General features: G+C 40.4%; 2 long non-coding RNA genes across 3 annotated transcripts; one reads left to right on the forward strand and one right to left on the reverse strand.

Annotated features, from left to right (window-relative positions):
- Positions 1–28,572: 28,572 nt before the first annotated feature.
- Positions 28,573–40,054, reverse strand: LOC121044118 (uncharacterized). Its single transcript, XR_005797141.1, has 4 exons — positions 39,997–40,054; positions 39,760–39,863; positions 31,619–31,820; positions 28,573–28,678 (listed from the first exon to the last, which is right to left on the reverse strand). It is a non-coding gene; the product is annotated as an uncharacterized LOC121044118 (long non-coding RNA).
- Positions 40,055–40,325: 271 nt separating this feature from the next.
- LOC121044117 (uncharacterized) lies at positions 40,326–51,923 on the forward strand. 2 transcript variants are annotated; one of them, XR_005797140.1, is made up of 5 exons: positions 40,326–40,434; positions 42,431–42,865; positions 48,619–49,386; positions 49,875–50,003; positions 51,017–51,923. It is a non-coding gene; the product is annotated as an uncharacterized LOC121044117 (long non-coding RNA). The 2 variants fall into 2 exon arrangements; XR_005797139.1 differs by lacking the exons at positions 49,875–50,003; positions 51,017–51,923 and having other exon boundaries at positions 48,619–49,851.
- Positions 51,924–72,089: the final 20,166 nt, after the last annotated feature.

The following is a 72,089-nucleotide window of genomic DNA, read 5'->3' on the forward strand; positions in this document are numbered from 1 at the left end:
AAAAAATAAGAAGTTGTGTTCATAAATAATTAGAAAAACTTTAGAATTTTGATCTATATAAAGCTTGTTATAAAATTAATATAAACATCAATATATACAACAATGTCCAACTCTTAAAACAGGACATCTTCCAATATATATCCAGGGTTTTGTGAAAAAATGTATCAATGTTGACTACATAAAAATGATGATGATGATGATGATGTTTATCTTGATTCTAGATTCCCCTTTTTCCATTTTGCCATCCTGAGGAAATTCTTCAAAGTACCCCATATAATGCTTGCTCTATATTATTATACGCTGAAATTCCAATTCATGTGAGGATTCATTTATACATTCATCAGACAAAAATTCATTCTATGACTCCCATGTCCTAGAGACACAGGCCCTGGCAAAACATCACTGAACACCAGATATATGGTCCCTGTTCTCATGGGGCTCATACTCCAGCAGAAAGGAGAGGTAGTCACCATGTTTTGGACAGCCTTATTCTGTCCACACCGCCTCTGAATTACATTTAGAGTTAAGCAGCAAGAGACAGAAATGAACACGATCAATTATGAGATAATTGTTATATATTGTTATATTATAACATATTACATTATACATTTATATATTACAAATATGTAAACAAACCACTGTTGGTCAATAAAAAGAGGCAAAATTAATTCCAGTTATACAGAAAGGGACATACTTATAGAACTATAAAGAAGTATAACCGGCTTGGAAAGAATAGGTTGAATTTGGACACAGAATTCTAGTCACAGAGGATGTGCTTAACAAATGTGTGTTGAATAAATAAATGAATAATGGGAGAAGCATTCTAAGAGCACAGCACTGTAAACACAAAGAGCTGGGGAAGAAACGCACAGCCTACATTTGAATGAATGCGTAATTTTTAAAAATTTCAAGTGCCCCCCATGGAACCCCATGTCAGTCAAGATGGGAGGATTTTGAGAGGAAAAGTAAGACCAAGGCACTGAAGGAAAATATGTTTAATAATAACAAACAGACCCTATTTTAACCAGAGAGATTAGCGAAAGTGCCCTTCATAATTAAAGTTTACACAAAGGAAATATTCTGCTTCTGCTTCCAAAGAATATACAGAATATACATTACATTGAAAGGAACCTCAGACTTTCCTTTGTCGCCTTGGAAACTAATTCTAAACACATTTAGGTGGGGTAAGTATGAGGGAAGTCTGGGTGTCTCATTCAGTTAAGCATCCGACTTCGGTCATGATCTCACGGTTCATGGGTTCAAGCCCCGCATCAGGCTCTGTGCTGACCGCTCAGAGCCTGGAGCCAGCTTCAGATTCTGTGTCTCCCTCTGTCTCTGGCCCTCCCCCGTTCATGTCGTGTCTCTCTGCATCTCTCAAAAAAGACAATAATAAACATTAAAAAAGAAAGGAGGAGTAAGTATGAGAAAATAATTTATAGTTACTTGCTGACCTCGGCTGCACGAGTTATGTCAGGTGAGAAACAAATATAGAATCCACAAGAAAAGGTCACATGTAAGGAAAGAACTCCTCAGTCTCATTCCCAAGTATCCCTTCCCTTTTCCTCTACCCTCCAAATCCTGGGCACCCAGCCCTCAGAAGGAAGATCCAGCTGGGAAAGTGAAGAATGTCACTCTCAGGTACGAACTCCACTGTGGGGACCCTGAGGAGGTGCTCCCGTGTGAACCACATCGGCCTTCCCCCGTATGAGAGGACGAGGCCTGACTTCTTTTGTAAGAAGAAACTTCCCCCCCTTGGAAGTGTCCCGTGAATTGAAGAGACCATAAAAGCAACATTTGGAGCCTGTCTGTGTAGTGCTATGTGAGCCTACACCTTCCACACTCATCTTCCTCTTGGGTCTGCAGAACACGAGATGTTCTGGAGAAAACTGAGATTTGGATGACTAAGTAACATTCCCAAAGTCACAACGCCTACAAGCAGCAGAGGTCAGACTTAAACGCAGGTCTCCTCGTGGCAAGCCCACACTTCCGCCAACTTTGCAGTCCCCTGTGGTCACCTCACTCGCTAGCTGCGGCCCCCCACCGCCCCCCGAGGACGAGAAAACAGCAGCCCATTTGCTACTGAAGGATTGGAGCGGTATTTGAGGAGACGGATGCTGGGGACTGGTGTGGACTCTTGCTTAGAAGAGTCTGAAGATAAGCCTGCCAGGACTGCCCCGATAGTAGCATGAGCAGAGGCAACTAGAGTGGGAGCCCCGTACTTCCTCTCACAGCTGGACACGTATTTGTGTTTTTACGAGGCCCAAGTGGGCCTGTCGGAGGAAGTCAGGCTATAGTCATATTGAAAAAATTGTATCCCAGTGTATCTCTCCTGGCCAGGAAGAGCTGGCTCTAGCAGGCAGAAGCTAGAGTGGTGCCATCAGATGAAGAAGCTGAGGAGGGAAAAGAGGCAACAGACAGTTGGCTACAGACCACATCACTGATATTCTGGAGAGATCGCCCCTGGAAGAGCTCCAGCATGAGCTCAAAAAAAAAAACCCATAAAAAGTACCCCGGGAGTTGGGATTTGTGTCTCCGTAACACCGAAAGGGCATCGATGCCTAATTAAGAGTGCCCCATTCAAGTAAGACGTTTGGTGACCTTCCTTCTACTCTCCTCTGTTTCAAATCTAGGTAATATGGATATGAGTGCGGAGTAAGGAGGATTACACAGAGGGAAAAATGCAAAAGCTGCCCACAGCTCTCCTCCAATTGAAAGTATGCAAGGTAAGTCAAGTCTGGGTTGCAGGTAGGGATGAGGTAGGAGTGCGAGGGAAGCTTGACACTGGATAAGAAATTGCCTGGCAAACGGGGTAAGCAATAAATCACAGCCGTTAGTATTCTGATAACCCCGCCTGTAGCGTTACAGTGCAAGTCACAGAGACGGGAGTACAAGGTGCACAGCTACTAAGTGCCCGAATCAAAAGCCTACACAAGTTAGCGTGGCTTCACAGCCCATGCTTATCTCAGAGTCCTGTGCTCATTCCTGCTACCAGTCTCCCTGGGGAAAATCGTGGTCTTTGTTCCTGGGATGACAGGGAAGGTAGCTCACTTTTAAATCCTACCACTTGCCCTGGTAGAAGTTTATACATTATCTGTAAAAACAGCAATTTTTTAAGTCTATGTTGGGAGGAACATGAGATATACCTCAGCATTCTCCGTTCCAAATTACACTCAGGAGGAAGGGAATCTAGGAGTAGGAATGTGGAAACATGTCCCTTTCCTGGTCAAAGGATGGCTTTTGGAAACCCCAAAAAGAATGCTCAAAAATATCAGAGCACAGAAGACCACTCAAATTGAGTCTGGCAGACAAGTCTCTGTGGAGAAAGAGATGAAAAGTTCACGTTCAAACTGTCTGCCTGATGTTTAATAGGACTCTCTCTCTGAAGCCAAACGACGACCCCACATAACACTGAAGCTCTTTGCAAATGGAGGGTACCATTTTTCAAGAATTGGAAATGAATCATCATTATAGCTCTTCTATTATTAAATAGCCAGTGTTAGGGATGATTAACTTTCTAGAGCCAGCCACTGAATCAGATAAGATGTGGCCTGCATTGACCAACTAATTCTACTACTGCCTAAAAATCTGAACATGAAAAAAAGCTTCATGTTCAAAGGTGTTCGTCATAGTCTTTTTTTTTTTTTTTAACGTTTATTTATTTTTTTGGGACAGAGAGAGACAGAGCATGAACGGGGGAGGGGCAGAGAGAGAGGGAGACACAGAATCGGAAACAGGCTCCAGGCTCCGAGCCATCAGCCCAGAGCCTGACGCGGGGCTCGAACTCACGGACCGCGAGATCGTGACCTGGCTGAAGTCGGACGCCCAACCGCCTGCGCCACCCAGGCGCCCCCGTCATAGTCTTTTTTTATAATCATGAAACATTTGTTAGCAACTCAAGCCCGACGATATGAAAATGTTTAATCAAATGATGGTAAGGTTACTGTGGGAAACTACTGTGTAGCTCATAAGTCGGCATTCACACCACTATTCAGAACATCATGGGCCAAGTAACCAGTGAGTAGCAAAGACACTGAGGGGCACAGGCTGAAAGAAGGACAAGAGTCTCTTGGTTAAGGCATTTGGGGACTCCTCAAATACTGGGCCTTGAAGGATGAGTTGGAGTTACCAGTGCAACAGTTCAGGGGGATAAAAATCAATAATAAAATGCACAATGATCTTCTAGGATAGACGGTGGAAGGAGAACTTTCTTACACAGTTTCTTCCTTGAAAGCCATTAAATTTTTGCTTAAAGCAGAAAAGGAATTCCCATCTAAAATGAAACTAGGATATAATTGCAATCACTTCTGGATGCATCTTCCAGATATTTAAAAAAAAAAGACTAAAATTTGGTAAACATTGATTCAATAAATTGTACTAAGATCTGAAATGCAATGATAAACAGGAAAGACATGACCTCTAATGTCATTTGGTTTATTTTGAATAACTAAGTTCACATACTAATAAATGAACTGTAACTGAGGTCAGAGTGGTAACAAATGTCCTAGGAAGACACAGTTTTGAGTTACAGGATGATTGCCAGAGGGAACGACTCTGAATAAGCTAACAGGAGAATTCAGACGTGTTACCAAATCCAAGATCAAAGTTCAGAGATAATCCTATACCCCAGCAATAACCTATTTTATGGAAAAAAAGGCATCATTCACAACAGAAACTTAAACTATAAGGAAATAAACCTTTATAACACCCACATTAAAAATACTGTAAAATAATGTTGAAAGAGGTAAAATATTTCTATAAATGATCAAAAGACCACATATAATTTGTTCATGGATAGGAAATCTCACCATCCTAACTTGGTCATTCCCCTCCCCCACCAAAAAAAAAAAAAAAACCCATATCTTCAATATAAATCAAAATCTCAACATGATTTTTCATGGGACTAAATAAACTGATTCTAAAATTATTTGAAAAGGCAATTATCTAATATATTTTAAAATAATTCTTTTTTTCTTTTTTCAAAATAATTCTTAAAAAAAAGAATCAATGTAACTTGCCCTATTAGATATATTAATTTATAAAACTATGGCAGTTAAAACATTAAGGCAGACACTCAAACACAGAAAAATAGATAAAGGGAATCAATAAGAGAGATGAGAAACAGACTCAGGTTTGTGTGGAAATTAGTACCTGACGTGCAAGGCATAGAAATCCTGCACAATGATAAACTGTTCATTAAAAGTTATAGTGACTCAGTTGGCTTTCCTTATAAAAAACCAAATCTAGAGCTCTATTTCACATCTGAGAAAAAACAAATTGCAAATGTACCAAATATCTGATTTATAGGATCAAACTTACAATACATTTAAAAGGAAATGTGGAAAGATGTCTTCAGAACTTCTAAAAATGTTTGGGTGCCTGGGTGGCTCAGTCTAACCGGTTAAGCATCTGACTCAATTTCAGCTCAGATCATGATCTCATGGTTCGTGAGTTTGAGCCCTGAGTCAGGCTCTGGGCTGAGAGTATGGAGCCTGTTAGGGATTCTCTCTCTCTCTCTCTCTCTCTCTCTTTCTGCCCCTCCCCTGCTCACATGTGCACACTCTCTCTCTCTCAATAAATAAAAATTAAAAAATTAAAATTAAAAATTAAAAATGTAAACATTTCTTGGATAAGACAGATTAAAAAACAATGAGCAGGAAAGATTAGTAACTGATTATATCAGAATTTAAAATTACTATAATATAAAGATGGCATATGCAAAGTTTGAAAAGGGCCAGATGGGGAGAAGAGATTTCTATTAAATATAAAAAATTTATTATTTAAAATAAAAATAATCCAATAGGAAAAAAATGAACAAAAGAATTATTTGAATAGGCAATCCCAGAAGATAGCCAATCAATAGGAAAACAGATGCAATCTCATGGAAAATGAGTCAAGCATGAAGTAAAGCCAATATCCTCATATCAGATGACTGACAAAATTCAGTAAGTTTGACATTACAAAGTGTTGGCAATGATGAGGGCAAACCAAAGTTTTCCTATTCTCTGTAGAATGAATCTTAATTTATAAAACTAATATAGAGAGCATTTAGAGATCTAGTGAAATTGAAATGAATAGATCTTACTCTACAGTAACTCCACTTCGTGGTTTACACTATAATAAAATTCCCATACTTATGTACTAAGAGATAAGCCTTAAGTATTCCCACCACACACACACACACACACACACACACACACACACACACACACAAAGATCATTATGTGAGGTGATAGATGTGTTAATTAACTTGATTGTAGTAATCATTTCACAAAGTATATGCATGTCAAGCCATCACTGTGTACATCACTTTAAATATATACAATTTTGTCAAGTATACCCAAGTAAAGCTGAAAACACATTTAAAAAAAATTTTTAACTAAAAAAGAAAGAAACATCTACCAGAAAAACTTGAAACAACATGAATGGCCAAGTGAGATGGTGTATTTGTAAGTAATCTTTGTTTATCTTCACAGTGTTGAATCAAATATGTAATTGTGGAATGGCATTTACAACATGATAGCATTAAGTAAATAAAATACATACACACGCCCCTCCAAAGTGATGTGAAAAGATCCACCCAAATCAAGAGAGTTTACTCTAGGGAGAAAGACTTAGTAATGCAGTTGAGAAACAAAGGAAGTTTTCTCTCAATGTATTGCATGATTAGGGGATTATAAAACATTTGTATTATTTTTTGATGTTGGTTACATGGGTGTCTGGCATTTCCTTCCAAATCTTTTTAACCTTTCAAAATTAAAACACATGCACACACATACACAGTACTCAGTAACCACTAAAGTAAAAGCAAAAAAAAAAAAAAAAAAGGAGAAAGATGAATAAAAAGGATCTTGAAAAGTTTGATTATTAACAGAAAACCAAGAACTGGGATGGTTAATGGGGCAAACCTATGGGAGCTAAGGTTACAGGATTTTTTTTTTCAGGTGGAAAAGGCTAACAAATGCTCCAAATACATTGGGAAAGATTCACCAGAGAAGCTACGATTAATGATGCAGTGGAGAAATGGACTAGCCAAAGACAGAGGCTGTTGAAAAGCAAGAGACAAAGAAATCTATCATAATTGTGGATTCCTTGAAAGACAGAGAGAGGCTTTCTCCCCTGAAAATAGAAAAAAAGATAGTGCAAAAGTTTATACAGCTTTGGTATGTGTGCAGAATACTACAGTAGACTCTTCCCCAATTTGGGGAATCTTTCTCCTGATAGATTTGGAGAAGGCAGCTCGAGTAGTGGCTTCTCATAACCAGTGGAGGCCAGAGACTATCCGATTTTGCTGTCATTATTCCTGAAGACCAATCCTGGAAGGAGAAATGGGTCTGAAAAGATGCTAAGTTGATGTTAATATATCGTGGCTGCTACAGAAGGAAGCTTCACAAAGAGGTAGTGCTGACCTTACCCTACATCTACCCCACAAACGTTATGTTTTACCCCTGCATGCGGGTTTTTTTTCTTTTGTTCTTTTGTTTCGTTTTGTTTTGTTTTTGGCTTCTTGCATTGTAATTACTCCTTCATCCAAATCTGTTCCTCTGCAAGAGATTTCAGACAGACAGGGTGAAACATCAGCATCAAACACTGACACAATGAAAGTTAAACTTCACTTCCCCTTTCCCAAAAACTTATTTCAAAAAGAATGTTGAATGGGGCACATAAGTAGGTTGGAAGTTGTGAAGGGAGGCATGTCTTAGTTTGAAAATTTATGATGCTAGACATATACACCTGAGAGATGAATACCAGCTGTCATATAGTATATATTAAGAGGGGTCCCATGCCAAAAAGATAAAGCAATTCACATCTGATGACTTCAATTTTCAGTTTGAAATATGAAGCTAGGTCATGAGCTGAGAGTGATGAAGAGATTATTTGAGGAGTAAATTAGCTTTGAGATAGTCATCTTAGATCATGATAAAAAGAGGTATTAGAGACACGTGGAAGGATTCCTAGTCCATTCTCCTTTCAACTTAGTGATCTTCTAGGGAAAACAAAAATTGTGTAGTTCACTTGTGTGAGTTTTCTCCTTAGCCAGAGTCAGCTGCTCAGGTGCAGACCCTAAGGATATGGATTGTAATTTCCATCAAAGGTGAGTAAAAAAGAGGAAGATAAATACAAAAATATTGACAGTATTTTCAAGAAACTCATAATAATGAATGAAGAAACTCATGACCAAACAGCGGGAAAGTAAGGGATTCAGTGACAGTGAGAAAGTCATGGGTTCATTGGTTTAAAATCCTTGATGCGGTTTAAAAAATGGTGGGGTGGGGGAGGGAGTGAAGAATGAAATGAAGATTCTTAAAGCAAGAAAAATAGGAAATTGTGAGTAGAAATTAGGATGTTCTATTTTAACTTCAGAGGGTATCATGTTAGGTGATAATAAATTCTAGAGTGTAACCTCTAGTGGGGTTGCAAATAAGTTTACTGGAGTTGAAGAGATAAAGAACCAGAGACTTTTGCATGATTTATTCATGTAGATGTTGAAGTCCCTGACAACATGAATTGAGATAGAAAGAAATACTACAGTCCTAGAGGTAAAAATAAATGAAAAAATACAGAGTTATTCATAGAAGACAGTGGCTAAGTGGGAAGAAAAGGTCTTAGCTAACTGATATGATCTTCAAGACAGCAAGAGATCTGTCCATTCCATTTGGCCCTAAGATGAGAGGGGAAAGACAAAATCCTACAATCAACTTAATTTTGTAAGAACAGAAAGAAAAGTAGTATCTAATGGGCAGCCTCATTTTACTTAAAGTAGCAAAAAGTACATTCAGAAAAAGAGGTTCAGAGTATTAGAACATAAACAGCTGACAGTGAAGAAGTTCCAGAATGCCCAGTGAGAGACTTGGAGAGCAGATACATGAGTGGAAAATTGTATCAGATGAGGGGATGGGTCCAGAGCAGTTAGGGGAGGACAGCACAGGTGCTAGCTCACCTAGGAGACAAGGACTTCAGCACAAAACCAATCAAAATTCTAGTAAATTACTTTGTGGATATTCACAAACTGATTCCAAAGTTTTTAAGAAAAGGCAAAACACCCAGAATAGCCAACACAATATTGAAGGAGAAGAACAATGTTGGAGGACTGAAACTACTCAACTTCAGGCCTTATTACAGAGCTATAGTAATCAAGAGAGTGTGGTACTGGTGAAAGAAAAGACAAATAGATCAGTAGAACAGAATAGAGAGCCCAAAAGTAGACATAGACAAATATAGTTAATTAATCTCTGACAGAGGATCAAAGGTAATTCAATGAAGAAAGGATAGCCTGTTCAACAAATGACGCTGGAACGATTGGACATCCACATGCAAAAAAAAAAAAAAAAAAATGAGTGTAGACACATCTTACATATTTCACAAACATTTAGTCAAAATGGGTCATATATGTGAACATAAAATGCAAATTTATGAAACTCCTAGAGGAGAACATAGGAGAAAATCTAGATGACCTTGAGCTTAGAGCAATGACTTCTTAGATACTACAAAAACATGATAAATGAGAAGGAGAAATTGGTAAGTTGGATTTCATCAAATTAAAAAATTATGCTCTGCAAAAAAACACTGTTAAGAGAATGGACAGGCTACAGACTCAAAGAAAATTGGTCAATCACATGTACCCATGTGACAGGTATCCACAACTAGTTAACCACAAGTAGATAATACATACCTAAACAGAGTACCTTGAAATGTTTCGTTGGTGGAGAGAAAATACCACCACCAATAAAAATGTCATGCAAGTGTAAACATAAGAAGAGCAGCAGTTTCAACATTCATGTTATAAATTATGAAAAAATAAAAATAAAGCTTCCCTTTATAGTTATTAATGGAACCATCAGCAGAGAAATTATGACTTATGTTTGCATAAATTAAGCAACCGAAAGTAATAATTATATGAAGCGACAAATAATATAAAAATAAATAATGAGAAATATAACACAAATGGGAATTTTTTCATTGTTTACAGATTAAGTAGACACAATCATGCACAGATGCAGAGCAAGGACTGGCAGATATTTTGTGTAAAGGGCCAGATGGTAAATACTTTATCCTTCGCAGGTCTATGGTCTCTACTGAAACTTCTCAACTCTGCTGTTGTGTGAAAGCAACCATAGATAATGTGTAAACATATTGGCATAACTGTGAACAACTAAAACTTTATTTATAAAATAATTGCCAGCTGGACTTGGCCATCAGGCTGTACTCTGCCAACCCCTGTTACAGAATATCTGAATAGTATCAATAGAAATGCCTATCTCAAGTATTTGTTTTTATACACACGTGCACGCATATAAAACTCTGTACCCTTCACATGCAGACTGTATCTTCTTTTCAAACACTATAGTTCATAAACTGTATTTTATTTTTACTTATTTTTAATTTTTTTTATGTTTACTTTTGAGAAAGAGAGAGAGAGAGAGACAGAGCACGAGCAAGGGAGGAGCAGAGAGAGAGGGAGACACGGAATCCGAAGCAGGCTCCAGGCTCTGAGCTATCAACACAGAGCCTGACGTGGGGCTCAAACCCACTAACCACAAGATCACGACCTGAGCCGAAGTCGGATGCTTAACCGATTAAGCCACCCAGGCACTCCTGTAAAATGCATTTTAAAGAATGATAATAGTTTAGAAATAGAAGGTATCAGATGTGCTCAGTGCAATTTAGTGACCACATAAATAGCAAAAGTAGAAAAATTTTAAAAAACAACTGATTACTTAAAAAAAATTTCTCTCTTAAATACTATTGGCTCAAGCAAGTTTCTGTATCTAATGCAGAACATCTAGCAACTAATGTCAATAATATTGTGGTTCAGATGGTATAAATCAAATCAACACTTAATATCTAAGCCATAAACTAAAGCTAAGAACGTTCTAAGAGAAAAAAATGGAAAGCCTTAAACAGTTTCATTTTTAATCAAGAAAGAGTGAAAATGAAATAACTTCATTGATTCAATTACCATATACAAATAGCGTGCCTAGGAAGAGCCTTCCTAAGCCTACCTACGCTGCAGAATAGGCAACACAGGAAAGCAGCAGTTTAACAAAATTGTATTATTTCGTATGAAGGAAATGTATTTCTGCTAGCGTGTGTTATGTTTCTCAGGACTGTATGTCTAAGAGGAAGTGTAGGACTTCACTCTACCACTCTCTGCAACAGAGCTCCCATCCTCAGACCCCAGATGCAGGAGTCAAGGTAAGTATGTATGTGCTGAGGGGGATCATGGAAGGTAGCTGTCAATCCATTCAACACACGTTTTTGTTTGTAGAAGGGAGTAGATGAGCAAAAATCACCAAACATATGAGTAAAACAGGCAGCTCTATAGAAGGTTGCCCGAGAAGTCATAGCTAATATTGCCCAGTGAAAAAGAGTTTATTTGAGATCCAGGAAATTAACACAGGAAAAAACTTACACATACACATAGCGTCCATATGTATCTTGCAGGAGGTTTGAGGCGCCGTTGGAGTACTAATAAAATAAGAGCTCGCTTCTTTTGCCAAAGGAGAATTTTTTTTAATATCAAAGAAAGAATTATAAAAAAAACACATGTAAGTAATGAATATCACAGTGGACAGAATTACAAACTGAATTAATGAAAAGATGGCCCAAATTCTCCCAAATCTCAGAGCAAAAACATAGAGAAATATAAATTACGGAAGACACATGTAATATAGCCAGAAAAAAATTTCTAAACGATTCTGGGAGAAAAGAGGATAGTGAGTTAAACCTTTTACTCTAAATTAAATTTGCATTTATTCTTAAGAAAAAAATGTTTAAGACACGCAAGACCTCAGGACAATATATTCACAAATACTTCTGAAAACAGTTATTTCATGTTATTCTTTGCGTAGAAAAGGCAGTAATGTATACAGTTAGAGTCTTGCTTGGCAGTCTTGGAGAGTAAGGAAAAGTGGAAACATTCAACTCCAACAACCTGATAGTTCCATGGGGTTGGGGTCACCCTTATGTTGACTAGTGTAAGGCAATAACTGGAAGGAGGGAAGGGCAGCCCCCCATGGAACTGGAAATAGAATTAAATAGAGTTCTAAAATGGCAACAAATTAAAAAAGATCAAGAGAGACAGTAAAACACAACTTTTATTTACGCCAGTGAGGGAGAAGCACACTTTTATAAAGTAGAAAGAGGAAACCAGACAATCTAAAGATGATAGTTGGATGAATGGATGGGTGGGTGAATGGATAATCCAATAGATATACATATATACACATTAACAAAAAATACGATGGATCTAAAACATAGATAGGATTTATGGGAACTTTGTTTAACTTTTAAATTTCTCTATTGCTGAAAAGTGTTATAATAAGCATCTAATGTCTTTCATTATAAGAAAAAAAAAGTTTTCACATCTTTAAAATAGAAAGTTCCTTTCTTTCTCGAAACCTAGCAGATTAAAACATACACACACACACACACACACACACACACACACACACACACACACATCGAACTACATTAAATGTTTCCCTCCTGGTCAACCTGATCAAGAACATCTATAGAAAACCTATGGCTAACATCATACTTAATGACAAGAAAATAGTACCTTTCCCGCTAAGATGAAGAACAAGGCAAGGATGCCACTTCCTATACCTTTTCAACATTATACCAGAAGTCCAAGTGAATGCAATAAGACAAAAAAAGGAAAAAAAAGTACATAACCTTGGAAGGAAGAAAGAAAACCGACTTTGCTTCCAAATGATATGATTGTCTTTGTAGAAAATCCAAAGGAATCAACAACAACAACAACAACTCTTGGAACTAATGAGCAATTATAAAAGGGTTGCAAGATACAAGGTTAAAATACAAAAGACAGCTGTTTTCCTATACATCAGCAATCAGCGAATGGAATTTGAAACAGAAAAACACAATACCATTTACATTAGCACACCAAAAAAAAATTTTAGGTATAACAAAACATGTACAAGATCTATGAATATGAGGAAAACTGTAAATCTCTGATGAAAGAAGTGAAAGAAGAACTAAATGAGAAAGATATTCCATCCCATTAAGGACTCAATATTCTCAATATATCTGTTCTTCCAAACTCGATCTATAGATTTAACACAAACCCAGTCAAAAACCCAATAATTTATCTTGTGAATGTTCAGAAACTGAATCTAAATTTTATACTGAAAGGCAAAAAAAAAAAAAACCTGAAAAGCCAACAAATTATTCAAAGATAGGAATAAAGTCATAGGACTGTCACTACCCAACTTCAAGCCTTATTATAAAGCTATAGTCATCAAGAGAATGTGTTATGTGTTGGCAAAATAATAGACAAGTAAATCAACGGAATAGAATAGAGAGTCCAGAAATACATATACATAAATATGGTCAACTAATCTTTGACAAAGGAGTGAAGATAATACAATCAATAAATGGTTCTGGAACAAGTTGATATCCACATGCAAAGGAAAAAAATATCCAGACATAGACTTTATACTCTTTATAAAAATCAATTCAAAATATACCACAGACTAAACATAAAATGTAAACTATAAAAGTCCTAGAAGATAACATAGGAGAAAAATGGGGATCACCTTGGATATGGGGAAGACTTTTTAGATATAATGTGAAAGGCATGATCCATGAAAAAAATAATTGATAAGTTGAAATTCATCAAAATTAGAATATTTCGCTATGCAAAAGACACTGTCAAAAGAATGAGAAGACAAGCCACAGAAACCCACCAGGAGAAAATATTTGCAAATGCCACATGTGATGAAGTACTGTCATCTAAAGTCCACAAATAACTCTTTAAACTCAACAATAAGAAACACAAACAACCCAATTTAAAGAGGGGCCAATATTCTCAATAGACACCTCACGAAAGAAGATATACAAACAGCAAATAAGCATATGAAAAGATGCTCCACATCATATGTCATCACGGAAATGCAAATTAAAACGAGATACTCCACACACTAATTAGAAGGGCCAAAGTCTGAAACACTGACAACACCAAATGCTGGCAAAAGTATGAAACACCAGGAAATCTCTCTCATTGTTGGTGGAAACGCAAAATGGTATGACCACTTTGGAAGACAGCTTCCCAAATTCTTACAAAACTAAACGTTCTCTTACCATATGATCCAGCAATCCCACTCCTTGGTTTATACCCAAGTGGATTGAAAACTTAAGTCCGCACAAAACCTACACACTAATGCTTAGAGCAGCTTTGTTCACAATTGCCAAAACTTGGAAGCAACGAAGATGTCTTTCAGTAATTGAATGTGTAAACTGTGGTCCATCCAGACAATGGAGAATTATTTTATTGCGTACTAAAAAAAAAAAAACAACTATCAAGCCATGAAAAGACACGGAGGAAACTTAAGTGCAAATTATTATGTGAAAGGAACCAATCTGATATAGCTACACACTGAATCATTCCAACTGCATGACCTGGGACAGATGAAACAGCAGAGACAATAGGAGCAGTGAATTCACAGGCAGAACACAGAAGAAGTTTAGGGCAGTGAAACTTCCATGTTTGATACTATAATGGTGCATACGTGTTTTTATATGTGTCCATAGCCACAGAAATGTAAAACACCAAGAGTGAACCGTCATGTAAACTATGGAATGTGGATGATTATGGTATGTCCTGTAGACTCACAAGTCCTAGCCAATGTGCCATTCTGTTGGGGGATGCTGAGGATGGGGGAGGCTATAGGTAGTGACTGAAGGAAATGAAAAATCTCTGTGCCTTCCACTCAATTTTGCTGTGTACTTAAAACTGATCAAAAAATTAAAATCCATTTAAAAAATTATCCTCATCCTTCACGCATGACAGGGAAGAGATTTAATCACACAATAATATGGTTAAAAAAAGTAAAATCCTGGTTTCATTATGATTTAATGTAGTCATATGGCCAGACCAGCAAGGATCAAACCCCTAAATCCAAAGCATCTTTATTAGGAAAAATCTCCTCCCTTTCTCCCTCTATCTTGGTTTGGCAAACAAAGTTCTACTGCTTTAAAGATTTACTTGGAAGGTTTGAAGCAATTTACTCCTTGCTAAGCCAAAGAAACAGTTACTCCAAAATTGGTAGAAAATCCATTTTAGCTGAGCGTGAAACTTCTCTATTCACAAGTTCAAATATTTAGTAAAGCAACTCACAACTGAATTAATCAAATGCAAATTGTTAACAACGGGAAGTGAGTGTTCTCCGATTTCTAGTTACCCTCCAAAGTTTTACATAATTTTAAAAGTATAAATAAAATACCACAATTATATACAAAGAGAATAAAAGAAGAATCAGTCTTGATTATAGCGAAAGGGATTTTTTTGGGTAATTTGTATAATAAATATCTTATTCCTTATAAACTGGCACCTGGGGCACCCAACTGAAGGTCAGGTCAATGTCACCAGAAATGTGTTTGGTCTTGTTTTCATTTTCTCTCTTCCCAATGATAGTAACTCACATGCACAATCCTCAAAGTGAACACCTGTCTCCCCCCACAGTCCTCCCTCTGCTGCTCTGTAGGGACAGTGTGCATGTGCAGGTTCTCCTATCACTGCATGAAGTACTCTGTATGCAAGGTAAATGTGTAACTTTTAACATTTGGATGGAAGATAAAAAGTATAAGAGCTCATTGGAAGCAGAAATATAAAAGGAGAGTGTCTAACGCAGCCAATGTTAAGGTCTCCACAAACTGAAGATGCAAATAAAATCATGATGATTTTATTTTCCCTAATCATCATTGGAACCCCAATTCCTTACTAGCAGAAAGCCCAATAATACCCTCTAAATATTAATACTTATATCCTATTCCTTTCATCGTAGAAGAACCCCCAGTGTCATGCTTGACCCAAAGAGCTAAATCTTCTAATGCCAAGCATGGAACAGACTGCAGCTAGTTTTTCGTTGTCATAGATCCCTATGTTTACACTGTATCTTTATTAAAGTTTACCCTACACAATCTGATTGGTGGTGTTTACTCACTGTAACAATGATGTTTCTGCTTGTTAAATCCAAGGTTTATCACAGAAAGATAATCCACTTTGAAAAGAGACCCAAGGTGACAGCTCTTAGCAGTCTTAGCATCCATGTCTCAGAATGAAAACAGCTCAGATAACTCACATCAAAAATCTGAAATGACTATGTCTCTGGCCTGGTTATTTGACTCGCCAGTACATTGGGTCACATTTTTTTTTAATTTTCTAAAAACAAAGAGCCTTATTAAAACTATTCCTGGACAATTAGATGTTCATTCTCTACCCAGCTTCATAAGGGAGCCTACATTCAATAATTTGGTATTCTAAGAAGGCATCCTTGGGAAACTCAGGGCTTTCTCTGCTCTGGCTCATACCAAGAAGTACAGTACTTCTGTTGCTACAGGAAAAAAAAAAAAAGAAAAGAAAAAAAAAAGAAAGAAATGTTGATCACCTCCAGGGCAACCCTTTGGTAAAGCATCTGGTTATGCTAAGAATAGTAACTTTTCCCTGTCTTCTGAAAAGATAGTAATTTATCAAAATATTACTCTCTATTTATTCTTTTTTGCAATCCTCTCCCTCACCACTAATTTTTTTCAATGTGTCCTATCCCTATACAACAAAGGGGAAAACTAATAGTCATTGATACACCTAGCAGTGCCTGCACTTGACTTACATGATCTCACCTGATCCTCCCAAGCAAAACAGTGAGAGGCTCTGTATGTAGGTCAAAGGCAGGATTTGAACCCCGGGGCTATTTGTCTCTAACACCCATATCCTGCCTCTTAAGCCTAACTGTATGATCATGCCCATTTGAGAGGTAGGAAATTGAATCTCAAAGATATTAAATAAGATGCCCACACTAAAGTCTCACAGCTGACAAGAATGAGAGTTCAGAGTCAGATTCTCCAAATACTGGGCCTGTTTTTCTCAGCATTTCTCTCTCTCTCTTTTTTCCCAAAGAACAAGAACAAAATCGCAGTGCATTAGTGGCCACGTCTGGCTCTGAGACGTTTTCTTTTCTTCTGTCAGCATCAGAATGAAGACAGGCAGACGCTGGTGAAGGCCATCAGTCATCTGGAAGAAAACCTGCCCAGAGCCCATTAGCCATAAAAACAGGATGTTTTGGGACACCTTTCAGAAATTCCCTTTCAGGGACCTTTTCAATGCAATTACGACCTTGTCTCTGTTCTCAAAGGACTGTCACCAAGCACTTAAGGAACTCACCTGCCTGCTAAAATGCCCCATAGGCCAATGGAAAATGTTCCTCAATCGGGAGCGAAAGTCAGAGGTTCTTGCTGATTGCCACAAGATGCGGAGACAGCTTTGCCCAGGTCATCCAGGGCCACCTGCCACGCCCTGACTTTTGTAAGAAAGGAGGTGAGCAGCAGGGATGCAGAATTTCAGAATGTAGCCCCTAAGGTCCTTCCCTCCACTGCCTCCGAGAATATTTAACATTTTCACTTTCTGGTACAAACATGAAACAGGAAACAAGCAAACAGAAACCTCTCTTATTTTAAGGGCAGGTCATTCCTTCGAAAAAGACTTAGAGGAAGCTCAAAGCCTTCAGTCAAATAGCAAATGTTGAAAGCTTCCATTACCAGACTTCCGGCTGTGTGCTTTATATAAATGATTGCATTAAGCCTTCTGAAAAAAACCACAAGTGAGGATGCCGGGTTTCAGCATGGGTAAATGGTTCAAAGGCTCCTCCTAACATTGGTGGCTAGTTGGGGGCAACGGTTCCTCCAAGAAAAAAGCTTCCATGGAGTATGAGAGTGAATGAAACACAGGCAAGTGTGTGCAGAAAGTGCCAGAGGGACACAGGTGCAGGACATCCCATGGAGCCCCTGAGGAAGCATGGCCTTGAACTCACACCCCCATCAGACACATCCGTCCTCTGGCCAAAATCATGGTGGACACCTAGGGAATGAGATGTGACAAGAGCAGAGCATGCCTCAGGCATCAGCAAGCTGGGGACTTGGGCAAGCTGCTCACCCTCTCTGGGCCTCAATTGACACATGCATAAAGGGGGACTTTGGATAAGATATCTGCAAGATCCCTCTGGCTCCACTACTCTTCAAGTTCATAGTGGTTTTTTTTTTTTAATTTTTTTAATGTTTATTTATTTTTGAGAGGGAGGCTGGGGGCAGGGGGAAGTATGAGCACGGGAGGGGCAGAGAGAGGGGGACAGAAGATCTGAAGCAGGTTCCACGCTGACAGCCTCAAGGCAAACGCAGGCTCCAACTCACAAACCTTGAGACCATGACCTGAGCCGAAGCGGGGACGCTCAACCGACTGAGCCACCCAGGCGCCCCTTGAGTTCCTGTTCCAACAACACTGTAGGTTGACATAAAATATTCAATTGCCTGATTCAAACAAATGGATGTAAAACAGCATGATGTGTTATTTTTGCAATAATGTTTGACCTGATTCATGGAGGATTACGGAAGTATCAAACTCGATACATGGAGTTTTATACCACAAATTGTTTCCGCTTTTGGAAGGACAAAGGTAAATATTACCTCATGTTCTACGGTTTATAAAATCCGCATATATTATGGTTATTAAATCTCCCTAAGTATTTGAAGCAGACGTTAATGTTCCCAGTTAAGATCACTAAGACCCAGGAAGTATAAAGGAGTCTGCCCAGAGGGACAGAACTAGTAGGTGGCAAAGCCAGGACTGAAACCCTTATCCTGACCCCAAATCTCTTGTTCCCTACATGTGTACACTTTTCCTTAAGATTAACAATAAATAAATGCATTTTTACCCCACAACAAATTAAAATTCAACATGTAGGGGCACCTGGTTGGCTCAGTCTGTTTAGCACCGACTTCAGTCCAGGTCATGGCCTCATTCATGGTTCGTGGGTTCCAGTGTTGGGTTCTGTGCTGACAGCTCAGAGCCTAGAGCCTGCTTCGAATTCTGTGTCTCTCTCTCTCTGTCTCTCAAAAATAAACAAACACTAAAAGAAAAAAATTCACAATTTACCATCAAAGGCATCACTAGATCTATTTAATGGATCTGTTTGGAATATGGCAAAATTTCTGAATAGTTTGAAGTTAATTCTTTATGGCAGACCCTAAATTTGAAGCTTTTCCTTCTATAAGAACAAAGATGAGGAGAAAAACAAAAAGATGGCTATCTCCACATCTTGTCACTCAAAAGCAAATCAGTTTTTAAACTAGTGGCTCAGTAAGTGCCCAAATGCAAGCGTGACTCCATTCTGAACCGTCAAAACATGTTTTCCTGCCCAGAGCTAAGACCATTTCAAACATGGTGGCCAAATTGACAAACTTTCCAAGTTCCTCTGTTGTTTGAATAAAGCAAAATTATTTCCTGAAATCAAAACAAACAAAAAAAATGCATTAAAATGCTAGTAAGCCCATATGTCCCCGAGGGAAAGAGAACGAGTCCCTGGGGAGCTTTAAATGGGTACCATTTCCTACGGTGGAGATAAATCTTAGTTATAGCTTTTCAACCTGTTAAGGTGCCCTCCAGGGGAGGGTAAGAGGTTGCACAGACCCTGTGTGACAGGAATGGGGAGCAGTGGTGCTCTCTCGGGAGCTCCTACAGCTGGCTGGAGATGGTGGCCCCATGCTGTGACAACCCAAGAGAAGGAGCAGACTGAAGTCTGGTGTTCTGAGTGGGGTCAAGCAGAATCAAGACGGACTCAGGCCTTCCCTACCCTGTGCTCCTCCACTTCCTGTAAGTTGGAGCGCACGCCTGGCCAAGGAGAGAGCCTGGACCGCTTGACTCATAGGTAGGGAGAAGACCAAGGCTGGGCACGGCTCACAGCCAGAGGGTCACCAATGCCAGAGGAGAGAACTGGCCAGCTGAGCCTCCTGCAGGGACAGGGAAGCAGCACCAGGAGGAGCTGAACTTCAGGCTGGGCCTTCCGGGAGCGGGCATCTACTCCAAAGATCCTCTTGTCCCTGCCACAGACCACAACACCAACCACGACCGTGTCTGTGGGGGCTGATGCAACGAACCTTCAGTCCTGGCTGGTGACTTCAAGCCCTGTGACATTAAACAAAGCTCTTGCTCAGGTTTCTTAACCGCGTCATGGAGAAGAGATCATGTGCTCACTTCCTTCTCTGAAGTCGTATGAAAGTGCCCTGGAAATGAACTGGTGAAAATGTTTGAAACGATGCAGACAGGCCAGGACCATAAACTTGAAGCTTCAAAATAAAAATACAACACGTAATTCAGTGATGCAGTCAAAGTTTATGTAAATAAGGACGCTGTTTGTAAGAAAATACAGAAACCTTGAAATCAGGGCTTATTCTTCTTCTACTTGGGGACAGAGTTTCAAAATGCTGGGCTGCCGACCTCACCATTATCAATTCAGAGCATAAGCTGCTTTCATGAAAGTTCCCTTTTGAGTGCAGCAGGCGCTGAAGCCCCATGAAATGTTCTTTAAAGGTTTAATAGACTGTGAGTAGGTCCCTGGGGCAGGATTAACCAGTTCTCTTAAAAAAAAAAAGAAAAGAAAAAAGAAAAAAAAAAGGAAAGAAAGAGAAGAAAAAAGAAAGTAAGAAAAAGGCAAACATGTGCATTTATAATAGAGTCTTACATCCAGTCCTGATCTCAGGGAACAGTTCTGAAATTTCCCTGAGACGATGACCAGGATCATGATAATAATGTTTAAAAATAAAACCTCTGTTGTTTTCTCCTGCTCCTAATTTTATTTTCCCCTATTATGTCCCTTTAGGAATTAGCAATCAAAACTTCTAATTGTATTCCTCTGAGACAGAGGTCAGAGATCTTAATTCAATCTAACAAAAGTTGTCTGAAGGCTCTTCTGAGTGGTTTGCTCAAAACAAGAGCATACTGGATCGTTACAATCTTACTATCCTTGTGGGCTGGTTAATTAATAGCAAGTGCACTGGGCTTACTGAGCTAAAATGGGAAACAGTTTCCAAACCTAATAGGAAAACCATGTGGCATCCCTGACTCAGTCAAAGCCTTTTTTGTCAGATTAAGGAGTATCTCTCAAAACAGTACGAGCTGATATTCTTGTGTGCCCCAAGCCTTCTGCGAATGTAAGGAAAATCTATTAAAAGACAGAGAGGGAGGGAGAGAGAAAGCCATTGCTAATAATCTGCACAATATATAAATTTACATATTTAGCTATAAACATATTTATAACTGTAATGAACGAACGAATATATATATGTTTGTTTCATATCCATTCCACAAAAGGTTTGAGGCCAAGAGAATGACAAAGTTAACTCAGTATTTTATAATTTACACTGTTTAAATCTAGCTAAACTCATGTGATCTTCAAAGCAATCCTGTGCTTTATTCTCCCACATTCTATTCATGGGGAAACCAGTATTCAGAGAGGGAACTCACATCACCATATCCCACATGAGTAGCTTTGAGCCAGGAAAAAAAAAAAAAAAAAAAAAAGCTCAATGTTTCACTGAGTACGTCCCTACTCTTTACCCTTGCTGTACTTCTTTGAGAAGACTTCATGCCTCTTGTCCCTCAGGGAACACCTGGCCCTTGCACGTCGCAGCCACAGTGCACAGAGGTACACGCTACATTTAGGGGCCCGTGAAAATATTTTTAATTTCTTTTAAAATCAGAAAATAAGTGAATACGATGTACCCTGGATTATAGTCATCTTTATACCATTACAGTCCTCTATATGAGAGGGGAGGGGGAAGAGAGAGAGGAGGGGAGGAGGCAGGGGGAGGGCGGGAGAGAGGGAAGGACGGAGAGTTGATGGAGGAAGGAGCCCTCTGAAGATAAGAGTGTGTAGGACCCACAGAGGTCATAATGCAGCACAGACAGCACCTTCTACCCCTTCTTTTCCTGGTTGTCTCCTACCCATCACTTTGAGACTCAGTCAAGGGCATGGGGCACCTAGGTGGTTCAGTCAGTTACGCATCTGACTCCTGGTTTGGGCTCAGGTCCTGATCTCACACTTTTGTGAGTTCGAGCCCCACATCAGACTCTATTCTGGCAGCGTGGAGCCTGCTTGGGATTCTCTCTCTCTCCCTCTCTTCCCCTCCCCTGCTCATGCTGTCTCTGTCTCTCTCAAAATAAATAAATGAACTTAAAAAAAAAAAAGACTCAGTAAAGGGGACAACTTCTACAGTAAGACTTCTTTGAAATAAGAGAGGGAAAGCAAGCAGAAGTTAAGAACTAGTCATCAGAGGCATTAGATGACTCAAGTCAGAATCTCCTGCATGGGCACCATGAAGACAGAGTGGGAAGCTTCAGCCCAGGCCACGCTGTCAGAAGAGGAAAATATAAAATGAGCAAAGCTGTGTACCCAGGCGGAGTGAAACCCAAGTTACTTTCCAAACATAATGAGGAATGAGAGAAATCTATAGAATCTCATTTCCTCCCCCGGGTTATAGAGAAACGCTTTTTTGCCAATCAATGCTAATAATTGATTAGCCAATAAGAGACTGCATTTACAGCTGTAGGCAATAGTGGGTTCACTAACACTGGAAAAGAGCTTTCTCACAGGGAACAAGGAGCCAGCAAGGTGCGGGTGGCAGAGGGAACATCCCTCTGTCCAGAGATTCGCTTGAAGAAACCAACACTCCCTATTTTGTTATGAAAATGCTTTCAATTTTTCAAGAACTCAGACTGGTCTCTTTGCAACTCATCCCCATCAAGAACGTTGTCCTGGAAATGCAAAAATAGCACTACTTAACATTGTGAGTTCAGAATAGATTAGTTGCGTCTGTATTCAAATTTCATCTTCTCCCTAGAGATATATACCTCCTGTCATTTTCCGTATTTGCATCAGTGTGAAGAAAGTTGATACGATCAACTGACCAGAGAAGTCCAAATGCAGATGAAGAAAATTATTTTATCTGTGTTTCTTTTCTTTTCCAGCTCAATGGAGATATAATGGACATATAACATTGTGTAAGTTTAAGCCTTACAATGCCATGATTTGATACCTGTATACTTGTGAAATTATTATAATAAGGTTAGTTAACATATTCACTGTCTCACATAACTAGCTTTTTTCGTGGTGAGAACATGTAACATTGAAGATCTACCTTCTTAGTGGTTATTAAGCAATAATACAATATGTTTCACTGTAGTCACCATGCCGTACATTAGATCCCCAGAACTTATTCATCTTATACCTGGCAGTTTATACCTTTTGGTCACTATCTCTCTCATTTCATCTATCTGCCTCTCAGCCCCTGGCTATCACCATTCAGGGACCTATTTCTACCAGCTTGGCTTTCCTCAATTCCAAAGGTAAGTGGGATATTACAGGAGAACTCTATTTAAAAAAATTTTTTTAACATTTTTATTTATTTTTGAGACAGAGAGAGACAGAGCATGAACGGGGGAGGGGCAGAGAGAGAGGGAGACACAGAATTGGAAGCAGGCTCCAGGCTCTGGGCCATCAGCCCAGAGCCTGACACGGGGCTCGAACTCACGGACCGCGAGATCGTGACCTGAGCAGAAGTCGGACGCTCAACCGACTGAGCCACCCAGGTGCCCCTAGAACTCTATTTTAAAGTTTGAGCCTTTGCAGTTGAAGAGACAAAAGCTTTGACAGTCCGTATTGATATGAACACAGCCCAAAGTAGGCTGTGTTCAGGCCACAGAAATAGACCAGTAAAGCACAAAATCCAAATGACAACAGAAGAAAATTAAAACCGGAACAGGTAAAACTCAACAGTTGTCCTCAACTAAAGTTTTCACTAAAACCCTGATGTGGAGGATTTTGAGTTGCAAGGATATCATGGATTTGTGTTATTTAATAGACTGAATAGAGCTCATTTGAGAACATGAGTTCTTTCTGCACCAATATTTAGTTGACCCTAAAGCTTTTAGTTAAAAGAACCACCCACATACTGTAGAAGACAGACAGGTATGTTTACCACCTCTTTTCTTGTTCACAATGAGTTCACAGTAAGAAATGCTTCTTACAAAATTGGAAAAAAAAAAAACCCAAAAACCCAAAAACAAAAAAACAGGACCAAACCTTGCTCTGTTTGAAACATCCCTAAAAATAAATACCATGAGTTTAAACACTGCATAGAGGAGAAGGAACATTTTTAGGCATACATTTCTCTGTTGGTGTTTTGACATGAGATTCCCTGCGGAACGTGCCTGTTTTCTACATGTCTGCTTTTTTTTTTCTTTTTGTTTTGTTTTGTTTTGCAATAACTCATGTTTCAGAGGTGATTTGTTTCATCTGTGTTTACAACAGGCTACAAACTCGTTTGGTGCAATGCTTTGTTTCTTATAATTTATTTGTAACAAATCAAGCTCTAAAACCCTTTTACTCCCTACCATCAAATTGGTTCAGTTTGTTTTAGAAAATATTTTGAAATCTGTGCTTGAATCTCTGCTGAAATTATGCTGCATTATAGTTTAATTAATGTCATCCAAGATTACTACTAATTTAAATGGTTTCACTCGAGGTGAGTTTTAGAAACATTGTTTCAAAATCACTGGTGCATTTTTTTTTAAATCAAAGTCTTGCTTAATCCCCAAAAGTAAGAAGAGTCACGTTTACTTTTTGTACACAGTTCAGTTTGGTTCTCAGTGTGATTCCTAAAAAAAGAAAAAAAGAAAAAACATCATTCGACAGAGCTCTCAAATCAATGTGGCTCACTTCAGGGAATGCTTTGTATTCATGTTACCTTTTGTATCCAGTTACAAAGTCCAGCTGGAATTTCTACAGTAATCATAACCCTACAGAACAATTACATTGACAGTACTGTAGATGTAATTAGGTAGTTTCAATTTCAAACGCAAAATTACAATTTGCACTAAGAACTAATAAAAACTAAAAGAACAATACTTTCAAAAAATAACTAAAGGTATTGTGTTTCACTAAAATATCTTTTTAGTTATTACTTCCCAGTCAAACAAGGGAAGCAAGGTGAGGTTTTTAAAAAGGCAGAATGACTTGGTGAGAAGGGTATTATCAAAATTCAACTTCACTTCTCTTGGGCAGTCACATATAAGGGACACAACTCTCTGAGCCTTACGTGTAGAATGATGGGCCTGGTCTAGGGGACATCCCACATTCCTTCTATTCGTGGCATTTTGTGAAACTAATGACATTTTGTAATTTTTACTGCAAAATCAAAATCGTAAATTTCTGGGGAGGAAGAATCTTACTTAGGTCCATATCCGCTGCTTGGCATAAATATGCTGTTATGTTTTCTGAAGTTGTGATTTAAGAACTTAATGTAGGGGCACCTGGGTGCCTCAGTTGATTAAGCATTAAACTCTTAATTCTGGCTCAGGTCATGATCTCACAGTTTGTGGGATTGATCCTGGCGTCAGGGTCTATGCTGACAGTGTGGAGCCTGCTTGGGATCCTCTCTAGCTCTACCCCTTCCTTGCTTGTGCGCTCTCTCTCTCTCTCTCTCTCTCTCAAAATAAATACATAAATACACTTAACATAATGGAAATTTAGAGTAGATTAGGATATTTATTAAGTAAAATGCATCAGCCTGTTATGTCAAGACTTTCTCTGAAAATAATAGGGCTCCAAGCAATTTCTTGGAAGCACGCTTTCCACCTACATGTAGGATGGAGCTTCTGGAACAGCTGTATACCATGGGGAGACCGGTGAGCTCAATTAGTGAGAATGTGAAAAGCACTTCCTGCAATACCTTCTCTGTAACTTCCGTCAGCTACATAGTAAAAGCTACCAGAACTATGTTCTCCCGCGGCGCCTTTGGTAGTTTAGAATGCTCCCTGGGGCAGTTCATGCCATGCATGGCCCATCTGAAATTCACATACATGTTGCTAAAGTAACATGGTCCGTCTTTGGGGTCACTTTGCCTGTCCTCCCAAGATCTTTCTCATTGCTCTTTGTCACCGCTGCTGAATGATGGTTCCCTTGTCTTTGGTCTGCTCTTCTCCCTGGAGATTTCCTGGAAGCCCACATCCCGACTAGACTCATTCGCCCATTGCCAGGTCTGGGCTCCCCAAATCCTCCCTGACAGCCCTGTGCAATTTGTAAATAGTCGCCCTCCCTTTATAGCCTTTACCCAAAGCTGTGCATGTAATAGATTAAATTCCAGTTGTCTCTTCTCCTGTGTCCTTCCCCTAAGCCCTTTACTGGTCTGCATTGCCTTGGTCATATTTATTTTTACCATTATCAACTTCCTTCTCTGTGCATGGGAAATGGGAACGGAAACAGTGCTCAGGTGTGGCAGAAGTGGCTTCGTACACAGGGGCACAGCAAGAGACATGGACAGGAAGTCAGGACACCTGGGATGAGGTCAGAGCTCCCACCAGCTTCCTTTGTAACACTGGACAAGTCAGATACGTGCTACCAGCCATGGTCCACTTAAAACCTGTGTTCTCTGAAAGAGGCATGACCTAGAATTCTCATCCACTAGAGAGTTTCAGATAACAAATGGTCGAATGCACACACGTGGAGATCCATGTTGGGAGCTCACTGCAGCCATAATCATCCATCTTCAATATTTAACTTTCTGTTTTAGAAACGGGCACATCATAAATTTCTCTCTATCACAGTTGGCTTGTTTATTTGGTCTGATAATTAGGGTAACTTTGGCATCAGCATGCCACTTCCTTAAGGAATGGGACGCGAGGCAGCTCACGGAATGTGGAATCATCCCCTCCACCTTGCTTAAGTCCTTCACGCCGAAGAAGGGAAACACGGAGCTCAAAAGCCATCTTGGAAAGGTCAGTCGGCTTCTGTTTCTCAGAAAAGAAGAGAAAGAAGAAACCCTAAAGCACAATGAAAGAGAAGGGAACTGTGCTGCCTTATGGATTATTCAAGGTTGTTAACCAAAGCCTTCTTACCTGCCTCTAATCGCTGCCTCCCCCGCACACCCTCCTTTTTCCAGGCATCAGAGGAGGGAAAATTAGATCATATATTTGAAGCGCTTGGTCTCCTTGTAGGAGAGGGGTCATATAAATCTTCAGTGTTGTCACTTTCTATTCTCTCCATGCCTTTGACCTTAGCTCGCTGAAAATAATTTATAACTGGTTGTAAGGGCACCTGAGAACGGCTCCATCCACCTCATGAGTAAAGAGCCTGAGGCGGGAGCGCTTGGCAGTCACACTCCCTTGACCACAGAACCCCCTCCAGCGCTTCAGGAGACACAAGTATACGGACAACAGCAGCTGTGACATGCCACACGGTGGCAGCAAGGGAGCCACCGGCCAACGAAGTGGGCTAGAAGTCTAAGTCAGGGGGCCGCCTCCCCCTGACTCAGGCAGGCCTCCCCTCACCTGCCCAAATGTACCAGGTGAAAGGAAAGTCAGCTTTGTGACAGGGACCCGTGGATACTCACGGATACCCGTGAGTCCTGCCCACAGTGAGTGTAGCGGCTCCATTGGAAAGTGTGGCTGCAATGTGTTTTCATTCACTGAGTACCAGGACTCAAGAGAGAAAATAGATGCTGACAAGTCTGAGACGACAGAGAAAATAAATAACAATACAGAATTTTTAAAAAGCAGGTCAATTAATGCCCTGTCTCGTTCAGTGTCATCATTTTCTGCCAGGGATCCAGGTCATGAAGTCCCATCTTCTTTGCAACCCGCAAGTAGTTACAACTGAGTGTCACTTGTGTCTCCTGAATATTCCCCATCACCCGTTCGTCTATTTCCCCAGACCCAGTTGCCTGTTTTCCGTGGCTTCTCTGAAGACTTCTGTGTCGTAGGATTTCTTCTAGTGCACCTGTCTGATCCATCCCTTGTATACTTCGAAACCAGAGAAATTCTAAAAGGTGATGTGGGGACAGAGTGGTCTGGGGGTTCAGGCCAGCAGATGAGTTGGGGACAGCGAGGAAGAGGAGGTGAAAGCTGGAGCGCTTCCTGCTGTCACAGCTCTGGGCACCGGAGTGAGCTCTGCGTCAGCCTCCTGGCAGGAGGTGTGAAGTGTAATCAGTATTCATACACCTGCCCGAAGTTTTTCCATGGCTCTGAAATGTGTCTCATGAGACGCAGTCGCGCTCAGGCGCTAATCCCTAAATATATTTTCAGCCTCATCCTTTATTTCTCCCACAGAGTCACCCAACACTCAAGAAAATCGAAAGTCTATGGTCTTCATGTCTTTTATGCTCACATCATCATCATTCCCAGGATTACGGATTCACTCACCCAACTGGGAAATTCTACTTGGTCTTTAGTTTCATGAAAGGACCACTTCCTGTTTTGAAGTCTTCTTTATTATCCACAGGCACCCTCCTCTACACATCTATTTACACCTTTTCATCTACATGTTGTGTTTTTACATGAGTCTATTTTAATATTTTGTATGTATTTGTTTCCTCCACCAAAGTGAGCTGTCCCTCCTAGATTCATTGATTATTTTATTCCTGGCATCCAGCACCATGACTGGATGCTACTGGAATACTTGATTTTACTGAAAGCAAATTACATGCCTGAAGGATTACAAAGAGGCAAGTGGAGAAGAGCGGAAGCAGGCATGAGCATTTTAAGAACAATTTCTTTTCCCCACTTTTCCAGGCTGTGAGTTTATGCTGCATAGTGGGGAGCTGGGACACGTGATGTGATGTTGAGATCTCGTCCTCGGAAGTTAAGCCAAGTACCTTCAATATACGTAAATCGTAAATCGAAATGCCAACATCTTCACTACCCCCGCCCCCACACCTCGCACAGCATCTCACCAAACGAGTTTGAGCGTACGTGGGTTCAAATCAGGTAATGCTGAACCCAAGGTGATTAAAAGCACCTCACCAACAGGTTCCAGGGGCAGTGTTTTATGGGGAAGACCTGGAAGCAAAGCAGATAAATTTTATGACTGGTTGAAGCAGAAGCAGCTGTCTTACCTGGGAAAGTTTAGTTGGTTATTTGTGGTTGCCTGTTCTTAAGGTTCTTTATCAGCTTTGAGTGCATTGACTCAGTCTCAGGTGTCAGTTTGCTTATATAAGCTGCCAAGGTATTAGAGCCACCCCAGTCTAATGGCTCCCTGTTTCATGACTGAGAGTGCTCTGTCCTATATTCAGTCTAGAATTATCTCTCCTTTTACTTCATTTAATGGATTCACCGCAATAGAATTATCTTAAGTTTATAAGGTACTTTATAATTTGCCAGAATTCAAAAGATTGTGGGAATAAAAATTTCCCAAGGCCAGTATTTAAGCTGGGTGGCTTTAGTTGGCTTTACCATCCAATCGTATTCTTTGACCCTGATCTCCACTATTTGAAGTATCCGCCACAAGTTGAAAGCATTACGTTTACTTTATGTGAAATATTTAACACAAAAATTTTAAATAATGACAATCTCAGTCTTCAAGAAAACCAAAATGCAGAAATCACTTGCCCAGTTTTGCACAACCAGTAGCAAAACGCGGACTCAAACTCAGATCGTTCCCAGCCCAAACCATGTGTTCCTGTCCTTTCCTTCTGCCGCCTTTCCATAACCAATGTCGATGCCAGGCTTTATGTCTTCAGACTTCCAAAATCACAATCATTGCCATGGTTCGATTCAACTTCATTATTTTTAAAAAATGCAGTTTCCATGGGAAAAAAACTTTCCTCCCACCTACTCCAGGATTATAATCCAGCTTTCAATGCCACAGCACATTCTTTCTTTTTAGGCAAATTAATTACGAGCTTTGATTAAGAGCCTATGAAGACTTCCTGCACCAATCTGCACAGCAGAGGTGTGCTGAAAGACTATGTGGTTGAAAGACCAGATCAAGTAAATAGTTCAGAGGTTTTAAACTACTCATCCCTTAGCCCAACTCTAAAAAGATGGAGATTTTAGTGCCTTTGCACATTTCCAAGTACTCTCTCTGCACGTTTGAGTCTGTTTTATTCACTGAGCATACATTTGAGCTATACGGACATAATTTCATTGCCAAAGTCAGTGGAATCTAACTTCCCCTATCTCCATCGCTGTGCACTTACTTCAGGGCCTCATCTCTTGCACAGGCAACCGCATTTATCAATCATTAATGTAGATGGCACCCACAATTATAAGCCGGCTTCGTGTCAGAAATTTTCATACAGGCTCTCCCATTTTGCTTTCAAACCATCGTGGGAGATGTTCCCCGCTCCCACCCACATTTTACAAGCCCATCAGACCCAGAAAATAAGTTATCCATCATCACTCAACCTGGCAGAGGCAGAGCAAGATACGAAAATGAACATTTTCTCCTGCCTTATTTTCATACCATGCAGCAGGGGGCCCTGAGCTCCTGGCTGGGGGGAGAATCCATGCAGTGATGAAGGGGAAGAAGGGCTAAGATACACCCTTTGCTGTTGACCATAGGCCATAACCAGCCACCACTTTTTTAGGTGGTCTCCATATTCACCCTCACAGGCACCGACCGTCAGAGACCAAAATGGGAAAGATTTCTGAGGGCAGGGAAGCCTAGGCCATGAAGGGAGGATAAGACTCAGAAAGGTGCAGAGAACCTCAGAAGGGAATACGATTTGATGGGTGTTGACAGAGGGGAGGTGACATTACTGTGTTTGTGATCTTCAGAGGCATTCTGCTAGACACTTCCACTTGCATTACTCACAGATCTACTATATTATCTGTCCCACTTCAGGGATGAGGTAACTCAAGATAGGAGAGAATAACTATCTTGCTTCAAATTATACAGCTCATAAGTAGGAAAAGCAGAAGCAAAATCTGAATAATTGAGTGCCTACAGTGAGTCAGTTTCTGGGTACTCAGGAGAAAAAGACAGTGCTATGAAGCTTTGTGTAGGTGTTGGGGGTTGGAGGAAGCAAACAAACACTCTCAAAGAAGCACACAGAGTTTGTTAAGAAAACACGGAACAGGGACTCCATCAGACTGGAAAGTCATGAAAAGTTCCTTTGAAAGTGTCCGTGAAAAGAAAGAGGTGTCTGAGCCCAGCTGAACACAACACCTACAGTAAGTATGCTGGCTTGGGTGAGGCAATCACGCAGATGCCCCAGGAGCATTAGCAAACTAGCTGGAGCAGTTTCTAGAGTTTTTAATCTCTAACCAGGAAGTCTGGGTGTCATTCCGTAGGCAGTGTGGTGGCCTGGACAATCATAAGGTAGGAGAGAGCCTGCATCCATCAGGTTTGCCAATTCAGTATCTTAAGGGGAAATGTCACTCTTGCAAAATGGAGGCAGGATTCTAGGATGCAGAATGCAGTGACACCTTTCGGACTCTGATTATAGGGCAGGGGTACGTGCGGTGACCAGGATGGGGCTGGACGTGTTTTTTTTTTTTTTTTTTTTAACGTGCCTCTATATACAGCACCAGTGCATAATTGGTGCTTTATACATATTAAGTTGATTTGGACAAAAATATGAATAAGATTCATCTCAGGTTGGATTCTCTAGGAGCAGAGGAAGAAAACAGAGTTCTTGTTAAGTGATTGTGGGGAGAGGCTCTGAGGAGAAGGGAGTGAGGGAAGCAGGGCAGGAGAAACAGCTCAGCAACAATATGGGTTCCATGGGAGATGGGCTTTGGTCCAGCTCCACATGGAAGCGCCTGACCACAAACCACAACAGGTATTCCACCCACCTGGAGGTAGGTGTTTGTGTTAGGCTAAGGGCAACAGAAGGGTCAGCTATGACTTGTTGGCACCTAGGAGAGCAGAGCAGCTGGTAAAGGATCTGAGGGGCAGGAAGAGCTTCCCCTAGAGCAGGGATGTTCAGGGTGCACCACACTGGGAATATCTTAGAAATGCGTATTTCTCAGATATGCATCTCAGGCCCCACTCACACGTGATGAACTTGAAACTCTGGGAGCAAGGTCCAGCCAGTTGTTTTCCCATGCCCTCTAGACGACGGGGATCACTGTAAAGTTGGAGGAATACCACACTGCAGGATCCTGTACTGGGTTCGCTCAGACTCCTCCTCCCCGCGTGGTGATCAGACAACTTCCTGGTCATGGAGCCCTTGAAAGAACAAAATCTGACCTTGACCTAACATGGCAAGGGAGGAATGTAAAGGAAAGGAAATGTCACTGTAGCACTGGGTATACTCAATGCTTATGAATTTCTGGATTTCTTCCATAATAAAATCATTATAGAATTCAGTCAGATTTAGGAGCCTAAACTTTACTGGTAAGAGAGAATAGCTTATTCTGTATAACTTAGAGAACAGCATGAAGTTTAGGGGATAAAACTTTGGCTTTATATAAGAAAGACTTTTTTTTTATTTTTATTTTTTTATTTTATTATTATTTTTTTTTATTTATATATGAAATTTATTGTCAAATTGGTTTCCATACAACACCCAGTGCTCATCCCAAAAGGTGCCCTCCTCAATACCCATCACCCACCCTCTCCTCCCTCCCACCCCCCATCAACCCTCAGTTTGCTCTCAGTTCTCAACAGTCTCTTATGCTTTGGCTCTCTCCCACTCTAACCTCTTTTTTTTTTTTCCTTCCCCTCCCCCATGGGTTCCTGTTAAGTTTCTCAGGATCCACATAAGAGTGAAACCATATGGTATCTGTCTTTCTCTGTATGGCTTATTTCACTTAGCATCACACTCTCCAGTTCCATCCACGTTGCTACAAAAGGCCATATTTCATTTTTTCTCATTGCCACGTAGTATTCCATAGTGTATATAAACCACAATTTCTTTATCCATTCATCAGTTGATGGACATTTAGGCTCTTTCCATAATTTGGCTATTGTTGAGAGTGCTGCTATGAACATTGGGGTACAAGTGCCCCTATGCATCAGTACTCCTGTGTCCCTTGGATAAATTCCTAGCAGTGCTATTGCTGGGTCATAGGGTAGGTCTATTTTTAATTTTCTGAGGAACCTCCACACTGCTTTCCAGAGCGGCTGCACCAATTTGCATTCCCACCAACAGTGCAAGAGGGTTCCCGTTTCTCCACATCCTCTCCAGCATCTATAGTCTCCTGATTTGTTCATTTTGGCCACTCTGACTGGCGTGAGGTGATACCTGAGTGTGGTTTTGATTTGTATTTCCCTGATAAGGAGCGACGCTGAACATCTTTTCATGTGCCTGTTGGCCATCCGGATGTCTTCTTTAGAGAAGTGTCTATTCATGTTTTCTGCCCATTTCTTCACTGGGTTATTTGCTTTTCGGGTGTGGAGTTTGGTGAGCTCTTTATAGATTTTGGATACTAGCCCTTTGTCCGATATGTCATTTGCAAATATCTTTTCCCATTCCGTTGGTTGCCTTTTCGTTTTGTTGGTTGTTTCCTTTGCTGTGCAGAAGCTTTTTATCTTCATAAGGTCCCAGTAATTCACTTTTGCTTTTAATTCCCTTGCCTTTGGGGATGTGTCGAGTAAGAGATTGCTACGGCTGAGGTCAGAGAGGTCTTTTCCTGCTTTCTCCTCTAAGGTTTTGATGGTTTCCTGTCTCACATTCAGGTCCTTGATCCATTTTGAGTTTATTTTTGTGAATGGTGTGAGAAAGTGGTCTAGTTTCAACCTTCTGCATGTTGCTGTCCAGTTCTCCCAGCACCATTTGTTAAAGAGACTGTCTTTTTTCCATTGGATGTTCTTTCCTGCTTTGTCAAAGATGAGTTGGCCATACGTTTGTGGGTCTAGTTCTGGGGTTTCTATTCTATTCCATTGGTCTATGTGTCTGTTTTTGTGCCAATACCATGCTGTCTTGATGATGACAGCTTTGTAGTAGAGGCTAAAGTCTGGGATTGTGATGCCTCCTGCTTTGGTCTTCTTCTTCAAAATTACTTTGGCTATTCGGGGCCTTTTGTGGTTCCATATGAATTTTAGGATTGCTTGTTCTAGTTTCGAGAAGAATGCTGGTGCAATTTTGATTGGGATTGCATTGAATGTGTAGATAGCTTTGGGGAGTATTGACATTTTGACAATATTTATTCTTCCAATCCATGAGCAGGGAATGTCTTTCCATTTCTTTAAATCTTCTTCAATTACCTTTATAAGCTTTCTATAGTTTTCAGCATACAGATCCTTTACATCTTTGGTTAGGTTTATTTCTAGGTATTTTATGCTTCTTGGTGCAATTGTGAATGGGATCAGTTTCTTTGTTTGTCTTTCTGTTGCTTCATTGTTAGTGTATAAGAATGCAACTGATTTCTGTACATTGATTTTGTATCCTGCAACTTTGCTGAATTCATGTATCAGTTCTAGCAGACTTTTGGTGGAGTCTATCGGATTTTCCATGTATAATATCATGTCATCTGCAAAAAGCGAAAGCTTGACTTCATCTTTGCCAATTTGGATGCCTTTGATTTCCTTTTGTTGTCTGATTGCTGATGCTAGAACTTCCAGCACTATGTTAAACAACAGCGGTGAGAGTGGGCATCCCTGTCGTGTTCCTGATCTCAGGGAAAAAGCTCTCAGTTTTTCCCCGTTGAGGATGATGTTAGCTGTGGGCTTTTCATAAATGGCTTTTATGATCTTTAAGTATGTTCCTTCTATCCTGACTTTCTCAAGGGTTTTTATTAAGAAAGGGTGCTGGATTTTGTCAAAGGCCTTTTCTGCATCGATTGACAGGATCATATGGTTTTTCTCTTTTTTTGTTGTTGTTAATGTGATGTATCACGTTGATTGATTTGCGAATGTTGAACCACTTGATCATGGTGAATAATTCTTTTTATATGCCGTTGAATTCGATTTGCTAGTATCTTATTGAGAATTTTGGCATCCATATTCATCAGGGATATTGGCCTGTAGTTCTCTTTTTTTCCTGGGTCTCTGTCTGGTTTAGGAATCAAAGTAATACTGGCTTCATAGAATGAGTCTGGAAGTTTTCCTTCCCTTTCTATTTCTTGGAATAGCTTGAGAAGGATAGGTATTATCTCTGCTTTAAACGTCTGGTAGAACTCCCCTGGGAAGCCATCTGGTCCTGGACTCTTATTTGTTGGGAGATTTTTGATAACCGATTCAATTTCTTCGCTGGTGATGGGTCTGTTCAAGCTTTCTATTTCCTCCTGATTGAGTTTTGGAAGAGTGTGGGTGTTCAGGAATTTGTCCATTTCTTCCAGGTTGTCCAATTTGTTGCCATATAATTTTTCATAGTATTCCCTGATAATTGTTTGTATCTCTGAGGGATTGGTTGTAATCATTCCATTTTCATTCATGATTTTATCTATTTGGGTCATCTCCCTTTTCTTTTTGAGAAGCCTGGCTAGAGGTTTGTCAATTTTGTTTATTTTTTCAAAAAACCAACTCTTGGTTTCGTTGATCTGCTCTACAGTTTTTTTAGATTCTATATTGTTTATTTCTGCTCTGATCTTTATTATTTCTCTTCTTCTGCTGGGTTTAGGCTGCCTTTGCTGTTCAGCTTCTATTTCCTTTAGGTGTGCTGTTAGATTTTGTATTTGGGATTTTTCTTGTTTCTTGAGATAGGCCTGGATTGCAATGTATTTTCCTCTCAGGACTGCCTTCGCTGCGTTCCAAAGCGTTTGGATTGTTGTATTTTCATTTTCATTTGTTTCCATATATTTTTTAATTTCTTCTCTAATTGCCTGGTTGACCCACTCATTCGTTAGTAGGGTGTTCTTTAACCTCCATGCTTTTGGGGGTTTTCCAGACTTTTTTCTGTGGTTGATTTCAAGCTTCATAGCATTGTGGTCTGAAAGTATGCATGGTAGGATTTCAATTCTTGTAAACTTATGAAGGGCTGTTTTGTGACCCAGTATATGATCTATCTTGGAGAATGTTCCATGTGCACTCGAGAAGAAAGTATATTCTGTTGCTTTGGGATGCAGAGTTCTAAATATATCTGTCAAGTCCATCTGATCCAATGTCTCATTCAGGGCCCTTGTTTCTTTATTGACCGTGTGTCTAGATGATCTATCCATTTCTGTAAGTGGGGTGTTAAAGTCCCCTGCAATTACCACATTCTTCTCAATAAGGTTGCTTATGTTTATGAGTAATTGTTTTATGTATTTGGGCGCTCCGGTATTCGGCGCATAGACATTTATAATTGTTAGCTCTTCCTGATGGATAGACCCTGTCACTATTATATAATGTCCTTCTTCATCTCTTGTTACAGCCTTTAATTTAAAGTCTAGTTTGTCTGATATAAGTATGGCTACTCCAGCTTTCTTTTGGCTTCCAGTAGCATGATAAATAGTTCTCCATCCCCTCACTCTCAATCTAAAGGTGTCCTCAGGTCTAAAATGAGTCTCTTGTAGACAGCAAATAGATGGGTCTTGTTTTTTTATCCATTCTGATACCCTATGTCTTTTGGTTGGCACATTTAATCCATTTACATTCAGTGTTATTATAGAAAGATATGGGTTTAGAGTCATTGTGATGTCTGTATGTTTTATGCTTGTAGTGATGTCTCTGGTACTTTGTCTCACAGGGTCCCCCTTAGGATCTCTTGGAGGGCTGGTTTAGTGGTGACAAATTCCTTCAGTTTTTGTTTGTTTGGGAAGACCTTTATCTCTCCTTCTATTCTAAATGACAGGCTTGCTGGATAAAGGATTCTCGGCTGCATATTTTTTCTGTCTATCAAACTGAAAATCTCGTGCCAACTCTTTCTGGCCTGCCAAGTTTCAAAAGAGAGATCAGTCACGAGTCTTATAGGTCTCCCTTTATATGTGAGGGCACGTTTACCCCTTGCTGCTTTCAGAATTTTCTCTTTATCCTTGTATTTTGCCAGTTTCACTATGATATGTCGTGCAGAAGATCGATTCAAATTACGTCTGAAGGGAGTTCTCTGTGCCTCTTGGATTTCAATGCCTTTTTCCTTCCCCACTTCAGGGAAGTTCTCAGCTATGATTTCTTCAAGTACCCCTTCAGCACCTTTCCCTCTCTCTTCCTCCTCTGGGATACCAATTATGCGTATATTATTTCTTTTTAGTGTATCACTTAGTTCTCCAATTTTCCCCTCATACTCCTGGATTTTTTTATCTCTCTTTTTCTCAGCTTCCTCTTTTTCCATAACTTTATCTTCTAGTTCACCTATTCTCTCCTCTGCCTCTTCAATCCGAGCTGTGGTGGTTTCCATTTTGTTATGCATTTCATTTAAAGCGTTTTTCAGCTCCTCGTGACTGTTCCTTAGTCCCTTGATCTCTGTAGCAAGAGATTCTCTGCTGTCAGCTATACTGTTTTCAAGCCCAGCGATTAATTTTATGACTATTATTCTAAATTCACTTTCTGTTATATTATTTAAATCCTTTTTGATCAGCTCATTAGCTGTTGTTATTTCCTGGAGATTCTTCTGAGGGGAATTCTTCCGCTTGGTCATTTTGGATAGTCCCTGGCGTGGTGAGGACCTGCAGGGCACTTCCCCTGTGCTGTGGTGTATAACTGGAGTTGGTGGGCGGAGCCGCAGTCAGACCTGATGTCTGCCCCCAGCCCACAGCTGTGTCCACAGTCAGACTGGTGCATGCCTTCTCTTCCCCTCTCCTAGGCGAGGGATTCACTGTGGGGTGGGGTGGCCTGTCTGGGCTACTTGCACACTGCCAGGCTTGTGATGCTGGGGATCTGGTGTCTTAGCTGGGGTGGGTAGGCAAGGTGCACAGGGGCAGGAGGGGCAGGCTTAGCTTGCTTCTCCTTAGGTGATCCACTTCAGGAGGGGCCCTGTGGCGGCAGCAGGGAGTCAGATCCGCTGCCGGAGGTTTGGCTCCGCAGAAGCGCAGAGTTGGGTGTTTGCGCGGAGCGAGCAAGTTCCCTGGCAGGAACTGGTTCTCTTTGGGATTTTGGCTGGGGGATGGGCGGGGAAGATGGCGCTGGCGAGCGCCTTTGTTCCCCACCAAACTGAGCTCTGTCGTCAGGGGGCTCAGCAGCTCTCCTTCCCTTTGTCCTCCAGCCTTCCCGCTTTCTGAGCAGAGCTGTTAACTTATGACCTCCCAGCCGCTAAGTCGTGCTTGCTGTCGGAACACAGTCCGTCAGGCCCCTCCGCTTTTTGCAAGCCAGACTTGGGGGCTCTGCTTGGCCGGCGAGCCGCTCCTCCACCCCGGCTCCCTCCCGCCAGTCCGTGGAGCGCGCACCGCCTCGCCGCCCTTCCTACCCTCTTCCGTGGGCCTCTCGTCTGCACTTGGCTCCGGCGACTCTGTTCTGCTAATCCTCTGGTGGTTTTCTGGGTTATTTAGGCAGGTGTAGGTGGAATCTAAGTGATCAGCAGGACGCGCGGTAAGCCCAGCGTCCTCCTACGCCGCCATCTTCCCTCCCTCCCCGACTTTTTTTTTTTTTAAATCGAGGTAACTATATATAGTAAAATCATTGCAGTTGCCATGTATTGAGGACCTACTATACATCAGGAACTTAATTACATGACACATAGAAATCAGGGCCTCAGCTGGATTAGAGAAAGGAATTCATTTACCTACAGTTTTAAGTAGGTGTCAGACCGTGGTATGAAGTTTTTATTTTTTTTTATTTATTATTTTTAAAATGTTTACTTATTTTGAGAGAGAGAGAGACAGCGAGAGAGCGCAAGTATGAGTGGGGGAGGAGCAGAGAGAAAGGGAGAGAGAGAATCCCAAGCAGGCTCCGTGGTGTCAGCACAGAGCCTGATGCAGGGCTTGATCCCACACACCATGAGGTCATGACATGAGCTGAAATCAAGAGGTGGCTGCTTAGCCAACTGAGCCACCCAGGCGTCCCTCTGGTATCAGGTTTTTAAAAGACTGGATTTGGGGCGCCTGGGTGGCTCATTCGGTTGGGCGTCCGACTTCAGCCCAGGTCACGATCTCGCGGTCCGTGGGTTCAAGCCCTGCGTCGGGTTCTGGCCTGATGGCTCAGAGCCTGGAGCCTGCTTCTGATTCTGTGTCTCCCTCTCTCTCTGCCCCTGCCCCGTTCATGCTCTGTCTCTCTCTGTCTCAAAAATAAATAAAACGTTAAAAAAATTTTTTTAAAGACTGGATTCATATGAGCAGAAGAATTTGCCAGGAATATGCACTGTATCACATTTGGGGTGCAGAAATTTACAAACACGTCTTCGGTCTCAAAAGAAGATCCTTATGATATTGAGCCGCAGGGATGATGTGCCAGGCCTCTAGAGAGAAATAAACATTTGGCAGAAATAACAAAACTCTGCAAATTAAAAGGGAATTTTCTACCTAGAACAGTCTGAAAACACCCATAAAAAGACCCAGATTCCAACAAGTGATAGACAGCAGCTCAGGGGCAAGGTCCAGAATGAACGCTGGGCAATGAGAATCCAGAGCTGGGAGCTATATCCAGGAGAGATGGGCCACTAAGGGAAGCATATCAAAAACCCAGGAAGGTCTCCATGGCAGAGTCAGTGGTGATAAAAAATTCCCAGGGGACTTGAGGGGTTAACAGGAGACTTGGTCCACCAAATGGGCAGGGGCTAATCTCAGCAGCTCTTCTGATGGCATTGGTCAGAGTTTCTGCCCAAGCTGACCGACAGCAAACAATGATGGGGAAGGCTCATGACATTGGACCACAGAAGAGAACTGCACAGGTGCTTAAAATAGCCCAAGTTAGGGGTGCCTGGGTGGCTCAGTCAGTTAAGTGGCCGACTTCGGCTCAGGTCATGATCTCATGGTCCGTGAGTTCGAGCCCCGCGTCGGGCCCTGTGCTGACAGCTCAGAGCCTGGAGCCTGCTTCAGATTCTGTGTCTCCCTCTCTCTATTCCTCCTCTGCTTGCTCTCTCTCTCTAAAAAATAAAGGCTAAAAAAAAATTTAAAAATACCCCAGGTTACACAGATAACAGCCCCAGGACTCACAGGGGGAGGAGGGCACCTCTGAATGAGGCCAGACAAGGCTCTCTATTCTCCCCCATGAAACTGTGGGGCTGTAGTTACCTAGGTATACCAAAGTATCTCTAATTCTTAAAATAGTCACCTACAGTATGTGTTGTTAATCATCTCTCCAGATTAAGGAGGGAAAAGCCAAGGCTTTAACAGCTTTATTTCTGCTCACAGCCATACAGCTAGTCAGGATTTAGCTCACTCAAAATCCAAATTAAATTTACCTGGACTCTTGTCTGTGTAAGTGTTTCTCAAAATGTAGCCACTTGAACACCTATGACTGAATGGCCAACAGCATCTCTAGAGCTTGAGTCCCAGGAATCTGAACCTGCAGCAAGTTGGGTGATTTGTGTTATGCACACATTTCTGAGGACACCTCCTCTCTCCATGTTGCCTCTCTATCTCCCACAACAAAACCAGGATCCTGCAGAAGTACGTGCACCATGGAGAAGCATTCCAACCTGGGATGGATGACCACAGTTCGCAGATGTCTGGGAGTGGGCTGCTGCAGGGCAGGTGCGGAGCAGGAAGTGCTTGATTTGATGACCTCACAATGGCCAGCTGCCATTGACTTCCATAAGTCCAACCTCTCAAACTTCCTAGAGAGCTACCATGGATGGAATTTTGTGTTCCAGAAAGATATGTTGGGTTCTAACCTCCTGTGTCTCAGAAAGTGACCTTATTTGGAAATAAGGTCATTGCAGGTGCAGTTAGTTAAGATGAGGTCATAGTAGAGAAAGGTGGCCCTTAACCCAATATGACCCAGGCACTTATAAGAAGAGGGACAATATGAAGACATACACACAGGGAGGACATCATGGAAGGACAGAGCAGAGATATAAATGATACAGCTGCAAGCCAAGGAGCACCCACGATTGCCGGCTACCAGCAGAAACTAGGTAGAAGCAAGGGAAGATTCTACCTAGAGTCTCAGAGGGAGCATGGCCCCACTAACTTAACTTAGGACTTCCAGCCTCCAGAACACGAAGAGAATAAATTTCTGTTGTTTTTACAGCAGCCCTTGGAAATTAATTCCTTATAGCAGCCCTAGGATATTAGTATAACAGCTAACGACAGGGAAATTTAGTGCTGCCTCTCCTCCTCTTTTGGAGCTAAAATTAGATTTATTTATTTTGAGAGGATGGGGGAAGGGCGGAGGGAGAAGGAGAAAGAGAATCCCAAGCAGGCTCCACATTATCAGCGCAGAGCCCAACGCAGGGCTCAGTCCCAGGGACCATGAGATCATGACCTGAGCCAAAGTCAAGAGTAGGGATGTTTAACCTAATGAGCCACCCAGGTGCCCCAAACTCTTTTTGGTTCTTGACTAAGAGAGCCTAGACTTGAAATCTCTGAGACTGAACACACGCTATGAAATCAAAAGTGTCTGTCTTCAGAGAATGTTGATGAAATGTTTGAATCCTCTGGCTTCCCCTCTTCTGCTGTCACCACACGAAATCTCTTCCAAGGATGATCCCTCTCTCTCTCCTACTTCTGTTACTGTGAAGAGAAGTTCCAAGGCACAAATGCCCCTGCTGTAATCTCCTTCCAACGGTGCTGCAGACCATACCAAACTGCATCAAATCTAGCAATTTCTGGTACAAGAATGGTTATCAGTTGTTGGGGGAAAGAAAAATATATAGAAATATATATACATTTTATACAACATTTTAAAAGCACTACTTCTGAGTCGTTCCTGCCAGTTGGAAGGGCCAAATCTCAAGGCCAGCAGCCTTTTGATGTTGAAATGTTTGTGTTGCCTGACAGGACCCAAACATTTGTAAATTGGGGACTAAAGCTAATACTGATCGCAGGGGGAAGGCAAGGCCAATCTCCCACTTCCGTCAGCTCAAAATAAATGTTACTTCTTCTAAAGGCACATTTAGAGCCTGAATCCAGGATGAATCAGACCGAGTGTTCTTATTTAGATAATAGTGAAATCAGGCCTTAGAGAATTGTTAGTCAGCAAAACTTAATTTTGGTAAACCCATGCTGCGGGAAAGGAAATGAAGGGAGATGGAACCGGATTTAGACCTGCCGGAGACCAAAAACAGCGAGGTACAGAGGAGAAAGATCAATCTGATGTTCCTCTTGCTTGAGGAGAAGCTGGGGTGAGCTGTAGGAAAAGGAGTCGCTCACTTTGCAAAGTTGGTGAGCTCCTTCCAGCTACGAGATCAGCCTGGGAACACTGTCCTACAGTGGCTTCTCACGGATACCGCTCCACTCAGTGGCCTTCCTCCTCCTTGGCCACAGCTCCTCCAGCAAGGCTCCTGCTCATCCCCGTGGCTGACGCCCCTCCCTGCATGGTCTCAGAAGCTGTGGCGCATCATGTCCGGACAACCCTCTGGGACCTCGGGTGCAGTGGTATTTCCCCAGCAGAGCCCTTGCAAGGTGGGGGCTGTCACTTCTCATTCTGAAGTGTCTTCAATATGATGATGGATTAAAATGGCTCTGGGCAAGAGAGACAGTCTGCCCATCCTGTCCTTGTCAGTCACCAGATGTGGGACAAAAGAAAGTTATAGCAAGAAGTGTTAGTTCCTCTGCTTTTCTCTCTCACACTTCTCTCAGTCTTCTAGAGTAATTCCAGGAAGGAATGAGAGACATTAATAGCCAGCGGATGGGAACACTAAAGTACTTCATTTAAATTCTTCCTGGTCCTATGACAGATTTCTTTCGATCTGGCCTCATTTCGTCTGGTGCTGTCCTCAGCTTAAAAACTCACAGAACTCACTAAGCAAACCACAGGAACCTCGGAAGTTAAGTACATTCACTGTGGAAGGGTATAGCACATCTTGTTCTCTCAAGGAATTGAGGTAGTCTATATCCCACTTTACTGAATACATCTGAAAAAAGAGAGGAACCATAAAAGATCTAAAATGATTTTCATTCTCCAATCAGGGTGCGCCAGTCTATGGGAATAAAGTCATGGAAAATACCCTCCATTTTCCCTTAATGTGCAAATATTCGTGGAAGAGAAATACAGCAAAGAGAAAAGGCTATTACAGAAAGAACCATAATAGACGTGAGGAGAGCACGCAGGGAGGATAAACAACGCTGCCCAAAGATTTGCAAAGACGTGTTCTTGCAGGAAGACTGAAGGTTCGCCAGGTATTGGCACATAAGAGGAGGAAAGTGGTGGGTGGTGCCTGTTGGGTGGTGGGGGGCTGGGGGGAGACAGGGAATGGCAAGGAGAGAGGTTAGGTCCTTAGGGAGCAAAATCTATGATGTTTGCGGAAGGCAATAAGGAGCTCAATGGGGATGAGCAAAGATACAGACAAGAAGAAAAAAGAGATTGGACGAGTGCTGGAATATAAAGACTACTGCAGAATAAAAGTAAGTTTTCTCTGGCAATGGAAAGTCATTGATGGGTTTTAAACACAGGACTGAGGATTGGATAAAGTTTTGACAATTTCTCTGGCAGCAATGTGGAAAATGTTTTAGAGGGAACAAACCTAGGAGTGGGGTAGGAGGCTTGTTAAAATACTGTTGCCACTACCTAAAGAGCAGAGAATACACGTCTGGGATATAGGGTCAGGGTCTGAAGAGGCAGTGCCATAAGCCTGGCTCTCTGCAAACTATGTACACAGTGAACTAATCTGGAATCAATTTGTTAAAAGGACAAAAAAAAAAAAGAACCAAAAATAAAGATATCTTAAGAAAAATAATTTTCTCACCCCCTACTCCTATCTAAGGAAGCAACAACACCATCGTGAAAAGAAGCTAGAATTTAAAAATATATATATGTATTTTGGGGCGCCTGAGTGGCTCAGTTGGCTAAGCGACTGGCTCTTGATTTTGCCTCAGGTTATGATCTCATGGTTGGTGAGTTCAAGTCCCATGTCGGGCTCTGTGCTGACCGCTCAGAGCCTGGAGCCTGCTTCGGATTCTGTGTCTCCCTCTCTCTCTGCCCCTCCCACATGCTCGCTCTCTCTCTCTCTCTCTATCTCTCTCTCTCTCTCAAAATAAATAAATAAAACTCAAAACAAAATCTTGATAGCATCCAGACCATTTTTCCCATAGAGGGGAAAGATTGTTTTAAATATTAACTGATATATTTTCCTGCGTTGTAATTTTTCCTTACCTGCCACCATTCTACCATTAAACTGTTTGAGGGTAGGACTAACAACCATAAAAAAGGGAGGTCGCAAAAGACTCCAGCGAGAACCACCTTTTAAACCCTTGATCTCCTAACCCGGTCTTGGCACAGAGGCAGTAACCAACTCAGTAACTCACTCACTGTTGCTCAGCCTGTAGGAAAACGTTGTATTCTTTCCAGATGTATTTCTGGCTCTGATGACAACTCAAGCAGATCTATGACTTTATGGCCACTCTTGGTTTTAAGAGCAGGTCCTGTTTTCAAGACTAGTGCTCCCTTTTTGATACTACAGATGTCCTTTTGAGCACACAACAAAAGGTACTTTGTCTCATCCAAAGAAAGCTTTATACTCAGGTCATCCCTAACCCAGCCTGGAGACCTAGGCACCTTGGACACCTCCCTCTTCCCATTGAGGCTCTTACTGAAAGAAGAGTAGGAATATACAGGAAAGGGGCAAACATTCTTCTCATTTATTAGGTTTGGTTCTAGTGGCCCTCTGTAGTTATGCTGACTAGTGATGTCCTCCATGCGACAGGTGTCATGTGCTGATTCTTCCAAGGGGTCCAGAATCCATTGTGTGAATTTCATCCCTGCACAAATTCCTGACATTGACAACTGGACCATAAGCCAATCACTCCCTTTTCAATTTCTGTCTCTGGGAACACTCCCACAGATGTTGGCTTCCCCTTGTCCCTGAAAGATAGCCTATTGGATAGCTAAGAGATGGTTCAAGTTTAGCTACTTTCTGCACCATCCATTTGGGCCATTCTCAAACACCCTGCTGCACTAAACACTAGGAGTGCAAGCAGTCTGCCACTGGATGCCCTGTTTCCCCACCCTGCTGTCACAGGGGCTCCAGTGACCTGTTGCTTCTGGGCTAGAAGCAGGCACGCATTTCTATGTTTACCAGGACGCTCGTATTAAGCTCCCTTAAGAGTAACCTGTGAGTGCTACACTCTGATGGGCTTCGTTGTAGTGACCTGTGACTTTTGCAACTCAGCAATATCCACCTGGGGAGGGTGGTCCCAGTCCCTTTCTTTCTGACCTCAAAGAACTCTCTGGATGATTCTCTTGGAGAACCCCTTCCCTCTCCCAACCCAAGGAAAAGGTAAAAGCTTCAGACATGACTGCTACTGTAAAGTTTTCTTGTCCTGTAACCAATTCCCTTGGAATGGCCAGTCTCCTGTTTGCATACGTTGTTTGGGGAGGGGAGGGTGGGGGATCAGGAGCCTGGTTTGGCAACCTTTTCACTAGCACTGGAAGTACTAACTGGCAGCAACTTGGTGCTCTATTTAGAATGTCGCAGTACTTACTGTTCCAGGTTTGGGGCTTCAGCCAAAATTCCAGGACAATAGGAAAAGCCTCATTCAATATCCTATTTTAACAACTTTGAAAACTGAAGAGGACTTTTGTCATTGTCATTGTTGTTGATTTTAGCTCTTCAAGAACTATAGTGCTCGGAATGTAGAGTCCAGCCTCAACTATGGAGAAAGGAAGAGGCAAGGCTGACCTAAGAGCTGTGTAGCAACTAGACAAGGAAATAAGAAAGTAAAGTTGTGTACTGAACATGGGTAATGGGGAAAGCTTTGGGACGAGATAGAAACGTGTCTGCACGTGTGAAGGTTGGTTGGGAAACCACTTCTTGCTCTGCTTTTGGGGTCAAAACCTTGGGAGGGAAGGGTGGTTGACAACTTCAAATAACTTTGGAGGCTCTCAAAGCAGAGAGGGTTTATCTCTCTTGCTGTGGGGGAGAGCTCTTTGCTTTACAAAGAGCCAGAGGGTAGAACAGAAACAGCTACAAGGAGACCCAGAGAAGGCCCTGTGGAGAGTCCTACAGCCCTGTCATGGAAGCATCTAAGAGTATCTGAGAGTGCTAGCCAATAGGAAGAGCCCTCCAGGCTGGAACAAGGAGGAGACAGGGTGTGTTACGTCTATAGGCACCTATAGGTGAGTCCGCAAGCAGATGCTACAGTCCCAGCAGGGACAGGGTGTGACCAAGACCTGGAAGAATGAGATAACCTCAGCGGCGGCCTGTAAGAACACATAATGGGTTGAGATTCTATGCTCACCCCACCCCACCCCAACCTGGAGCTAGCACAGACTTTTGCACCTCTATTCTTCCCCAGTGGAAGAGAAGGAAAGGGGAGGGACTGGGAGAAATGGAATTGATGTAGTAGCTACCTAAGTGAGATTGGATTTTATTTTTTATTCATTTTTTTAAAGTTTTATTTGAGAGAGGGGTGCCTGGGTGGCGCAGTCGGTTAAGCGTCCGACTTCAGCCAGGTCACGATCTCGCGGTCCGGGAGTTCGAGCCCCGCGTCGGGCTCTGGGCTGATGGCTCAGAGCCTGGAGCCTGTTTCCGATTCTGTGTCTCCCTCTCTCTCTGCCCCTCCCCCGTTCATGCTCTGTCTCTCTCTGTCCCAAAAATAAATAAACGTTGAAAAAAAAATTAAAAAAAAAAAAGTTTTATTTGAGAGAGAGAGAGATAGTGTGCGCTAGTGGGGGGTGGGGGGCAGAGAGAGAGAATCCCAAGCAGGCTCTGCACTGTCAGTGTGCATCAGCTGGAGCTCAAATGGTGAGATCATGACCTGAGCTGAAACCAAGAGCCAGATACTCAGCCAACGGAGCCATCCAGGCACCCCTGAATTTTAAATAAAAATGACTGACTTACCTTAATTTGCAAGGCTGAGTTTTTTGCCTTAGAAAAAAAAAAAATAGGTGGCTCATGAGCTAAGTTGAACTCAGATATGGAGAAACATAAACGCGTCCTTGGTCCACTGCAGACTGTATGGCTAGGCAGTCCCACCTCACACCCGGTCTTAAAGATGGCAGATTGCAACCGGGTTGTGGTGAGGAGTGGGAACTGCCTTAGAATCTAAACAGAGTTTGCAACGAAGCCAGATCTCTATCCTGATCGTAATCATTGCCTTACACCAGAAGGGGTAATTTCTACAACCACAATGGGCTGATTAGGAGCATTTAAAGAAGAAAATATTTCGCTAACACATTTCCTTTGGATGTGATGAATCCTGTCCTGCCACAGCCAAGCTCTCAAACCAAGCCAAAATCCAAATCTCTAAATAATGTGTTCCTCTCCTTAATCCCCATCACTTGGACATGCATCCATGTTGATTAAAATTGGCGTCAGAATACCTGGAAGGTTTATAACCTTCATTGAGGCAATGGGGGAGATACTGATTAGGTACAGAGGCAGAGTATGTGCCTCTTATTTAGCAAGGGGGCTCTAAGAGTCAGCATGCTGGGGGGGGGGGGGTCAGATCTAGAGTCTGAAATTTACTCTATGTGCAACCTTGAGCAAATTGCTTAAATGTTGTGTGCCTCAGTTGTTCCTTGTGTAAAGTAAGGATGATTATATTAGTTCTCTCAAGGTCTCCTAAATCGAAAGCCAACATAACTACTTACAGGTGAATGTGTATAGGAGTGAGTTCTCCGTCAGGTCAGACATTCAAGTTCAGGCTGGACAGCCACATGGTGGGGATGTTGCATTGGACTGAGTAACTGGTGAGATCCTTGCCAGCTCTGAATATCCTTTGAAAAAGAAGGCTCAGTGCCAAAGAACAGCATCCACTTCGAGATAAACCCAACTGGCTCTCATTTGGAAAAGGAGGCCAAAGACACACAATCTATTTGAAACTAAGATAGAAAGGGGCCAAGTCCCCTTTGCTGTTGACTCAGCAACGAGAGAGTGGTGTCAGGTGCATTGGATGTGGTCAGGAAGCCTGGGCTAGACCCCAGTTTGCTCTCAGCAGCCTGTCTTGGGGAAGCCAAGTAATAGACACGGACTGCAGATTCTTCACTTGTAAAATGGGTGTAAAAACTGTTTTTTTCTCGAAAGGTACTCATGAGGATGAAATGAACCAATGTGAAATTGCTTTGAAAATGGTAAATCACAGGATGAATATAGGTATTATCATTTTCAGAGCTCAAATTACACTATACATCATTAATTCTGAAAATAACATATATAACCTCAGACTCAGGCTGTGACTAAGCCCTTATTTTAACAATCGTGATGGGTGTAGAAGTTAGAAAAACTACCATTTCAAAAGTTCTTGCATATTTTCTCTACCACTCAAGAGTGGAGACTCCAATTTACCTTCAAGGGAAGCTGTGATTTTCTGAACAAATAAACATAAAAACAAAAACAAAACAAAAGGCACAGCACCTGGGCCATATAGGTTTATGCAAAGATAAGCAATCTTACCTATTGTTTTTAGGAATAATTAGGTCATCCTCAACTTTAATGCTGAAGTCTTAGACACAGTAAAGCTTTTCTCTATAAATTTTTACTCAGATATTTATGGACAGAAACTCTACACCAGGCAAATAAGAGTGGTGACAAGTCAGATACGTTTCTCATGGTGTTCACAGGCTGTATCATAGGAGACAGATAAAATAAGCAAAAATGACACGAATAACATATAAAGTGCCCTAAAGGCAATGAGGAAGTAAAAAAAAAAAAAGTGCTATTAAGAATCTGTAAGCTGAGGACCACTAAATGTGGAATTGGGGAAGTTGTCCTGAGAAAATAATATTTAAGCTGAGCCTTGAAAGATGAGCAGGAGTTGGGGCGCCTGGGTGGCGCAGTCGGTTAAGCGTCCGACTTCAACCAGGGTACGATCTCATGGTCGGTGAGTTCGAGCCCCGCGTCGGGCTCTGGGCTGATGGCTCAGAGCCTGGAGCCTGTTTCCGATTCTGTGTCTCCCTCTCTCTCTGCCCCTCGCCCGTTCATGCTCTGTCTCTCTCTGTCCCAAAAATAAATAAACGTTGAAAAAAAATTAAAAAAAAAAAAAAAAAGAAAGAAAGATGAGCAGGAATTACCCAGGTGCAAGATGCCAGATGAGAGCAGAAATGTTTGTCCATTGTTTCTTTGAAGATAAGTGCTCTTTTCCTCTGGATGAATTTAGATGACTATGCCTATAAAGTAATTGCTATTCATGATAAGTTTTGTGTATTCTTCTCTGGATAGACAACGTTACCAGAAGAAGCAAGCTAAGGTGAAAAGTGTTCAAGAAGGGCAAGGATATGCTGCCATATTTTATGTCTCATCCTGGAAGGAGGTGTTGTAAAAAGAACAAGACTGGGCTCAATATTGACTGGACATCCTAGACTTCATGTGTGGCTTTATGGGACGTAGCCCTGTTGGTATAATCGTCTTGCTGTCGCCACTTGGTATCCAAAGTCAAGGTCCCTCACTAAGTAAGGCTGGATTTTTACTTTATGTACGCGAATCATCTCACTGTACCATCCTGTGAAAAGGTTAATCCCAGGAAAGAAAATGAAGACTCACTTTTTGTACCTTTAACCAAAGTGTAGTCTGGGCTTGAACTTGAACCTGAAAACAAGCATGACCTAACATGATTATTATGAGGAATTGCCTGTGATGTGCTTTCCTTCTTTCTTCCCCCATCTTGGCTGTGCTCTCTTGGAACAGTGGAACTTTCTCCTCCATACTTGGGAAGGTGAAGAAGGGAATCCCGTTCTGGGGCCTAGAGCAGTGGGGGAGGCCTTGTCATCCGTAGAAGACAAGTATGTCTGGCAACAAGGTGATCCCACAGCAGTGAGAAATGTGGCGACAAAGCTGCACTTTATCCTGGCACTGTCACCCTATAAAACAGCTGCGGCTAAGAAACCTCCCACCCATTCTTTGGTGTTCTGGGAAACAGCCTGCCGCAAAGTAACATCCTTCTCCAAATGACCTAAGTAAGACTCGCAGACGCTCCCTTGTTTATATATGGTAAGACCAGACACAGAACCTCCACATTTCCATTCTTTGTCTCATACATGATTGCCTATGATGATTGCTCCCCCCGCCCCCTACCCCACAATCAGAACAAAGTGCTTATGAATCCAATTGTGATTAACTTTCTTTTCTCTCTAATCCCTGAATTCTGACCTGAGCCTGAGCCAGCATCCAGCCTCTCCTTGATTCCCATCCGCTCCCCAAGGACAGGCTGACCTCAGAGTATAACTTTCTGTGATGTGATCAGCCACCCTTTCATCCCTGTTCCACACACATGGTTATTTCTGGTCTTGTTTATTTTCCTCAAAAGAAAAAACTCTCTCTGCCTAAACCTTGATCATAAACCTTGCTGATCTATTATTACAATAAGTAGAACTCTCTGACCACATGATCAGAGAAATAATCCTTGAAATAATCCTTGAAACAATCCTTTCAAATAAAGTCTCTCTTTACTAAGTCCAGGTTTGTTTTTTATCTGACAGTGGTGAGATGGAAGTAAGCCCCAAGTGGAAAAATATGTGGGACTCCATTCTGAACACACGTTCAGATGAGTTAGCATCCTGGAGAAGCATCAGAAAGAACAAGAGAAAAGTATAAAGAAGGACAATTAGGTCAGAAGTCTTCATGGGGTCATAATTTTGGTATTAAATATGAAATGTAATCTAATTTTGGGAACAGTTTTTGGAAACAGGATGGTTAGGTTACATATAAAATATTTTTTTAATGGGAAAAACACCCCAGGTGGCAGAATCCAGCCAGCTTAGAGCAAGCAATTCTTTCCCAGGTATTGGAAATTGCTCTAGCATTAAAATCTAGCCTATTATGAAGAATATGCAGTTAAGGAATAAAGTCCTTATCTCCACAGGCAAAGACTCTGCCTTTGGCTAGGAGTAATTCCTCTCTCCCTACCTGCCAGGAAATGCAGTCCCTAACGTTTTTCTCAAAGGTGACCCCAAACACCTCTAAGAAAGTTAAAGACACAACAGTTCCTTCTATCATCGCCACATCTTTGTTCTGACCTTCTCTAGAGATTGAGGTTTCGTCAATATTCAATAAAAGCAGAATTATTAACACCTTAACTCTTGTATTTACTTACCAGTTAAACATATAATCCTTTAAAGTAAGAAATGGTAGGAACAGGGAGCAAAGGCTAACCTTTAGAGTCAGACACACTGAGGTTCAAATGCAAGCTCTGTCACATATTCGCTCTGTGATCTTTCAGGGCAGGTTAATTGAGCTCAGCAAGGTCATCACTAAGTAGAAATGATAGCTCTCATGCTATTAGAGCATTATTATTAGGATTGGTAATCACTAAAAACATTAGGATTATTACGATCGGTAATCACTAAAAACATTATGAAAACATTCTTGGTCTTGAGTAGATGGGACTAAATCTTATTTTTCCCCCTCAATTCATGCTGAGCACATTTGAAGCCAGGTCTTCCATTTTCCCTCTCTCAAGTCCAACACAATGACTGGGTTTCATCACTCATTAAAGCCGATTATTTCACCAATTTTAAAATTATTGTGAACATAGAAAAACTAAGTTCAACACTAACTCAAAAAGATTTATAATGATTTTTCCTTTTTTTTTTTTTTTTTTTCTTCTTTCTATTTTTTTTAGTAATTACATATTGGTTCCCATTCCTTTCCTTCCCATGAATCATCCAGGTTTGCCAAGCTTGGCAAGGCCAGGGCCAAAGAGGCAGCCAGGGCTACTGAGGCACACAAGACCCAGGCCAAGAAGGTGACTGAGACTAAAGGAGTGACCAGAACTTGTGGGGCTTGGGCAGAGGAGGCAGCCAAAGGGGTCAATATATTGATTATAAAAGAGGGAAATGAGCAAATAAGAAAATAGGAACCATGTTTCTCATTGGGAAAGGGAGTTCAAATGACACAGCTAGAATAATTCCTGTGATTTGGGGATTTGAATTAGAGGTATGGATGAATTTATACCAACTAACAGAAGTAATGGACTTAAGTACAATTTGGAAATAAGGAATATGTTGCCAAGAGAACCCCCACATGCCAAAAAGACACTGGGTGCTGGAAAGGTCAATAACTTCTTTGGGGGGCAGTGTAAGAGATAGAATGTGCCAGAGAAATCTGCTCTGCTCTCTACAGAGACCTCAGTTATATAAGAAATAAAACATCTTATCCTCTTGTTGTGTGTGTGGCATCTTCAGTCTTGATATCTGAAAAAAATTGGTAGGATTCCATCATGCCTCTGTAGTTGGGTTACGGCACTTACAATGGAGAAAGCAGGTAGGCACCACCTTAGCAACGTGATCTAATTTCACATCATCAGTGACAGGGTAAATATCACATGCCTTCTGCTGTGATGAACAGAGAAGGACACAACGTCATTTCTGTGGTATTCTTGCCAAAAATGCATAACCTCCATTAATTATAAGGAAATGTCAAATGTAAAGGGAGGGGAACTGTACAAAACAATTGGTCTCTAGTCTTCAAAATATCACCATGAAAGACAAAGAAAAGACTGAAGAACTCTTCCAGATTGAAGGAGATTAAAGACATAAGTGAGCGCAGCCTGTGATCACGATTTGTCTCTTGGACTAGAGGAAAAATGGTTTTTGTTTGCTAGTTTGGCTAGAATTGTCTCATTATTTGGACAATTGATAGAATTTTCACAGGGTCTGTGTACTGGATAGTAATCTATCAAATTCTTGATTTAAATAGTTTTTTCCAGGGGAGGGGTGCCTGGGTGGCGCAGTCGGTTAAGCGTCCGACTTCAGCCAGGTCACGATCTCGCGGTCTGTGAGTTCGAGCCCCGCGTCAGGCTCTGGGCGGATGGCTCAGAGCCTGGAGCCTGTTTCCGATTCTGTGTCTCCCTCTCTCTCTGCCCCTCCCCTGTTCATGCTCTGTCTCTCTCTCTCTCTGTCCCAAAAATAAATAAACGTTGAAAAAAAAAATTAAAAAAAAAAAATAGTTTTTTCCCCTGTGGCTATATAGAAAAGTGCACTGGTCTTCTATAAAATACACATTGAAGTAAACATAAAGAGACAAAAAGAAAGAGAGAGAGGAAGAGAAAATGGCAGAAGAAACACACATGTGCTAGAATGTAAATAATTAGAAACTGGGTAAGAGTTATAGGTGTTTTGGTACCATTTTGGCACTTTTTTTGTAAATTACATTTATTTCAAATTGAGAAGTTTAATCTCTACTAAATAGAAATTTAGCCTCATCATAATTCCCAATTTCCAGAAAATGCACTATAATTAAGTGGTCTGTAAGACCATGTTAAGCAAATATTTCTTAAACAGGACCCCAAAAGCATAAATCATGAAATGAAAACGTGATATAACCATGACTTTAAAAATTCATTTTTAAAGTTTATTTTTGGGAGACAGAGAGAGAGAGAGAGAGAGAGCATGGAGCAGGGGGCTAGAGAGAAAGGGAGTCACAGAATCCAAAGCAGGCTCCAGGCTCTGAGCTGTCAGCACAGAGCCCAACACAGGGCTCGAACTCACAGACTGTGAGATCATGATCTGAGCCGAAGTCAGACGCTTAACCCACTGAACCACCCAGGCACCACCCCCATGACTTTTTTATATTAAGAATTGTTCATCAAAAGACATCAAGAAAGTGGTAAGTCAACATACTGAGGAAAAGATGTCACAATATATATCTGACATGAAACTCATATCCGGGATATACAATTAATTCCTACAAATCAATAACAAAAGGGCAGAGAGTCCAATTTTTAAAAATTGAGAATAATTTGAGAAAATACTTCACAAAATAGAATATCCAAATGGCCAGAGCTCATTAGTCATCAGGCGAATGCAAATTAAAAGCATAACTATATATCACCACCCACCTACAAGAATGGCTAAATACCAAAGACCAACAATATCAAATGGTAACCAAAGATGTAAAGCATTGGAGCTTTCACACATTGCTGGTGGGAGGGTAAATCTGTCCACCCCTTGGGAAAATACTTTTGCATTACCTACTAAAGCTGTAAACCTACATCTGTCCTATGGCCTAGCAATTCTATTTTTAGGCATATACCCAAGATCAGTGAGTGCACACATCCACCAAAAAACAATAGAAAAATGTCTGTAGTATCTTTATTCATATCACCAAAAAGCCATAAACAATCTAAATGTCCATTAACACGAAAAACAATAAGTATGGTACAACCATTTAAAAATGAACAAAAAAAGAATAAACTACTGACAATACACAGAAACATAGATTAAACACAATGATATCACATTGAAAATAAGCTAGACACAAAAGAGTACACACCGTGTTATTCCATTTATATGAAGTTCAAGAATAAGCAAAACTAGTATATGGACAGATGTCAGAATATGTGTTAACTTCTAAGGGGAACTTGACTTAGAATGGGCATAAAGAACCCTTCCAGGGTGATGAAAACGTGCATATCTTGATACAGATGGTAGGTGGTAGTAACAAGGGTGCTTACATTTATAAACATTCATTAAGCTGTATGCATAAAATTGCATACACCTCAGTGAAAAACATAGATGGGCTCAGGGCTATCTATTTTAAGGGCTACTGGTTAAATGGAAACTATTTTGAACTTAGAAGAGTCTCTACTATGGCTTTGACCATATTTAAATCCTTCTTTAACCCTATATACCTTCTCAAAATGTTATAGGAGTAAAATCAAGTCCCCACTAAAGACTGAACATTCAGTCATATCTGGTTGGCAAGACCTGGTGTGTCTGTATTGAACAATCTACATTTATATGTGTCATGCATGACAACAAAGGAAATGAAAATAGGCTAGTTTATTGCGAATCCCCAAGTCAGAAGGTGTCTAGTTAAAAAGGTAGCAGAAACAAAGTTGAATTGAGCCCTCATGAATCCTGGACATCGGTAAAAATTGATATATTACAAGATGGAAGAGTCTCCTGCAAACTGTCTCCTGCTAGTATCTATTGTTAATTCTGTCCCAAACTTGGTGTACATGAAAAGCCTCCAGCAACATTTGGGTCAGGAGTCCCTAGCATCTGGAGAGCTTCAGGTGAACCCTGCATGTCCCACTCACCTCCTGGCCCAGCGCAACCCAGTGGGATTGTACCTATTTCTCATCTAGGATGAAAGTCCCCTGCTAAAGCCTTTAAACCTGACCAGCGTCTGCCAGTTCCTCCCCTGGGGGAGAAAGTCCCTTCCCCCATCATCTTGGATACTAATGTCATATTTAAAATTGACATATTATCCCCTAACACAATGGCCCATTTTTCCTCCCTCACACAACCAGTAAGCTTTGCTGCCTGCATTGCGGCTCTGATCACTCAATGGGTTGGACTGCCTTGGACAAAAACCCTGGCCTCCAAAATAGAACGCCCCTCAATAAAAGTTATTAAAGTATTGTCAGGACATAGCTTTCGAGGATAGATCCTGTAGGCAAATCATTTTTCTAGAGCCCACACCACCCAGACACAGCCACTTCCTATTCCTCATCACACTATTAGTTGGCATCTTAGTGTTCTTGCATCAATGCTTACTCTACTTACTAGCATGCCCAAAACATCAGAAAACCTGTGAAGACCAACTATGATCTCTAGGAATCCCTCGTACCAATTACATGACTAGGCCAAGAGTATCTACTGTCATATGACTTATAGCCTTGCAAATTTTAGAATAAGGTCTAGACTAGCATTCAACAGCTTCGTACGCTGGAAGTCAATATTCTGTTATTTATTCTGTTATAAGCTGTAAATGGAGAGAAAAGGGGAGAGAATAATAAAGCTGATCACCCACATACATGCTAATGGACTGCTGAGTTGTGAATGATGTTGAAAGCTGAGTGCAAGTGGGAGGAGTGAAGAGGAAGGGCCAGCAAAGTGGCATCTTAGAGTGGGTGGCGTAAGGAATGACTCCATGTTCTTCAGGTCCACTTCCATTTTTGACCATGTACCTTAGATTGCCAAACTTGCCAAACTCTGGTCTAGAGTTGATTAATAAGAGGCATTATTGCAACTAAAATCCTTTATCGTAGGTGCAACAGGGAAATGGTCCAAAAGGTTTTCAGGTCCCTAACTGGCAATTCAGCATCCAATCTATTATCCTTATCTCTCAGATCAGTAACCCTTTTCCATCCCTACTGTTTTGTCTACATTAGAACCTTATCATCTCTTATCTGCAATACCGAACCAGTCTCCTAGCTTTCCCTCTTCCCAGCGTTTCCCCTCAAAGCCATATTCCACATGGTACTCATGTTGATCTGTCTGAAAACTAACATATGACCGTGTTATCCTTTTTATCTGCATCCTCCAATGGTTTCCAATTGTTTATTACACCCAAGCTCTTCAGCCATGAAAGGCTCTCTGTAATCTGGTCCTCCCCAGACGTATGCCCATATGAAAGCTTGACTCACTAATCAGAGCCCTTACTAAGTATGTACATACTCTGTAAATGTTTGTTGAATGAATAACTAATGAATAAGTAAATATATAGATGTCATTGGGGCACCTGGGTGGCTCAGTCGTTTGAGCATCCAACTCTTGACTTTCAGCTCAGGTCATAATCCCAGAGTCATGGGATCAAGCCCTGGGCCGGGCTGTGCACTGAGTGTGGAGACTGCTTAAGATTCTCTCTCTCCCTCTGTCCCTCTCCCCCCACTCATGCACGCTTTATTTCTCTCTAAAATAAAAAATATATATGGTCAGAAAAGGGAATTCAGATAGATAGATAGATAGATAGATAGATAGATAGATAGACAGATAGATACAAGGGGAGTTGAATATTCTAGATAAGTTTCAAATAAGTTTTAGTTCCCAGCAGAGGGTTTGGAGAACAAGGAACTCCCTTTGATTAGATGTGTGCTCCTACATTCAGCATTCACATGTTTTGTTGGGAATGAAAGACTATCCTGCTGATGCGTAGGTTTCCAACCAGATGTTGGCTCTGGAGAAGCTTGAATAATAGAAAATCCTTGAGGCTAAGTCTGTTCCTTAAGTTCCCTTTGTTCATATTTACATCTGGACAGAGACAAATATGCCTATTTCCCACGTAAGCATAACTCCCAGGGAGCAAATGTCCACCGCAATTGATTTCAAACCAGCTATGGAGAAACTATACAGTAGTTCATTAATGTAGTTTCCATCTCTCCCTTACTCCCAATACATCTTACAGACAGTAAAATTTATCTTCCCATAACACTAATCTCCCTACCTCCTCCCTCATCTTGCTTTATTTAATATGCTCCCTCCCAGTTAACATGTTAGCATTTTAATAGCAGCATGCTAGCATTTAACAGGAACCTTTAATTTTTAGCTGACATTAGGAATGAACAATGGTGAAATTTTAGGGACCGTGTACAGTAAACTGCTGTAAGAAATCATTAGAGACAGAATGGTCAGAGAAGGGAATTTCTGTGTCAATCACCTTGATCTTCATTAGTTATTCTTAGCATATTTAGCAATTTATGTGCAGCAAGTCTTCTCTGCAAACTACACAGGCGGTACACCCTCGTTTCACACTACAAATGGTGTTAACTTTGGCACCCCTGCACAACTGATTCCTCCCCGCTAGAATATGAGCCTAGTAATAAAAATCCTATGTTCTTGGCTATACAAATTCTCTCGGGATGTTGGCATTTGTTTTGAAACCATCTTTCTGAATGTCTCCAGAGCTGCTATGTTTATGTATAACAGAGAGTGAGAGAGGTAATAAAGCTAAGATCGATTGCCTAGTAATAGCCATGATTCCATAGACATTAAAGGGTATTTGTAATTTAGGCTCCATAATATGGCCTAATGCCCTATCTTGTGTAGCTATTGATTTTTCAATAATAGGACAGCCCCAGAAAACCTGCCAGGGCTCCGTCCTCCCTGCTACATCCAGCAAAGAACAAAACCCAGTCTTGTTTATAGGAGCCCAGCCTACAGAACTGTCTTCTATCCTGGAAGCTAGAAGGACTCTGGCTTATGAATCCATTTGCCAATGTTGTTCCTGCAAACCTCTCTTTGTCCATCTCTTCAAATATTCAAAACAACAATAATTTAAAAAACAATGTTAAGAAGAGGATTTTTATGATTTAGTAGTTAACAAGGAGAAAGCCCTGAAGAGAAGGGCCCCCTACCAGTGACTTCTCTGACCAGAAATGATGTCCTGAAATGACCCGTCACTTTTTTACACATACCGAAGACTTTTCTGGAATGGCCCCTCCAGAGACTCAAAAAGCAAGAGGACAGACTTTGGCTTATTGCAGTTCAAATGTTGCCAAAGGGCAGCATTTCAGACAAATATATATCTCCTTCACTTTGCTATTCTCAAATAGGGAATGAGTTCTTTGAGAGTATGCCTGTTTGCTGTCATTTCAGGGTCCCAGGTCATATCCTTGTTCTGAAAAGATTTTACCTACCCTTGAAAGACTGGGTTTAGCTCTATTTTCTCCTCTAGATATATAATCACAGAACTCAAGCTTTTTGGCTTCCACCTTAAACTGTTTGGATAAATAATATGTTAAGAGTTCAAGGTCAATGACTCAGTAATAAGTAGCTCTTACTGCTACATCCATGCTGGCCTTGTTTTGTGTTTCTCTAAATGGGCCTTTGTCCTATTTTTGTATGATTAAGCTTTCACTTTTCCTAAACCGTACAAGAAACAAAACCACAGAAACAGCATAAATTCACATTCTGATATTATTACTGGCCAACTCTGTGACCTTGAGTATGCCCTTTTAACCTTGATGAGCATAATATCCTCATCTGCAGTGAACATTCCTCTGCATAATCTGAAAGGCTAAGGCAGTGGGTTCTCAAATATTTGTTCTCAGGAAACTTAAAATCTTGTTGACCTCAAATAGCTTTTAATTTCTTTAAATAAGGATTTTACTCATTAATATTGGAAGTCAAAACAAAAAAAAATTAAAAAATATATATTAATTCCTTTATAAATAAGAATTCCATTACATGTTACCATAAGCATTTTTGTGGACATAACTATATTTCAAAAAACTTAATGAGAGAAAAGCACCATTATTTTACATTTTGAAATAATATTTTTAATTCCTGGCTTAAGAAAAGACAACTGAATTCTCATATTTGCTTCTGCATTCAATCTGCTGCAATATGTTTCTTTGGTTGAAATACATGAAGAAAATTTGGCCTCTCCAGACATATAGTTGGAAAAGGGTGGAGTATTTAAATAGCCTTTTCAGATAATTATGGACATTCTGCTTTTATTCTACACTAAAATTGGAAGAGCGGCAGCTGCTTAAAGGTTGGTTACCATGTGGAATCTGAAACCACATCAATGAACTTTTTATAATCTGAGGAGTTAAAATCTAGTTATCTGCACTTGAATAGTTTTGTGCTCGCACATTTTTTGCCACACTGATCATTTTGGAAAATATCAGTTCATGATACTATGCAGATTTTCAAAATGTTGACACATTCCAACATACAATATTAAAAACATCATACTTGTTGGGGGCCTGGGTGGCTCAGTCAGTTAAGCGTCCGACTTCAGCTCAGGTTATGATCTCACAGTTCATGGGTTCGAGCCCTGCACTGGGCTCTGTGCTGACAGCTCAGAGCCTGAAGCCTGCTTCGGATTCTGTATCTCCCTCTCTCTCTGCCCCTCCCCTGACCACACTTTGTCTGCCTCTCTCTCTCAAAAATAAATCAACATTAAAAATTTTTTAAAAATCACACTCATTAACATCACTGCAGATTTCATTAGAAGAGTCTTTAAATAAGGAAAAGCTTCCAAACTCACGATGGTAGATACAAGTTTTACAATACTAATATTTATCTGAAAACATGAATTTTATCCTTGGCCAAGAATACCATCAATTATCGCCCTTAATGTAACAAGCTCACTTTATTCATCTTGGAGAAAATATCTGCCAAGTATCCAAGCCCGAACAGCCACTGCCTGTCTGTTCTTTCAAGTACAAATGGGTGTTCCACGAGGAAAGTGGCTAGTTCAACTCACCCCTCAAACAATCGTGCCAGTGTTTTTCCTTGAGACAACCATTGTACTTGATGTGCAGCAGATAGAAGTTTTTAAGTTTATTTTTATTTATTTTGAGAGAAAGAGCAAACGAGGGAGGGGAAGAGAGAGAGGGAGACAGAATCCCAAGCAGGTTCTGCGTCTGCTGTTGATACTCAAACTCACAAACTGTGAGAGTGTGACCTGAGCCAAAGTCAAGATTCAGAGGCTAAACTGAATGAGCCACCCAGGCACCCCCATCAGATACAGTTTTTACCCACATTTTCCAAACTGCATGCTGAAGCAGCCCTAACACACCACCAATAACTCAGACAAGCTCCACAGATATTTTTCAAGGCTGACACGGCAACATCTACTGGATATTGAGCAAAACACTACATACAACAGGAAAGAAGTGTGACAGCCAATGTGACTCCAAGGTGTGAACAACTGGTAGAGTGAATAACAGGTATATCCCATTAGTAAGTATTTGAAATTTATGAATGACATAGCATTACTGCTTTTTTTCAGTTGATATATTAAAACTAAATTGTTTGGACATACTTAGTGAATAGAACTGGTAGTTTATTTTGATTTTTTTTGATCTAACGGCCACCATAAAAAAACACAAAAAAACAAGAAACAAAAAACAAAACAAAACAAAACAAAACAAACATAAAAAACGACAACACTGGGCCACTAGTGGAGAAACCTTAAGAACCTGAGTTTTATATGATCACACAGTATTGAATGGCTATGTACTCAGAGGTTAGATTTTAATAAAAGTAATATTTCTTACCATTTAATTAAAGGAAGTCTTAGGCAAAATTGTTTGTTGTTGATAGTGCATGGGGGTGAAAATGACAAGAACTACTAGAATAGTTTTGGGCCATGGCCTTGATTCCGGCGAGGGTGCCAACAACTTTACCCGCCTTTGCTCTACCAGTAAATGCCAACATGGAGAAAAAGGCAAATGATTTCTCAGTGCTGTTATGAAAATAGTTTTGACCTTATACACCCATTGAAAATGGATCCCCAGGGACCATACTTTGAAAACCACTGGGTAAAGGAACGATCAGATACAATCAACGTGAGGATGCTTTCTGTATCATAAAATGCTGGACTCATTCTAATTGCTACTGGCAATGTCCCTGGTTTTCTGTAGGTTTCTATATGCTTGTCAATTTCAGACTCTTGTAACCAGATCCACTGAATGAGGCAGAAATCTTGATAACAGGATATGATTAAACAATATACAGGTTGATATAAACAAAAATAAATTCATTGAAAGGGAATCGGGTCACTCATAAAATTGACTAGAGGTCTGTCATGGCAGGCTCCCACATCAACCAGGGGAGGAAAAGTAGAACCAGGTCACTCCCCAGATAACAGCACTTGCTGCTTCTGGACACTCACTATCTCATCACTGAATTCTTGACTCCGCTGTGGCCGCTAAAGATAACCTCTGCTAGACTAACTCCACCTGTGTCTCATTCTTGCAATAGTCAACTTCCTGTGTGGGGGCAAGTAATTGACTGTAGTTTAGTCATGCACCCATGCTGTCTGGAGGCAGGGAGTGGAACACTCCCCTTTCAGCTTCCGACTCCCATCTAGTTAGAGCTCTAAAGGTGTTTGTTGCCAAGCAGTTAAATTGACAAAGCTCGACATTGTTCAGCTCTTTGGCAAACAAGATCCAAACACAAACTTCTTTCTAATCTGCAACTTAAAAATATATTTACCCCTTGACAAAATTACTCCACAAGGGAAGACATTTCAAAAATATCATCAGTTATTCCACCCACCCAGCTACAAGTTCAATGTACCCCGGCGATATCTATTTCTCCTATAGGTAGTTCTTTGTGATTTTTTCCCATAATATTAACTATCACCTTCATATGCTTCATCAAATAGTTGGGAGAAGGTGAAGGAAAAAGAAGAAACTAAAGTATATACTTATGCAATTAACCCATAAGGAAAGGAAATGTAATATATGCTACAGTATTTAAATGTGCAACTGTTCACTATCTTGTTATTGATGTTTATAACTTTTCATATACTTTCTTTATGTTTTTCAAGTTCAGCCAGTATCTTGGTTCTTTAAAGGCAATCTGCAGTTTAGTTACTCAAACCTTTATGCCTAATGGCTCTGAATATTTAGGGTCCTAACTCCTAGTAATACTAGGAGATATTCAGTGTTCTGGGGAATCTCTGGGGAATCTCTGTACTGTGCATACGCTGTTACCCCCTCATTAGCAACAACTCTATTTTCCCTAGAGAGCTAGATTCAATCACCCTAGTCAATACCGATAACCCCTGTTTTAGCTTGTTTTCTGAGTGATGAAGAGATCCTGACACGGTCTGTAAGAACCATTGGAACTGTTATTGGATCCCCTGGTGAAGCTTTCTTCCCTTGATACTAAAATCTGTAAACCAATAGAAGCAAGAGTAGCAAGGATGGGAAGCAAAAAGTATGCAAGTGGTTAATTAGAAGGAATTATGAAAGTTGCCATTCTCAAAATCACCTCTTACTTACCCGCTCCATAGTTTATAGCTATGGAAGAATCAGCACCACATATTAAGGACTAATTTAGAACATACACTGTATCTAGAAGGTAAACTGTTTTTCCGGCTAGCACTGTAGCTTATATTTAATATTCCATTCCACAATTACACAATATCAGGCCCTTCAGGATGATGGGTTTAATAATGCTTTCACTCAACATCTTTTTTTTGCCATAAATTTGTTGAAAAAATTTTATATAATTTACCATGTATGGGAGACCGTGACGGTACAAAAGGCATTCAGTAGATCCTTGAATTATAGCATTGTTAGAAACATGGGAACTAGGGAAAGCAAATCAAAAGACAGTTAAATGTTTATTCAGTGAGAACCACCTCTTCCATGATTGGGGTCAAATACCATCAGTCTGCTACTAGGTAGCTGACTAGTCCTGCAAGAATATAATAGACTACCTGGGGCTCAGGATAGGTTGGTGCTAATGAAAGGCTGGGCACTCAGCAGTGGAAAAAGAAAACTGTGTTTATGAGGTAAAATTATGGGCACATAAACAGTCACCATGCCTGCTACTATAGCTACTTAGTTGAACCCACTGGTAAACCACTTGGGTGGCTGGAGAATGAGGATAACTCACATCTATTCCATAGGGAGGGTGAATTCCCTTCCAGAATGTTTGTTGTTTTGTTGGTTCGTTAGTTTTATTTTGGTTTTGATCAGCATTCGTATGGGACATAAGTATTCTTACATTTTAAGCCTATTTATCCATATATCTACTGGTCAGATGATTAGCCATTGTCGATTAATGGCTGTGGGTTATGACTTCATACCATCTCTTCTTGAAGAAAAGTGAATATTGAGATATTCTTCCAATGTTCTCAGTGGGGAGAATCTCTCTCCCCTCTTTTCTCTGTCTTCCCTGAATGAGGTTAAAACACTCCCACAGTCCATTTCTGGTTATAACAGTCATTTGTGCAGAGCCATGAGTAAACCAGACTTGACTTACTTCCCTTCTTAATTAGGAATTTATGGTTAATTTGCCAGAAGGCTATAATTGTGAGCTGGAGGGAGACACTCGGCAGATACATGGAACACTGGAAATATGAAAGAGTTCATGCGATTTACTTGCAAAATCAGAACCTGTGTGATCCCATTTCTGTAAGCACACTTCCAGTTGATAATGGAGTGCTTCTATGAACTCCCAGTTTTACGCCAAGGTGAATGAGGTAACACCCAAGACATGATGTGAAGTCTAGTTAGCCTAGTTACCATAGTTGCCTCATGGACCATAACCAAGCATTTAGTCAAGGGGTTGGCAAACATCTTCTGTAAGGGGCCATATTGTATATATTTTAGATTTTGTGGGCCATGAAGTCTGTAGCCTCAAGTTAACTCTTCTGTGGCAAGTGAAAGCAGCCACAGACGGCAGGTAAGCAAATGAGTATAACTGTATTCTAATAAAACCTTCTTTATGGACACGGATATTTGAATTTCATGTAATTTAACATGTCACAAAATATTATTCTGCTTTTTATTTTTGTCCAATCCTTTATAAAGATACAAAACCACTCTTAACTCTTAACTTTATACAGAAACAGGGCGGAATGCCTTGCGGGGGCAGGGAGCATAGTTTGCCGGAACCTAATCTAGGCTCTACCAAGGCCAAATAAGAGTCCAAGTGCTACTTTGAAAAGGAAAGCAATGATTTGTCCAAGAAGTTATAACTTTACTGCAAAACCCTAGGAGACTTTGCTATAATTCAACCTTCAAAGGCTTGTCACAGATACAGGCAGCTTCCTAGTCTGCATATTGGATATGCAGGCTCACAAAAGCAAAAGTGTGTGAGCAGTTCTGCAGCAGCGAAAATCAGCTAGAGGGTCATTCTCTCATATGAGCTCCTCCCAAAAACTGCCTGCCTTTTCGGGTCTCCTGGTAAATTGGTGGGCAAATCACACCTAGTGACAACTGAACTTCCAAACGGAATTCACTCATTAAGACTACTACAATTGGTAATAAGTCACATTTTGATACCTTTATCAACACATGATATTTTAATGTTTTTTCTTATGAATCAGGTGGACAAAATATGATGTTCCATAAATATTTCACATTTTTTAACTTAGATTTTTTTTAATCACAGAAATTGACTACTTTTCATGTTTGCATTTTTTTTTCTTTCTTCTGGGAATTTCCTGTTCATATCATTTGCCCATGTTTCCATTAGTTTTTTTTTCAAACATACCAATTTGTTTAAGCTTCTTTATTCCAGATATTAATCCTTTCTTGTTAAATATATGGCAAATATTTTTGTCCAGTTGTTTACTAGTATTTTAACTTTCATAACATGTCATTTGTTGTATAAAAGTTTTCTTTTTTTTTTTTTTTATAACATCATGTGTTTTCCTTTTCCTTGATAGATTCTGGCCTTATGTCTCACATAGGGATACCTTTTCCATTCCAAAATTATAAAATTAATGTCACATATTTCCCTAATTCCAAGAGATCTGGTTTTGTTTATTTGTTGTTTTTATAGATACCTCATCAATCTATCTGATATTATTTAGTTTTTGGTGTGAGGAAAGAATATATCTTTATGGTTTATTAAGTAACTTACTAAATAGGGAGTCCTTTCCCCACAGATTTGAAATACCAACTTTATTTTACACACGATGGTCTATTGTCTTTTCTTAAATATATGATTATTTATATATGCTTTTACATTCATTTTTAATGTTTACTTATTCTTTAGAGAGAGACACACAGAGCATGAGCAGGGGAGGAGCAGAGAGAGAATGGGAAACAGAATCCAAAGCAGGCTCCAGGCTCTGAGCTGTCAGCACAGAGCCCGACGCAGGGCTTGAACTCACAAACCATGAGATCATGACCTGAGCCAAAGTCAGACGTTTAACAGACTGAGCCACCCAGGTGCCCCTATTTTTAATTAACCTATTAACTATTATAATTAACCTAACTTTTGGTCTATTTAAAATCCTGTTAAGGCAAATCCCTTCCTTTTTCTTTCAAAATTTCCTTTGCATTTATAATCTATTAATTTTTCATATAATTTTTAAAATAAGCTTCTCAAACTCTATTACAACTTGTTTTATTTTAACTGGGATTATATCAGGGTTTGTATGACACTTTTATGAAGACTTATTTAATATATTCAATATTCTCATTCAGGAACCCAGTATGTTCATCCTTTTATTTACTGTTCTTTGCTCCCCTTAAGTAAAGATTTGTAAGTAATTTAAACCCCTCTGTGTTTCTTATTAGGTTTATTCCGAGGTATTTTGCAATGGTTGCTGCTATTATGGTGATAATCATCTTTCATTGATATTTTTTAATTTCTTTAATGCTACTATGTTAAAGAAAGACTGTTGAATTGTAGAACTGATTTGTATAGTGCCAAATTAGGGAATCTGATTATTAGTCCTAAAAGTTTCTATTTGATTACTTTGAATTTTAGGTGTAGAAAATTACATTGCCTGCAATTCACAGCAGGTCCATAAATCCTTACCATTATTTATGTTTCCTACTTCTTTTCTTTACCTGTACTTTAATTAAGTTCTCCAGTGAAATATTAAGTACATAGTAGCAGATATGGCAGTCAACTTCTACTGCCAATTACAAATTCCTATAGTATTATGAGAGATGGTCTTTATCAGGTGAGGCAGTTTTTCTTACTCTTAATTTTTAAGGATTTACATTTTTTTATAAATTGGTTTTGAATATTATCAAATGACTTCTTACATATATTGTGACTATATTTTCTGCTTTCACATTTTGAAATAAAGAATTTATTCTTTATTGAACAAATTTAATCATGGTGTGTTTTACATAGGCAATTCTTGATAATATTTTTGGATCTTTGTATCTATATTCTAGAATAAAATTTGTCTGTAGTTTTCACTTTTCAATGAGTGATCAGTATGTGTTTTTTTGTTTTTTGTTGTTTTTTGTTTTTAGCGATTTTGCCTGGTTCACAGAACAAATGCTAAAGTTCCACTGGAAAGTAGATCATGTCTCTTATGCTGATTAATAATCGAAATAACTTATAAACTGTCTAGCCATAATTAGGTTAATAAATAAGTTCCTAGTGAAATACTCTGAGCCTCATTTCCCTTTGTGTGTTAAGTCTCTAATGGCCTTTATTTTTTCATCTTCTAAATGGTTATTGGTCTATTTAGGTTTTCTATCTCTTCTTGAATCAAATTTTATATTTTCATGACAATCTTACATTTTATTATGATTTTAAAAATTATTTACATGCATGGCACAGTGTTCTGTCACAAATTTTTGGAATACATCATGTTCCTGTGATTATATTTGTTATTTCTTACAACAATTTTCACTCTATTTTCCTTTTTTCCTCTTTCATCAGACTGACAAAAGAATTGTCTATTTAATGACTCTTTGCAAATAACCAGGCTTGGTTTTCATTTATAAGTCTATCTTTTATATGGAACTGTAATTGCAAGAGTGTAAAAGTTAATCTTACACTAGAGAATATAAAGTGAACAATCATTTCATTCTATGTGCTTCCCAGTCCCCCACTTCTCCCTGGTGGAAACTATTGCTAAGAATTTGGATTGTATTCTTCCAGAGGTTTCTAAACATTTAATTGCATCTAGAAAAGGTGAACAGATTCATATAGTACTTGTTGTATCTTGACTAAATTTTTGTTTAAAACAAATCCCAACTTTGAAGAAAACACAACCTTTACAATTAGTAATAATCATTACAGTAAAACACTCATGAAATATTATAGTCTTATATCAGTAATGGCTCTGTTATGATCCACCTGTTTATTACTTATTGATAATATGGACATAGCCAGCAAGCTACTGAAATAAAACTCAAATACACATAAGGCCAATGATTTTGTTCATTAACTTGTATTTGCTGTACATGCAAACATGTTATGAAAATACTTCTTTTGCAATTATAAAAATGTATACTGTTGCATTTACAGTTTGCACCACAAATGTCCCTCATTAATTCAGTTGTCCAAGGAATACATACTGATGCTGACTTTGCCACAGGCATTGTTCTAAAAACAGAGGATACACCCAGGCAGATTAAAGGAAATACCTTCATAAAAACTCATAGTTCCTACTCTATCAATCTTTATTACCTTTCATATTCACGTGATAATGAACTCCATTATCACTAAGCCTACTTTTGTTTTACAACCCATTTCCAATAACTTTGGATGTTGTTGTCCATGAACATGATTCTCTTATCACTGCTTTCTTTCCTGTCTGACTACTGGTGTTTTGGTTTCAATGTAATGGCTTGCTTTTCCTAAGCCTATAGCACAGTACAAATGAGGAAGAAAAATAATTTCCTAACAACTTAAGAAGACTGCACACAAATAGAACCAATGGACACATAAAAGGCAAACATATATGAGAAGCTTTAACTACTCTAAAAATATGCTAGAGAAGAGAGCGTAGAAGAGAGGTGAGAATCCAAGAGTCATTAGAAATTTGTAAAATTTGTAAATCCAAAAGTCATTAAAATTTGGACACTCCTAAGTGTCCAAAAGGGAAGGTCATTTAAATTTTCAGTCATATCTTATCATGGGGGAGGGACGGATATCAATTGGAAGTTTATTTACATTATCTAAACACCTGATAGGCATTCACAAGTCCTCATATTTTTGTTCATGGTTCTCCTTTCTCTGGGTAGCTCTCCCTCCCCTTGACTGTTTAGCAGATTCTTATATATCTTTCAAGAGTGAACTTATCACTTCCTCTGTGAAGTCTTTCCTAACCTCCCAACTCACTCCCAGGTAAAATGGATCATACTTTTCTTTGCACCTCCCTATACCCTGGACCTTGTTTTCTTATCTGAATCCCTCTGTGAACTCTAGGTAACTTCAGTATGTATTTTACCCCTCTATAATCAATCCATGTCTAGCACAGAGTGTAGGTCCAACAAATATTTGTCAAATAAGAGAGAGGCTGGTAATGTCCCCTTCTCCACTGAACCTACTGCCTGATTGTTCTTGGGTTCTCATGTGTTCAAGATTCCAAACTGACTTAATATTTTCTCCTCGATTGCAAGAACAAAAAATGTCTACATCCACTCTCAAATCATACCCACTCTTGCCTACATCACTGAACATTGTATATATTTTTTTCCTTGTCACATAGGCTAAATGAACATAGGCAAAATCACGCTGGACTGTGACTCATTTATTTGTGGACTACTGGAACTTCAAGCTGAGTCCACAGGGCAATGAAATAAAAGGGAAGATAAAAATAATGGTTTCTTTATTTTTTTTTAAGTTTATTTATTTAGTTTCATAATCTCTACACCCAATGTGGGACTCAAACCCATGCCCCTGAGATGAAGAATCACACGCTCTTCCGAAGGAGCCAGTCAGGCACCCCGTGATGGTTTCATTAATTGCTTCTTCATCTTCTTGTTCAACTAAAAATTTAAAGGGAGGGGCGCCTGGGTGGCGCAGTCGGTTAAGCGTCCGACTTCAGCCAGGTCACGATCTCGCGGTCCGTGAGTTCGAGCCCCGCGTCAGGCTCTGGGCTGATGGCTCAGAGCCTAGATCCTGTTTCTGATTCTGTGTCTCCCTCTCTCTCTGCCCCTCCCCCGTTCATGCTCTGTCTCTCTCTGTCCCAAAAATAAATAAACGTTGAAAAAAAATTAAAAAATAATAATAATAAAAAATTAAAAAAAATAAAAATTTAAAGGGAGAATCTCAAGCAAAAACATAAAGATATTGAAGAAGTTAGCTATGCAAATCTATGAGAAGAGCTTTCCAGGCAGAGGGAACATCCAGTACAAAGGCCATAAGGCAGAGGCATGCTTGGTATATTCAAAGAACAGCAGGAGGGCCCGTAGGGCAGCAAAGAGCATAGTGAAAAGAGTGAAAAAAAGGAGACTACTCTGGTTCTACTATGTTTCTGGGTAAGACATGATGGTGATGGTTTAGATGATAACAGTAGAGTTGGTGAAAGGTGGTTGAATTCCGAATATGTTTTCAGAGCAGAATTTACCAATGGATTTGAGTCTGTGTACAAAAGAAAGAGGAATAAAAGCTGACTCTGATTTTTAGCCTGAGTAAATAGAAGGATGAAGTTGCCAGCAACTTAAGTGTGAGGAGATTTTAAAGGAGCAAGATCAGAAGCTCGGCTTTAGGTACATTAACTCTGTTATGTCTTTAAGACATCAAACTGGAGATGTTGAGTGAGCAATTAGATACATAATTAAGTCAAGGGACAGGTCTGAGCTACAGATAGAAATGTGGAAGTCGCTGGCTTATGGGTGGTTCTAAAGGCCAAGAGAATGGTTAAGTTCACCACAGGAACGAGGGCAGATAAAAAAGAAGAGGTAGCAGAAGCTCTAAGGACTGAGCCCTGGAGACAAAGAACCCTGAATTCAAGTCACAGACACCTGACTCTGAAGCTGTATGAATTTCAGAAGTCCATTACGGTTTCTTAATCTGTAAAATGTAGACCCGAGGTAAGGATTTGTGACCATATTTTTTTAGGCATTAAGAGTAATGTCTGCCTCCTGGTAAATGCTCATTAAGTGGTAATTAGTTGCTGTCATTAAAAATAACCAAAAGGTGGTTTCCAAAGGGTCCCCTCACAAGCAATCCCTATTTGGAGGGGATCAGATTATAAAAACCAATCTGGCAAGAATAGTCCATTTTTAAATAGTCTTGCCGAGCCAGGAGAATGACAAAAAGGAGGAGGCATGAAGTAACCAAGGTTGTCTTGCTAAATTCAAAGAATTTTCTCCATTCTGACCTTTCCCTCTTGGTAACATGTGACCCTGCTGACAAGTCCCTTCTTCTGGAAATAGGTCTTCCTTTAGACTTCTCCAGAGTTTTATGAAATCTCTATTTTCACTTTCACTATTATTTAATTTCTGGTGTTCTCAGAATTTTATTCCGTGTCCTCTTCATCTCTCCTTAGCTTAGATTACCCTCTAAATACAGATGAACCCAAAATATTTACATGTAACCAAGATTCTTCTCATGATGTTTGAACTCAACATGTTTGGCCACGTACTACTTACTGGACATGCTCCTTCTTGTTGCATATCATATATATTATTCCTGCTGTCTAAGACTTACTCCTGAATCTCTGAAGCTGCTGAATACTACCCCTCATTGAGCTTGGAAGTCATTTACTCCCAGTAACTGTTCTGACACCTCAACTGCACTTTAATGCGTGTTTGTGTCTACCAACACACCATACATCAGGCTAGGGGTACCCCCCCCCCCGCCACCTTCAGTATTCACAGATAGTGGAGAGAAGTCTTTAAATAAGGGGAAAATTTAACTTCATGCATCTGAAGAAAAGCTTTGCATTCTCTACAATTATTGCATGAGCTATGGAAGAAAAGGGAGAGTCTATTATGGACCAGGAGATATCTGAAACACATAGAAAGATGATAACAGAAACAGCCAAAAGCAAGCAAGCAAGCAAGCAAGCAAAAACACCAAGAATCATTTACCCAGTTAATACTAGTCCATGTATTTTTTTTTTATAAGTACTCTGTAGAGATGAAATCGGTAATCAAACATTGCAGGCATATAGCTGTACCGATTTACATGGCTACGTGCACGGCTACCGACAGACAACTAATAGTTGAACTATTTGATTTCTATGATAATTTGGGCCCTTATTTTCAAAATAAATCTTTCATTGCCTTTCTAGATTCTTTAATTAAAAGACTATATGTAAGTACATTTTTGAAATCCTCAAAGAGAAATGGAAGATAGAGCTTATGGAGACCTTTTGGGATAGCACATACGAGTAGTTACTTCTAAGAGGTCCTATTCATCTCATTTCATACAGATATAGATGCGTGTGTGTAGCTCCCATTACACGGTGCTAGTTCAAGTGTTATTTGGTTTTAATGTCAAAGAATACAATTTTCTGAGGTCCTGCTAAAATGAAAGAACCCTGAATTCTATTACCCTCCCGGCCCAAGCTAAGTAATAATGTACAAATAACTCTACGACTTTAACAACCACAAGAATTCACACAGTAATTAAAGGAATTTAAGCTTTTAATCACTGCCATCTGGTACCAACTACGCTAATCACATTCAGCAAAGTTTATCACTAACAGGAAGATCATCTATTGTTTTCTGCGCCCAACACAGGGGCTTTTCTGTGCCCTTCTCCCAGGGACAGCATAGTTGTCCTGGGAACTGTGCCTCCTTGGAAGCTGAGGTCCTTCCACAACTCCACACTAGCCCCAGCTGAATGATGCAAGAGTTCGCTCTTCACTCCAGCTTTTCTCCCAAATATTGGGTCTAAAACGTCAAGTAGCCCATAATCTGTTAACACTTCAAAGCAGTTGGCGACCATGGAGAACAAAGGGCACATTGAAAGAGGCAGGAATGAGGGCTGGGGACAGAATCCTAGCTTTAGGTGTGGCCCTGCTCCTGAGGGTTCCATCTCTACCCTTCTTGTACCTATTGTTCAATCTTTCCTTCAGTCCTTGAGTCAGTGGAAACATTTGGCTTAGGCTTGTTGAAGTTGTGTTTCTGTGTTACAAAGAGCCCTGATTAATAAACCAAACACAGTAGACATTTATATGGCCTTGTGTAATTTATAATTTCTATCTAGACTTTGATTTCCCCATCTAAATAAATCAGGGATTAGAGAAGGCGACATCTAAAAATCGCTTCAGATTTAATATTCTATGAGACAAGGGCACTCACAGAACTAATCTTAATTTTTCTCTAGAAAATATCCTCTCTGATATGCACACCATGTTCACTTAAGCAATAATCAACATGGAATTGAAAAAAATGAGCATCTACTTGTAACCTGCAATCCTTTGAGATATACCCCATGGAGCATCAGACAGATTCAGCAGCTTTTACATCAGAAAATAAAATGGAAACAAGTCTGAGAAATATAGAAAGGAATAGGCAGTTATTAAAATACTTCTCAGCCAGCCTTTTTTTTTTTAATTTTTTTTTCAACATTTATTTATTTTTGGGACAGAGAGAGACAGAGCATGAATGGGGGAGGGGCAGAGAGAGAGGGAGACACAGAATCGGAAACAGGCTCCAGGCTCTGAGCCATCAGCCCAGAGCCTGATGCGGGGCTCGAACTCACGGACCACGAGATCGTGACCTGGCTGAGGTCGGACGCTTAACTGACTGCGCCACCCAGGCGCCCCTCAGCCAGCCTTTTAATGACCTAAAATTTTCAAACCTACTCAAAACACCTACTACTTAATCCCTAGTG

This window comes from Herpailurus yagouaroundi, unplaced genomic scaffold, assembly GCF_014898765.1.
Source record: "Herpailurus yagouaroundi ecotype Mexico unplaced genomic scaffold, PumYag 188, whole genome shotgun sequence".
Taxonomy (NCBI): domain Eukaryota; kingdom Metazoa; phylum Chordata; class Mammalia; order Carnivora; family Felidae; genus Herpailurus; species Herpailurus yagouaroundi.